Source organism: Podarcis muralis, chromosome 16 (assembly GCF_964188315.1).
Source record: "Podarcis muralis chromosome 16, rPodMur119.hap1.1, whole genome shotgun sequence".
NCBI lineage: Eukaryota > Metazoa > Chordata > Lepidosauria > Squamata > Lacertidae > Podarcis > Podarcis muralis.
The window spans coordinates 26,244,062-26,311,094 of record NC_135670.1 but is presented as its reverse complement, the minus strand read 5'-3'; the positions used below and the strand labels follow the sequence as shown (position 1 = coordinate 26,311,094).

The 67,033-nt window shown below is 47.7% G+C and overlaps 2 protein-coding genes across 5 annotated transcripts; one reads left to right on the top strand and one right to left on the bottom strand.

Annotated features, from left to right (window-relative positions):
- Positions 1–10,396: 10,396 nt before the first annotated feature.
- PIK3IP1 (phosphoinositide-3-kinase interacting protein 1) lies at positions 10,397–19,328 on the top strand. The gene is made up of 4 exons (XM_028709022.2): positions 10,397–11,752; positions 14,721–14,897; positions 16,365–16,443; positions 17,480–19,328. Exons 1-4 carry the CDS (start codon positions 11,680–11,682, stop codon positions 17,685–17,687), a joined length of 537 nt encoding a protein of 178 aa, XP_028564855.2. The 5' UTR covers positions 10,397–11,679; the 3' UTR covers positions 17,688–19,328.
- Positions 19,329–20,205: 877 nt separating this feature from the next.
- On the bottom strand, positions 20,206–66,599 carry LIMK2 (LIM domain kinase 2). 4 transcript variants are annotated; one of them, XM_028709018.2, is made up of 16 exons: positions 66,379–66,599; positions 59,632–59,731; positions 42,235–42,370; positions 39,443–39,552; positions 38,572–38,760; positions 37,147–37,252; positions 34,747–34,943; positions 33,063–33,249; positions 29,987–30,073; positions 28,408–28,539; positions 28,091–28,147; positions 26,580–26,645; positions 25,291–25,465; positions 24,185–24,240; positions 22,747–22,904; positions 20,206–21,924 (listed from the first exon to the last, which is right to left on the bottom strand). In XM_028709018.2, exons 1-16 carry the CDS (start codon positions 66,419–66,421, stop codon positions 21,768–21,770), a joined length of 1,956 nt encoding a protein of 651 aa, XP_028564851.2. In that variant the 5' UTR covers positions 66,422–66,599; the 3' UTR covers positions 20,206–21,767. The 4 variants fall into 4 exon arrangements, with proteins under 4 accessions (XP_028564851.2, XP_028564853.2, XP_028564854.2 ...); XM_028709020.2 differs by lacking the exon at positions 42,235–42,370; XM_028709021.2 differs by lacking the exon at positions 59,632–59,731 and having other exon boundaries at positions 66,379–66,598.
- Positions 66,600–67,033: the final 434 nt, after the last annotated feature.

Genomic DNA, 67,033 nt, shown 5'->3' with positions numbered 1-67,033 from the left:
GGTCTGACGCAGTCGAAAAAAGAAATAAAAGTATCTGAAGAAGTGTGCATGCACACGAAAGCTTATACAGTGATACTTCGGGTTACAGACACTTCAGGTTACATATGCTTCAGGTTACAGACTCCGTTAACCCAGAAACAGTACCTCGGGTTAAGAACTTTGCTTCAGGATGAGAACAGAAATTGCACGGCAGCAGGAGGCCCCATTAGCTAAAGTGGTGCTTCAGGTTAAGAACAGACCCCCAGAACGAATTAAGTTCTTAATCCGAAGTACCACTGTACCACGAACAAACTTTTGTTGGTCTCTAAGGTGCTACTGGGGGGGACGCGGGTGGCACTGTGGGTAAAAGCCTCAGCGCCTAGGGCTTGCCGATCGAAAGGTCGGCGGTTCAAATCCCCGCAGTGGGGTGCACTCCCGTTGCTCGGTCCCAGCGCCTGCCAACCTAGCAGTTCGAAAGCACCTCCGGGTGCAAGTAGATAAATAGGGACCGCTTACTAGCGGGAAGGTAAACGCCGTTTCCGCATGCTGCTCTGGCTCGCCAGAGCAGTGTTGTCACACTGGCCACGTGACCCGGAAGTGTCTCCGGACAGCGCTGGCCCCCGGCCTCTTGAGTGAGATGGGCGCACAACCCTAGAGTCTGTCAAGACTGGCCCGTACGGGCAGGGGTACCTTTACCTTTACCTTAAGGTGCTACTGGACAAATCCACAAAGGGTTAGCAGTGAGCCCAGATCTGCTGGGATGCAGGATAAAACTCCAGCTCTCCCAAGTTCTAGTCAGATACCTTATCAACCAGAAACGGTGCTTCCAAGATGGCAGTCGAACCCAGCAGTTTTGAAAGCATTCCGACACATATTAGTACAGTATAGCTTTTCCCAACCTGGTGCGCTCCAGATGTAGGCTACAGCTGCCATAAACCTCTGCATCATGGTGCCACACCAGCTGGAGCTTGTGGTAGTCCAAAACATCTGGAAGGCTGGGGGGGTAGTGGTTGAAAGTTGTGCACATGAACCCCACCAGTCTGCATCTCCTGGACAAACAGCAAAACTCTCCTGCACTCACACCAGCAGTCTGAGCTATATTGTCTAGTATCAACAGAGACCTGGACAGGGCCTTCGCTATGTGCATCGTAATGGCTACAGTCGGGGAGAAGGGATCCCAGATTGGTTCACTGCTTCCATCTCTGGGAATAGTGGCTATTTAACCATCACTAACATCCAGCCTGAAGATGAGGCTGACTATTACTGTGGGCTTGGTTTGGCAGCACTGCTGGGTTCCACAGAGATCAAATCTGATGGAGAACTGAGACAAAAACCTCTCTTCTTTCAGTGCAGTGAGCTGAGAACTGCTACAGAGTGTTTTATTTGATCGTGTCTTGAGCTCTTTGAACAAGAGAACCAGGTACAAGATATTGTAGAGAAACTGGGGGTTGACTTTTTGCTGCTCAACTCCCCAAGGGACTATGAGTCCCCTAAGTCCATGATCAGTCAGAGGAGAATGGATGGAGGCAGGATCCAGTGATAGCAAGGTAGATATATATTTTTCTGTGAGCAGTGGAGTGTGTCAATATCCAGTCTTTGGTGCTTTTCAGGTGTTTCAGCCCTTAGCCTTCACCCAGTTGCTTTCCAGAGAGTAAATTCCCCTACTTCACTCATTTGCCAAAGAACCTTCTGAGCTGCGTCACTGGCAGAAAGAACCCCGGAAGATATTGTGTCCAAGGCAACTAACATTGTAAGCATGAGTGGGGAAGCGCAGGCTGGGGGTGGTCACATAGTAGACTTAAATGGCCTCCCTATCCAGCTGTCAGAATTTTCCAGTGCTAGATTTATGTATAGGCTAAGTAGGCTGAAGCCTAGGGCCTCTAAACCTTTACCTTTTTATATGACTTATTGTATGTTAGGGTTATTTCTCCAGCTGCTGCAGAGAGGGAGGGCGATTCAGGAGTGTTGCTGTTACTTAAAAAATAAAACACATTCAAAGGTTTTAATAAAAAGTAATCTTTATTAAATAGTTTTCCAGATGAAATACATTGTTTCCGAGAGATTTGCATGGGGAAATCTTTTCGATTCCTCAATAATAAGGGGCAGTGGGGTGAGGGAGGTCAGGGCCACATCCACACCATTTCATGTGCTATGAAGCCACTTTAAACACTCATGGCTTCTTCCCCCAAAGAATCGGGGAGCTATAGTTTGAAAAGGGTGCAGAGAGTTGTTAGGAGACCCCCTGTTCCCCTCCAAGAGCTACAATTCCCAGAGTTCCCTGGCAAAAAGGGAACTCTACCCCTACCCCTACCCCTAACGCTAACCCTAATGCTAACCCTTAACCTTTAACTAGAGCTACAATTCCCAAAGTTCCCTGACAAGAAGGGAACCCTAACCCTACACCTTAACCCTTAACCCGAGCTACATTTCCCAAAGTTCCCTGACAAGGGAACCCTACCCCTACCCCATAACTCTTAACTAGAGCTACAGTTCCCAGAGTTCCCTGACAAGAAAGGAACCCTAACCCTAACACTACCCCAACTCAACCCTATCCCTACCCCAACACTACTCCTACCCCTACCCTACCCCTACCCCGCCTAACAACTCTCTGTCCCCTTAACCACCTACAGTTCCCAGAATCCCTGAGGAGAAGCCATTTCTGTTCAAAGCGTCTTCATAGCACTTCCAATGGCCTAATGTTTCCTCCCTCATTTTCTTCTCTCTCCCCACTGCCCCATCACTTACAATGCAGCAGATGTCCGCCGGCTGTCTCCCTTCAAAGCTCCTTCTCTCAGGTACGGCCACGGCCTTGTCCATTGCTCACTGCCAGTATTTCGCATTCATTTCTCCGATGTAAATAGGGACGTCCTGCGGTTCTCTTCATGACTTTGGACTTGGGGGAAACCTCACCGGCTCCGGACATCCCTGTAAGGCAAAGGCAAACAGGTGAGTGGGATGGCCCCCATCCAACAGCGTCCCCCCAGACTCCTCCCCTTTTTGGCTGCCTGTCAACAAACAAGGCTTCCAAACCACTTTGCATCCATCTCAGCCAGCGTAGCCTCACGGCATCCACTAACCTGAATGCAAACTCTTCCAACAACCACCCACCAGCTGCAGCCTCGCCAGGTCCATTGCCAGACATCAACCAGCTTCAGAGCTGAATATCCATCGCCTTCAGGTAGCAAGTAAACTTTGTACTTGCCTTCTCCTTGCTCCACAGCATCCCAGCACCAGGCGATTGCCTCCTTCTGCTTATCAGCTTGCTGCTACGGGGCAGGAAACCACCAGGGCTGAGTGTTCTGGTGTTCTGTTTAAGGGAGGGGCATACTTGTGCATGTACCATACTTGCTGGCGCCAGAGTTGCTTTCTTAGTTTTGGCTTCCCTCTCTTTTTTCTTTTAAAGTATTCTTTTTTTCTGCTAGCATGGTTGGAAACGATGAAGGCCCAGCAAGCTTGAAGCAAGAACCAAAGGCAACTACGCCCTCCAGAGCTTGAATGAGTTTGTTTCCTCTGTGCAAGGCAGGCCAGGCTACACCTCCCTGGGGTGCATGAAAAGATGGGCCCTTGTTTTCCCTCTCTGCAGCTCCACCACCGAGAATGGAATAAGGAGCCCTGCTTTTGAGGGACCTGCGTAAAATGTCTGAAATGTCCAGAAATCTTTCCATTGGCCTCCCCTCACCTGTCCCGCCCCCACCTGAAGTTTTTGACTGCATCGTTCCCAGCTAGCACAAACCCTCTTGTCTTATTCCAGCATGGCTGGGCTGCCTAGGGCGCATGGAAATTATAGTCAAGCAAGATCTGGAGCGCTCCAGGTTCATCCAAACTGCCATGAAGTAATGCAGAATCCAGGACTGGGGACATGGGCCCTCCAGATATTGTCAGACTGCAACTCCCATCAGCCTCAGCCAACGTGGCCAATAGGCAGTGATAATAGGAGTCATAGCCCAGAAACATCTGGAGGGCCAACACCTGGTATGCACTCGCAAAACTGCACGTGTTATTCTGTGGACATCAAGAACTAGGTTTCCTGGAGTTTTGATTTCAGGGAGTGTCAGGTGCACAGATCGCCATAACCTAATATTTCGGTGGTAGAACACCTGCTTGGCATGCAGAAGGTTCTGGGTTCTAAGCCAGATGCACCCACAGATTGATTCAGCTGAACCATCACAGGCTCTCTTGCCTCCACCCTTTTCAGCCTTTTGGATGGAAAAGAGTTGCGGCTTAGCAGTGTTTCTCAAACTTGGGTCTCCAGCATTTTTTGGACTACAACTCCCATCATCCCTAGCTAGCCAGACCAGTGATCAGGGATGATGGGAATTGTAGTCCAAAAAAACAGCTAGAGAATCTGCTTTGCATGCAGAAGGCCCCAGGTTTAGTAGCCGGCATCCTTATGTAGGACTGGGGATGTCTGAAACCCTGGAGAGATGCTGCCAGTCCATGTAGACAACATGGAGCTACATGCACCAAGACTCAGCAAAAGACAGATTCCCATGTCCCAGAAATGGGAATCTAGGCAACACCTTGAGTATGTGAGGGGAGTGAGGGAAGCTGGCACCACCACCTTCAGGGTTGTGGTGGCTAAAGCCTGATCAACTCCCTGCTGCTGCTTTTCTAAAAACAAACTTTTTAGATGCCAGAATAACAAACATTTACCGTATTTTTCGCTCTATAAGATGCACCAGACCACAAGTCGCACCTAGTTTTTGGAGGAGGAAAACAAGAAAAAAAATATTCTGAATCTCAAAAGCCAGAACAGCGCAGTGAAAGCAGCAATCCCTCTTGCTGTTCTGGCTTCTGGGATAGCTGCGCAGCCTGCATTCGCTCCATAAGACGCGCACACATTTCCCCTTACTTTTTAGGAGGGGAAAAGTGAGTCTTATAGAGCAAAAATTACGGTAATTGCTGCAAGCATCTGGAGAATTGAAGATGTCTTTGTTTGGGGGGCGGGGATTAAAATTAGAAGTGGAAACCTGGAACAACTTCTTGGGATAGGAAAAGGAAATTATTTTCAGGGAGGCATTATGCACCCAACAGCTTAGAGACCTGCAGGCCGTGCCATGTGGCTGGTGAATCCTCCTTACACAATCCTCTTGTGTGTATGTGTGCCAGCCAGCCAGCCAGCCCTCACACGCACACCCCTCTCGCAGGCTTCAGATTTCAGATAACCTGCATGGTTTCAGATATCCAGATGGCCTTGCAAGGGCCAGCAGACACCTCCGGTTCTGGTGAGGAATACCTCGACTTTGCAGACAGTTCAGGACAAGTGTCTTGTCCGGTCAAGGGCACTGTCTGGCCTGTGTGCCGTGACGCAGAGGTGGGTGGCTGGGAGCTCCCCACTTTAGTCTTTCTCTCACACACAGAGACCGTTCTTGTTTTCTCCTTTCCTCCTCCACCTTGGAAAAGGGATGCAGGGAGTGCCTTGGCTCCAGCCAAAAGGCGCGTGATCACATTGGGCGCTGTGTTGATCTGCCGCAGACCTGCTTCCACAAAGCCAAACAATGTTCAGCCAAGCCCAGAAATTATTGATAGCTGGAGCAGAAGGTGTGGCAGTTTCTTGGCTGGTAGCGCTCTCTTCCCTTCCTGCCCTTCCCTTGCCACAAATATATGGCACATTTTGATCTCTTGGTGGAGAGGGAACAATCTGAACCAGCCTGCCTTAATCTTCTGCTCTCCAGCTGTGAAAAACACCCTGCCTGGAGAGCTGCTGCCAGTCAGTGCATACAAGACTGACCTAGATGCACCAGTGCTCTCTGACTCTATAAAGCAGTTTCCACTGTTCCTTTTAGGGCCTCTAGGTCCATAAGAGTCTTTTTTATATATTATGTGTGATAGGAATTTTGAGGTCTTAGATATATGTTAAATGTTTATAAGTGTACCAACCAAGCATGTACATAGATCAGCACAGGAAGACCGACCTGGAACCATTTTGATTTTCAAACTGTCCCAAACTGACCAAATGTTTTCTCTGCAAGGTCAAAGGAAAATGGAAAAGCCTCCCCATTGTCTTTTCCTTCACAAATCCTGTCTTAAGGGTATGTCTGTGTTTGAATAGGGTGTGAGCCTGTGACATGGCCAAGGAACTAAGTATTTATCACTACAAAAGACTGGTCAGGCTCCCCAAGCAATCCAATCAAGTAACCTGCCAAACAGGAGATAAACAACAACAGGAGAAAAACAGCTTTAAAATTTCTGTTTAGACTGCCTTTTCTGTGATGTAGGTATGATGTATCTGAGGGGTGGTCTTAGGTTACACCCCTCCTGTGATGTATATATGATGTTTCTGGGGGTGGTCTTGATCTAAGGTAAAGGGACCCCTGACCATTAGGTCCAGTCGTGACCGACTCTGAGGTTGCGGCGCTCATCTCGCTTTATTGGCCGAGGGAGCCGGCGTACAGCTTCCAGCTCATGTGGCCAGCATAACTAAGCCGCTTTTGGCGAACCAGAGCAGCACACGGAAACGCCGTTTACCTTCCCACCGAAGCGGTACCTATTTATCTACTTGCACTTTGACGTGCTTTCAAACTGCTAGGTTGGCAGGAGCAGGGACCGAGCAACGGGAGCTCACCCTGTCACGGGGATTTGAACCGCCGACCTTCTGATCAGCAAGTCCTAGGCTCTGTTGTTTAACCCACAGCGCCACCCGTGTCCCTGGTCTTGATCTACAGGGTGGCAATTTCAAAAGTCTTTATAAGGCCTTGTGTGCCATTGTTCCACCTCCTTTCCTGCGCGTGAGGGGAGCACCCTGTTGCAACAGTTCAATAAAGATCAAGCTTACTAGCTGCTTTGCTTCTCAGTATTCTCTGGTTGGCCTCTGTTATTCTCTCCTATCAATAGAGAACCTATGTAAGGACTTTATATGGGCTCTTGGATACACCATAATGGAAAAGGGCAATTTTTGTTTACAACAGATGCCACTTAATGTATGGCCAAAACTTGTCGAGCCTTTGCACCTTTTTTGCCATCAGAGAGCCAGAGGCCGTGCTGGGCTATCATGTGTTTGTTACAAACAGACAAACCTTGGAGATAAAAGAGAAGGAAAATAGCAGCAGGCCAAGGTCATCCGAGGAAGCAAACGTTTGGAGAGCCAGAAATAGCAGCCTTTCGCCATCCAAGGTCTTGTGCTTTAACCACAAGACCCAACCTCTGAAGACTTTTAGCGCTGGCTTTTAGAGAGATGTTCTCCTATTCAGAATGAAGTCATCTCTTCCCCTGACGATGAGAGGGAAGATCTGACAGCTGGATGTGGATGCAGTATCTAGCTAGCAGCTTCCCAATCTGCTCACATCATCAACACACGTGGTGCTTTATGTTTCAGTAGTAGAATCGTCACCACCACGAAAGCAACAAAGCTCCCTGCATCACAAAACTTTCTAAATTTCAACTGGGGGGAAAGGGAAGGGAGCGAAGGGCCTCCGTTTTTAAGAATTATGGGGAATGAGAATGTGCTTATCTGCAATTCTAGTGGTTAAGGGAATCTTGGACTAGATACTTGCAAAGTCCCCAGTACCCAATTTGGTTCTCAGTGCTGTATATTTAATTTATTTGCTTTTTATTTCATAAAACGGATACACCACTCGATTGCAAAACCTGAAAGCAGTTTACAAACCCCCAAAAGGCTGCAGTTTATTAATATCAAAAAAATGTGTACACCGCTTGGTTGTCTGAACAAAACAAAACTTCAAAGAAGTTTTAAAAAAAACAATAAAATTTTCAATGAGTATAATAAGCAATAATTTAAGATTAATTTGAGTTGGCTGTTTGGAGTTCTCTAAGGTACAGCCACATTACAAATGCTATTCGTAATAGGAGCACTACTGCATTTTTGGGGGGGGGACTGTTTATGGACCCACAAATGGGCTTAAATGACATGGGGGAGACAGAGGTTTGGGGCTCAGAGCTACATGAGGTTGGGCCTTCTGCGCTGGAAGGGCAGCCCTCCTGATACTGAATTATGTAAGTATCAGGAAATCCTCCAGGTACTTTCCAGGGATGAAGGGCAGGGCGCTTTATCTGTCAATTTGATGGAATGTGGATACACCCAGCACCTTCTCAATTATTTGTGACAGCTGTCCTATTGCATGTTGCTTGAACTGCAATTATTCCGTTTGCTTTCTCCCAGGTTCCAGGAATGAAAAGTTGTTCCTGGAACCTGGGAGAAAGCAAAAGTATTGCAGCCCAAGCAACATGTGATTTTCAGCCCCTCCCTGCTTTGTTGGCCTTGTGTAATGGTGGTACCCCTGGACAAAAACTGTCCAAACTTTTTCTGAGATGCACTCAATTCCCTAGGAGTTAGATGTGTCTGTTTCCCTGCTGGAGTTACTTTGATTTCAACCAGGGCTGGGGAACCACTTTTGCCCAGCTGGACAGATCAAAATGCACCCATTCTTCCTCAGGACACTTTTGACAGATGGACACATTGCTCCACTTTTAAATCACCTGCTTTCATGGAATGCCAATTTTTTTAGTTGTATCTTTCTCTCTGAATGAAGGGACGCGGGTGGCGCTGTGGGTAAAAGCCTCAGCGCCTAGGGCTTGCCGATCGAAAGGTGGGCGGTTCGAATCCCCGCGGCCGGGTGCGCTCCCGTTGTTCGGTCCCAGCGCCTGCCAACCTAGCAGTTCGAAAGCACCCTTAAGTGCAAGTAGATAAATAGGTACCGCTTTATAGCGGGAAGGTAAACGGCGTTTCCGTGTGCTGCGCTGGTGCTGGCTCGCCAGAGCAGCTTCGTCACGCTGGCCATGTGACCTGGAAGTGTCTCTGGACAGCGCTGGCTCCCGGCCTCTTAAGTGAGATGAGCGCACAACCCTAGAGTTGGACACGACTGGCCCATACGGGCAGGGGTATCTTTACCTTTACTTCTCTCTGAATAGTACCATTTGACTTAAAATTCCTTTGCAAAACCTGTATCTGAAAAGTGTTTCCATCTCGTACTAGAAGGAAAAAACTGGTGTTCTGATAGTCAAACGGAGAATATAACTAGGTATAGATCCGGTGTAGTTTGATAGTGGTATACATAGAATCATAGAATGGTAGAGTTGGCAGGGATCCCCCCAAGGTTAATCTAGTCCAATCCTCTGCAATGCAGGAATCAAAGCTAAAGTATCCCTCGCAGACGGCCATCCAACCTGAGTTTAAAAACCTCCAAGGAAGGAGAGGGAGTCTGTTCCACTGCCAAACAGCTCTTGCTGACAAAAAGTTATGCTTAGTTGGAATCTCCTTTCCTGTCATTCGAATCCATTGGTTCAGGTCCTACCATTTGGAGAAGCAGAAACCAAGTTTGCTCCATCTTCCATGTGACAGCCCCTTCAGGTTGTCTTAAGATGGCTACCATATTTCCTCTCAGTCTCCTCTCTCCCAGGCTAAACATACCCAGCTTCCTCAACAAGTCCTCATAAGGCTTGGCTTCCAGACCCTTGATCCTATTGGTCTCCCTCCTCCACATAATGTTGAATTTGGCTTTTTTTCCTTCAGCAACTACATTTGGAAGTGATTGCCCATCTTCTTTTAAATTTCCTATTTGCCTTTTAGGCGCAGATGGATTTCAACCCTGAGTTTCTGGACTAAATTCTTACCGGAGCTGCAGGAAGGATATATACCTCCAGGAACTCTAGTAGCTGAGGTTTGTTTACAGGACAAAAAATAGCTTGAACTCCACCTCTATGTCACAGGCCTGTGCCAAAAATATGCCAGTCTGCCAGAATATGCTCACGGCCCACACTATGCCCTGACATGCTTTTCTGGCAATTTCCAGCTGGAAAAGGCAAGCAGCAATTTGCAGGCAGACATGGGCACACCCAGAATCTCATTGCGGCTGTGTTGATTCTATCTGAGAGCGACATAACATATTATCTAATGTGGGAACTTTCCTAACCTGGTGCCCTTCTGGACTACAGTTCCCAGGGCTGATGGGATCTTCTGTACCAGGCTTCTGTAACCAGATGTTTTGCACTCCCGGCTCTCTTCAGCTTCAGGAATGGGGAGCACGTGGCTCTCCAGATGTTGCTGGATTGGAACTCCTTTTGGTCCCAGCCAGCACAGGGGTGATGGGGGCCCAACATCTGGAGGGGCAGATGCCCCTCTCCTGGTTGAAATTCAGATATTACACTTTCCCAGCCCTGCCTAAAGATGCCAGGGATTGTAAACCACATTGAACATTACATTTGGAAAGGCGGTATATAGATAAAACATGATATTTATTTTGAAGACGAATGCTCTGCCTCAGGCAGTCCTCAGGCTTGCAGGATCTACTTTGGGTTGTGTTTTTTTTACTAGAACTCTATGTGATCGACTGACTGTAGCCTGGTGCAGAAGACATATGCTTAAAATTAGCAAATTCTCAGGCCAGGAATTTGTTTTGAGCATCAGAACAAATGGAGGCTTACACTTACACACACCAACAACCATTGCTGCTGGTTACTGCAATATTTCTTAATGTTGGAAGTAACATATAGGGCGTTGGTATTGTTTTTCAGTTGCTGTTGTGAAACTAGCAGCTCTTCAGATATTATTGACCTGCAACTCTTATCAGCGCTCACCACTGGATTGGAAAAAAAATGTTAAATATTAGCACAGAGTTAGTTCTACCTATGGTGGGTTCTGTGGTCACACCCTGGTAACAATCACCCTGCTCGCTGTTTTAGCCACAGGGTCGCAGGTACAGGAGCAAGAATCTGTCTTGGGCAGACAAGGGAATTAATCAATGAAGTGGTGGAGTGAAAGAGGAAGGAAAACGCACTTGGGCGATGAGGAAAACATCAAAGTGGGTGCTAATGGGTGCTCTTAAGGTGGGGAGATGATGGCAGAGTGGGCACCAGAAGAGCCTGGCTGCAACCTTGGGTTTGCCGATCGGAAGGTCAACGGTTCGAATCCCCGCGACGGGGTGAGTTCCCGTTGCTCTGTCCCAGCTCCTGCTAACCTAGCAGTTCGAAAGCACGCCAGCGCAAGTAGATAAATAGGTAGTGCTTCAGCGGGAAGGTAAATTGTGTTTCCGTGCGCTCTGGCTTCCATCACGGTGTCCCGTTGTGCCAGAAGCGGTTTGGTCATGCTGGCCATTGGACCTGGGAAGCTGTCTGTGGACAAACTCCGGCGCCTCGGCCTGAAAGTGAGATGAGCACCGCAACCCCATAGTTGCCTTCAGCTGGACTTAACTGTCCAGGGGTCCTTTACCTTTTTTTTTACCATGCCCAAGGGCGTGACAAGTCCAAGAGTCTGTGCCCACAGTGGCCAGGGACAGCAGCAGCCCACTCCCCGCCAGTGGTTCCTGGCAAATAGCATTCAGAAGCCTCTTGCCTCCCAAATGGCTAAGCCCTCTGTTCACACTGCGGCCAGCTAGGTGCTCCCAAGGAGTAGCCAGGTGCGTGTCATCATCTGCTTGATTTGGCTCGCTGGCGGGGAGTCCTCGCCCTCTCCTGCGTCCAGGTCAGCAGAGCTCAGGCGGGTAGACTGCGTCGGAGGCGAGAGGCTCCACGTGGCGCGCGTCTTCCTCGCCTCCCCGACTTAGGACCCTGCAAGCGCCTCGGGACCAGCGGAGGAGGCGGCGGCTCCGGGAGGCGGAGCTGAGCTCCTTCAAAGGCCCGGCTTGTTTACGCCGCAAAAGCTCCACCGAAGCAGCCGAAGGCAGCGGCCGCAGCAACAACAACCCAGGCACCCGATCCGGATCACAGCGCCTCCTCCTCGTCGTCGTCTCCAGGCCGCCGTTCCTCATGGCGTCTCGGTGGGCGCTTCTCCTCCTGCTCCTGCAGCCGCTGCTCTGGGGCTTCGGCTCGGCTACGGAAGGTGAGCGGCGGTGGCCGGTCCTTGCCCCGTGCCAATTTCGCCCTTTGCAGCGGGGCGGTCTTGCTCGTTCTCCTTACTAGAGGAGCTCCGAGGGGGGCTCCGACCCACCCGCGATCGACGCCCGCGAAGAGCCCCCGACCCCCCTCCCTCCCTCGACTTCACCCGTTCACACGTGCAAGCTCCCCTTCCCCCCACGTGTCGACTCTGCACGTGTGAAGGCAGCTCGCACCAGTCTGCTGCGACCGGAGCAGCTGAACCCTTGCAGGAAAACTCGGCGGTGCCTGCTGTTGCGTTATTTCGGTTAATTTTTGTTTCTGAGCCCGGACCCCACGCTGGCTTAATCGGGAGCAAGCCTCCATGGGCGCAACAGGGGCTCTGCGGAAGAGAGACTGAGGCGGGGCAGGCGCGCTCTGCATGTGCTCAGATGCACACCCAGCGGTGGGGGGAAAGGGCGCACCCTCGCTGAGTAGCGCACGCATAGGAGCGTCTGTGATGGGGGCGCTTGATCCTTAGTGCGCATGCTCCCTCTTCTCCTGCCTCAAGCAGGGAAGTGAGGGCGGTGACGTATCTCTTTAATTCCGCTCCGCCGGCTCCTCCCTCTACCCCCCTCGCCATTGGTCCGTGTTGTCTCCAGGCCTTGAGCTCGTTTCCTATTGGTCGCTGCCTTGGGGTGATGTCATCCTTCAGCCGCAGAGACCTTGCGGGGTAAACAACCCAGCCACCCCCTTTCGGGGAGAACAGGCTTAGCCACGCCTTCCTGCACGTGGGAGCTCCTTTTGACTCTGGGAGGGGGCGTGGCCCCGAGGCCCCTCCCCCTACTGCTGGAGGGCATGATCTGTATCTCCATCGGGGCGAGCTTCCAGCCTTGAAATGCGCAGGAGCCTGTCCCCGTTACAGTACTTTCTTGCTCAGCGAGGACCTTGCAAGCGGGTGCGCGCTTACCTGGGAGTAAATGCCATTTACCTGAATGGAGCTTACTTTTGAGTTGAGATGCATGTACTGTAGTCTTGGAGTCAATTTGAATCCCCCCCCTCCCCAAATTGGCTTGGAGTCAATTTGATTCCCTGCCCCTCTTTCTTTTTTCCTTTCTCCTCCTGTGATGCGGCTGCATTTTAATGTTTTAATGTTGTATTTTAATCTTGTTTTTAAGTTGTATTCATTCAACTTGTTTTTATTATTGCTTGTTAGCCGCCCTGAGCCTGGCCTTGGCTGGGGAGGGCGGGGTATAAATAAATATTATTATTATTATTATTAGTCTTAATGATTAAGGTTTTAATCGGTGGATTAAACGTGCAAAGCCGTGTGCTAGCAGATGTCTGCTGCTCACGCAAGACATATTCACTGCTGGCTGAGGGAGGGGAAGCTTCTCAGGGTGGCGCCAGTTGGATCAAGCCAAACAGGGGTGATTTAGGCTAGCATCTTGTCCTCACAGTGGTCAACCAGATTCACACATTATGGGAAACCCATGAACAAGCAGGACCCGGGCACTTGCAACTGATATTTTGAGGCATTTATTTCCTTTGACTCTGGAACTCATGGCCACATGGCCATTGGGGCTGTTAACCCTTAATAGCCATATCTGCCAGGGATTTATCTACATTACCAGGCTTTAATGACATCCAAGTTGGTACCTCTTTGTGGGTGCAAATTGCATGAACTGATTTTTATTGTTTTCAATACTGTATTTTAATTGTTGATACCTGCCCTGAGACCTTAGGGTGAAGGATGGGTGGTAATATTATTATTAAAAATAATAATTCAAAACTATTTCATCATCAAACCTTTTATTGGCATCACATACAGTGGTACCTCAGGTTAAGTACTTAATTCGTTCCAGAGGTCCGTACTTAACCTGAAACTGTTCTTAACCTGAAGCACCACTTTAGCTAATGGGGCCTCCTGCTGCCGCCGCGCTGCCAGAGCACAATTTCTGTTCTCATCCTGAAGCAAAGTTCTTAACCTGAAGCACTATTTCAGGGTTAGCGGAGTCTGTAACCTGAAGCATATGTAACCCGAGGTACCACTGTACAAACATCCGTAACATAACAGTACAGAGTTACCACTTCCCCTGTGGCACAAAACATTTACCAAAAAAAAAAAAAATGCAATGTGTTTCGACGACAGAATACCAGATAAATATATTTGGCCACTAACTTGGTAAGCTCCTGGTCATTCCCCAGTAATAGAAAGTGTATGACCTCCAACTCTGGTTTCCATTTGGGGATGCAGAGTTGCTTTAGGAATTGCTGGTGGAGATCAGCATATAGTTTACATTTAAGAACCATATGAGTAAGAGTTTCCACCAGGTGGTCAACATCAAAACTATTTGGAAGGGTGTGTTGTCTCTTGGCAGCAAACAAGGCTGGACACTGTCTTTCCTTGCTTTAAAAAGAGCATCCATTCCTTGAGCACACATGGAAGAGGGTCAGTTGTGGGCCAGGCTGTTCCATCTCCCTGATCTGCTATTGCCCCCCCCCCCCCATTTCTGCGTTGCTCCGTTTAGTGTGGCAACTCTGGAACTCCCTGTCTATTGACACCAGACAAACACCTTCACTGTACTCTTTAAAGACCTGCAAAACATGTTTTTGTTTAGACAAGCCTACCCAGACACATAGCATGTTAATGTATGTTTTAATCTGTTATTATTTTATTGCCGGTTGTCTCTTTTGAATGTTTTAACGAGTTGCTTTTACTGATACTTCTATTGTTCTTTTTGTAAAGCACTTTAAGGTCTCTCTGTGTGTCTTACAAACAAGCGTCTGCATAAATTTTATGAAATAAATAAATGAGTGTAATAGCCCTATGCTGGAATCTTGAGTTCCAGCACTAGGGAAAAATACACCAGGGCAAGAGATTTTAAAGCGGCCTGATGTAGGGCTGGTTCTTGGGGCACACACACTCTTTTGAACGGCCCCCTTCTCACTGTGAAATATTTTGATGCTGACGGTCATTTTCCTGTCCCCTCCAGATGCAACCTCTGCCGTCTCCCCGGCTCTCACGGTCAAAACGGCAGCAACCGATCAGGTTTTCGAGCCTGCCAACAGCTTGCCATCCCGGAGCGAGGCGGCTGCAGTCCAGCCTGTTGTCGGGATCGGCCAGAGGGTCAAGATGAGATCGAACGAGAAGAAAGACTTGGGCACTCTGGGTAAGGACTAAAAGACTCCCTAGGAATGTCCTTGCAGTGGCTTTGTGTGTAGCCTGATTCGTTTCAGAATTGCAACGACGAAAAGAGTTGGGAGTGGTTTAGTTCAGGCTTCCCCCAGTCTGGTGCCCCTAAAAGGTAAAGGTAAAGGGTCCAGTCGTGGCCGACTCTGAGGTTGCGGCGCTCATCTCGCTTTATTGGCCAAGGGAGCCGGTGTACAGCTTCCGGGTCATGTGGCCAGCATGACTAAGCCGCTTCTGGCGAACCAGAGCAGCACACGGAAACGCCGTTTACCTTCCCACCAGAGCGGTACCTATTTATCTACTTGCACTTTGATGTGCTTTCAAACTACTAGGCTGGCAGCAGCAAGGACCGAGCAACGGGAGCTCACCCCATCACGGGGATTCGAACCGCCAACCTTCTGATCGGCAAGTCCTAGGCTCTGTGGTTTAACCCACAGCGCCACCCGCGTCCCTTGTGCCACCTGGTGCCCCTGTCCCACCCACCTGGTGCCCCTACAGATGGATTTAAAACCCCTCCTAGCGGGGCACCAGATTAAGTAAAGCCAGGTTTCAAAGGAGGCTGTAAGAGCCTTTTGGCAGGGGAATGTTTTTAAACAGAGGTTAGATGGCCAATTCTCAAAGATTATTCAGCTATGATTGCAGTGGGTAGGACTAGATGACCCTTGGGGTCCCTTCCGACCTTACAATTCTATGTTTCTGTGAGGCCAGACACCACTACATCTGTTGGGTGGGTGGAGGAAATTGGTTCACTCAGCAGGAAGTGGGTAAGGTGTGAAGAGCTGGCATCCTGCGAGCTCTTTCTGTAAACAAGACAGGTGTTTCCTGGTGCAGGGTTCTGAGAATGTGAGCTGCCATTTTAAAGCCCTTTAAAAAGTCTTTTAAAGGGTTTTCTAGTTCAAGGGTGTGTGTGCAGTACAGACCTACAGAAGGGCTAGTCATGCAGCTTCACTCTGCATTTTGCCCTTTCTAGCTGTTTAATTTTACACGAGCCACCCTGCCATTTATATATTACATTACACCCCACATTTTCCGTCAAGGAGCTGAAGGTGGTGCACGCAGTCGGTCCGCCCCCATTTTCTCCACGCAACAATCTTGTGAGGTTGGTTAGGCTTAGATGTAGTGACTGGCACCCCAGTGAGCTTTGTGGCTGAACATGGATTCGAACCCAGGTCTCCCAGCACTCTTAAGCACCACACCACACTGGCTCTCATTTTTTGGAATGCCTTGGGTGCAGAAAGGCCAAAAAAGTGTACGCATATGTTACTGCTTATTTATTTAAGTGTTCAAAACCTGCACTTTCTCAAATGTGTGCCAAGGCGGTTGATGCAGCGTGCAAAGTTATAATTGGGGAAAGCATCCGTTGTGTTGCTTTATGCTGCAGGGTTTGGGGGCAGACTGCAGCGGTGTGCTTAAAATGTGTTGCATCTGTCCTTTCTTCCTCCCACAGGCTACGTGCTGGGCCTTCTGATGATGGTGATCATCATTGCAATTGGAGCAGGCATTGTCGTGGGCTATGTCTATAAGAGGCAAGTGAAGGGTCTTTTCATTGATCGTTTGTATGTTGTTATCTTCTTCTTCTTTTGCATTTATTATATATCCCTTCCCCCCCCCCCCAAGGAACTCTCTGTGGGGTACATGGTTCCCCCACCCCCTCATTTAATCCTGTGAGGCTGAGGGAACACAGCGACTGGCCCAAGGTCACACCCAGTGTGGATTTGAACCCTGGTCTCTCAGGTCCTGGTCCGACACTCTTAAACACTGCACCACATCAGCTGTCCCTCATGTAAAACATTATCAGCAGATCCCACCCTTTGGAACTCCCTGCCTATTGACATCAGTCAGGCGCCTTTGTTGTACTCTTTTCAACGCCTGCTAAAAAAAATTGGGCAAAGCCCATCCAGGCATTTAGAACGTTGACATTTATTTCGATGTGTTTTTTAGCTTATTGCTGATTTTAACTATTTTTAAAATGTTTTAAATAGCTGTTTTTCATAGAATTGTGGAGTTGGCAGGGACCCCGCAAGGGTCATCTAGTGCAGCCCAAAAATCACAGCTAAATAATTCCTGACAGATGGCTGTCCAACCTCTGTTTAAAAACTTCCAACAAAGGAGAGTCCACTAGCTTGTGAGACCGTCTGCTTAGATTCCAAAAGTTATTCCTACTGTCGAGTTAGAATCTCCTTATAATTTGAACCCATTGGTTCAGCTCTTACCCTCTGGAGCAGCCCTGCTCCATTTTCCATGTGATGACCTTTAAATATTTGAAGCTGGCTACCGTATCCCTTTTCAGCCTCCTCTTTCCCAGGCTAAACATACCCAGCTCCTTCAACTGTTCTTCATGAGGCTTGGTTCCCTGACCCTTGATCATCTCAGTCACCCTCCTTTGCACTGAAATTTTACTTTGACTGATAAATTTGTTTTATTCTTTTTGTAAACTACTTTGAGGTTTTTTTATTTTGCAACCAGTGTATAATTTTATGAAATAATAAAGAGTGTGCCTCAGTTTGGAACCTGCACCACCACCCCGTCTGACACCCCCCTTCTCCCTCCCTCCCTCCCCAGGGGCAAAGATCTGAAAGAGCAGCACGAGCAGAAGGTCTACGAGCGCGAAATGCAGCGGATCACTTTGCCGCTCTCGGCCTTCACCAACCAAGCCTGCGAACTGGTGGACGAGAACACGATAGAGGTGCACACGAACCAGACCCCCGTGGAGGAAACGCACAATGGCGATGCCCCACTGATGGGTCAAGCGGGCACACCTGGAGCCTGAGGAACATGGGTGGGGGGCACCCTAGGAGATGCCCTGCTGGCACCCACAACGGCTGAGACTCCTCTCTCTTCTCACCAACATACGTGGGAGTTTCATTTGTATTTCTGGTTTTCTTTTTCTGTTCGGGGAGGAACAAGAAGCCTGGAAGAGGCTCTGAAGACGTGCAAGGACTCGCTCACCCATGGTCATCCATTGTTGGGGCGTTTGGGTCCCAGCTGCATGAAACTGAATGCGACTGGACAGTCTGGTGTGGCCTGAGCCTCTTGCGAGGTCCAGCTCTTCCTTCTGCCCCCAATGGAGGGCGGGAAGAGAAAATGCAGCACCTGCCTCCTGCTGTATAGACTGCACAGTCTCTCTCCAGTCAGGAAGTACCTGTCTATATCGCCTCCTCTCGATCTTCTTCCACGGAGATGGCTTCCACCGGTCCTGGTGCCTGCAAATCTGTTACAAGTGGGGAGCTGTAGTGTAGGTGAGCTTGAAAAGCAAAAGTATTCGAACATTTGAATGTATTTTTATTTTTTCCTAAAGTGGAAGGCTGCTGTCAGAAGCAGCATGGCCCCTCCTTATAAGCCCCTGTATTTAACAACCACAGAGTTTTCTTTATAGCTCGGTGCTTAAACTGCCTTTTCAAATACAGTCGAGGAGGAAGCTTCCCAAATAGGAGGGCTTTTTTTTTTTTTAAGGTGAGGGTGGGTGGGGCTGTCCCTAGTGAGCTCTCTGCAAAATATGTATCTTCTGTCTTACGTACTCCAGGACTTCTAAGGCCAGGGACAGATTCTTACATGCTGGGAGTTTCAATTTACAGCCATCTTTCCCTTCGTGATCTTTGTTGAGCACAGCAAGACAGCTCAGGTATGTTTCCCTCTCCCCTTCCAGCACACTTTGGGGTTTAGCAGATATGGAGACGAAAGGGATCCCCAAAGGCATTCTGCAGAGGGATGCAGTTTCCAGAAAGGCGACTTCAAGGCAACGCTAGGACCACAGGAGGGAAGAGGGCTCTTGTGCTCGAATCCTGCTGGCAGGTTTCCTACAGGCATCCGATTGGCCTCTCAAGAGGGAAGGATTCTGGGTGAGATGGGCCACTGGCCTCATCCAGCAGGCTTCTCTTAACATTCTTAGATCTTTCCAGACGTTGCCGGCTCATGTGCAAAAGCTTCTTCACCTCCATTTCAGAACCAGCCAATGGCTAAATGATGGATGGCTCTCCCTTGCATTGGGGTTAGTAGTTCAGGGTTTTTTTCATAGCGCTGGGCCAGTTCATCTGTAGCTGCTGCGCAAGCCAAGTGGTGGGGTTATTTATGCGATGGCTTTGTCAGGCAGCATTTGAGGCAGAGAACCAGGATCAAGGAAGTTCTCCTGCGATGCTCTTTGTTAGGCGTAAAGCACACATACTTCTGTTCCGCCAACAAATAACTCACTTTAGCCATACTGACTTTTTTAAAAAAAATACAACCTTCACCACTCAAGGAAGGTAGACCAGCTGCTGAGAGTGAAGGTTTCTTGTACACTCCGGTTATGCAAGACAGAGATGGGAATTTTTTTTTTTTTTAATAAAGACGTTTCAATGCCTTTGAACACCATTTCTTTGTAAGTGTTTTTAAATACCTCATGAACTATGAAATAAAATAAAAAAGAACTGTTCAGGCTGTATTTGTGCTATTCTGTGGAATGGTCAAGTATTGCAACTGGAAAAACTACAGCTGCCTTATTTTTGAGTCAGATTGTTGATCCACCTAGGCCAGTGTTGCCTGCACTGACTGGCAGCAAAGGTTCTCCCAATAGTCCCAAATTTTATCGACTTAAAAAGCAATATTCCACACCTTTTCATCTCTGGTATTCCTTAAAATGGGGAGGCTAGTGGTGTGGTGAAATAGTAGGTACACAACCCCCACTCCATCAGTTGAGGAAAAGTTTTGAACCCTTTCTCCTACTCTTCAAAATATTCTGGTGAGCTCATCTATGTTATGGTGCTTCCCCCCCCCCCCCCATTTTGTAGTCAACCCTAAACTGCTGGGGTGAGAAGGGTAGAAAATTTTTCTTGGGTTGGAGATGAGCCTTGCTTACGTTAAAAGCAAGGATGCGAGAAGGAAGCTCTGGCCCTCCAAAATTCCAGCAGTCCCAACCAGCGGAGCCAATGGCAGGGGATGATGGGAATTGTAGTCCATCAACAGCCGGAACACAGCAGGTTCCCCACCCCTGCCTTACAAGAATACAGAAGGAAAGGGTAGCTTCACAAAGCAGAAAGGTGGCCACCCTTCCCAAAATGCACTGCAGCAGTTTGGTTGCTGCTGCTCCCCTTAATCTCTGAAAGTAAAACTTGGGGGGAAAGTCCCCAAGGCCTCCCCTCTGACGCCCACCTCCCCGCTTTGTCCCACCACCTTTTTTATATCCCATAGCTTATGACACATCTGCAACAGCCCTCAGAACTGGGTTTCAAGACCAGCAACAGCAAACTGCTTTGATCCAAAACTGGCCACATTTTGAAGATGTTGGCTGTGCCTTTTAACACACAAGCCAATTTTGTTTCCATAGGATAAAGTTTATTGCTTTTAATTTAGTCAAAAACGTTTTGGTGTGCAATCAACAAGAGTCCAGAATCTCTTGAACACGTGATCCAAGTTTCTCCTCTCTTCGCCCCTATTTATAGAGGGGGACCCACATTTATTAAAAGAGGAAGGAGGGAGCGGAATCTTTATTGAAACGCCCTGGGCCTGGAGACCACCACTGGGGTGGGGCTCAGAAGGCCCAGTGGCTCTTAACCCTTGGAGGATTAAGCCGGATCACTGGAGTTTAAAATGGCTTGGCTAGAAGGGACCTCATGTCTTTTTGGCTGCTCTAAGTGGGAAAGTGGGCTGCTTGAGGTCCAGATCCATGGTGCAATCTTAGGGGAGAGGACCGAAAGCCACGACGACTGTGCGTCCGTTCCAAGTTCATGCTAGGTTGGGTTGGGTTTCCCAAGGAAAGTGACTTTGCTGAGGCCCACCAAGAACAGGGGAAAGATCCGGCCAAGTGAAACCATGTAGTGTGTGTGCTGTCTTCACCAAAGACAGAAGCTAGGAATGGTTCCCTTTCCATTCTTGGTATATCCAGGAAGAGAGTGTGTGTGTGCATGCCAGAACCAGTGGTGTCTTAGTTCTAAGGGAAAGAGAAGTCTGAAATGGAGGACAGAGGTAGGTGACTTAATCAGGTTCAACGAGGGCTTCACACTAGCAGACCCAAATAAGAAAGTGGTCTCATTCCCTGTCAGCTGCAATTAAATGATTAATTGAGAAGTAGCTCTTTGCTCAAACCCAGCTGTTCCACACCAAGAAGCTCCCACAGTGTGAGGCCACTGAGCCCCAAACTAGGACAGTCTCACCCTTTCTGTTCCCACCGCAAAGTGGCTCAAACAGCCGAGAGCAGCCTGCTACTCTGGAGCAACCCTTTGTGCTCACTGGAGGTGGTTCTTCCCCTTCTGACATTGGGGGGGGGAGTGTTTTATGGAAGCCCAGTTCGCAGGTTGGCTGTGTAGTGTTTTTGAACGTTTGCTTGGAGGTATTTGTAGAGATGAGGAAGAGAAGGGGGATCCTTTGCCGGAGAGAGGCTGTCTTTGAGCTGCTCCTGAAGAACTTCCCAACTCCAAGAGGAGTGGGGAAGGCAAACGCACTCCCTCTGCCTGCAAGTAACCTCTGCTGACTCTTCCATGCCTTTTCCTACAGCAGACAAGGCACCCAGGTTGGGGCTGCCCCTCCCAGGCAAATGTCCCAGGCTCAGGAACCTTTATAAACACTTGCAGTCTTTTTGAGGCCCCAGGCACCACTATGATAGAGACCTGCAAACAGGGCCTCACAATTTTGTGTTTCCAAAAGCTAGAGAGTGTCAGTACCAAAAGTCACAAGCAGGACAGGATACTGCTTCCAGAACATGCCACAAATCCACAGGAGGAAGGTAGTCCAAGGTGAGGCGACGGAAGGCAAATGGGTGCCTTGTTAATGTCCTGTGAGGATTCGGAACATCAGCTCGCTCGCTCTCTCATATGCCCCTGCTGCCCCACTCCCTCCCCACAGGCAATTTATGGAAAGTGCGCACAGGTCTTGAGGATTAGGTGAGGTTTTCAGGTAGCTTATCCCGGATCAGCCCGTGCTGCATGCTGACGTTGTGATCCAGCAATTCAAGTTCTGACGGAAGAGGGATTCCCAGCTCTCCCAGGTACAAGGAAAGGGCTTCAAAAGAATCCTCCAGTTTGGAAAACGGGGGCCTAGGGAGAGAGGAGGGAAGGCAGTAAGTTAATGGTGTCTCTCTACAGATCAGCAGTCACCTATGGAGAGCAGGAATTTTCTCCAGGCGACCAGAAAGATGTTTAAAACCAGCACACAAGTGACTGAAGCAGGTGTGCTAGGAAGGACTGTGGTTTAAGGAACTCCCACCAGGACAACCACAATGGAATAAGACAAAAGGGTTTGTGCTGGCTGGGACCAATGGAAATTATAGTCAAAAACTTCAGGTGATAGGAGGCTGATGGAGAGACTTCTGAACACCCCCAGTCTATTGTGGCATTTTAGGCTGCTCCCCTTCTTCCAGCCCTTGTGTTGAGGCTCCAAAAAGGAAGGCAGGAGGCCAGCCTTTCACATGCCCAGGGTGGTGCAGCCTGGTATGCCTTGCACAGAGGAAACAAGAGCTTGTTCCAGCTCTGGAGGGTGCAGTTTCCTTTGGTTCCTGCTTCACGCTCACTTGACATAAATAGTTCTTTTTAACAGCAAACCGCACTGGCAGGAAAAATAACACTTTAAAAGAAAAAGGGAGAGAGCAAAGTCGAAACAAAGGAAGTGCTCTGTCCCCCGTGAGGGTGGCCCGCACGCAAATATGCCCCTTCCTCAAGCAGAATGCCAGGAACAGACTCCATCAGCCTCCACCAACCTGATGCCCTTCGGTCGTTTCTGGACCACAGAACCTATCAGCCCCGGGCAGAATGTCACCCTCCAAAACATCTGGAGGGCAGCAGGTTGGCACCAGACCAAAAAGAAGCAGGAGGGTGCAAAGATCTCCCTTCATCCTGCTTTGACCCCTCCAGAAGCCTCACCTGCTCTCTGGCTCTAGCCTGCAGCAGATGGCTGCCAGGGGGAAGAAGGCCGGAGGGCAGTCGGTGGGAACAAACTTCTCCCAGAAGAGCTTCACGTTGAGGCCAAAATCCAGAGTGCGGGGGAGGCAATCTGGATCGGCATACACTTGTCCGATGATCTGAAACAGAGAAAGGAGCCGTCAGCGTCACGGAAAGCAGGACTCGGCTGTGTGCTGGCGCCACCACCTGGGGCTGCAGGTGATAGGAAGGAGGAACTGAACCAGATCCGAGGAGGGAAGCCTGGATAGGAACAGGCCCTTAGGAGCATTTGTATGGGAGAGGAGAAAGCAAGAAGGGAGGGCAGGAAGGGCCATGGTAGAACATCTGGCCTTTCAAGCAGAAGGTCCCAAGTTCAGTCTCCAGTGGCATCTCCAAGTATGGCTGGGAGAGACTCCCTGCCTGAAATCCTGGAAAGTCAGCAGAAGGCAGCTTCCCATGTTCCCAATGGGGAAAGCAGAACTCGTTTCGTAGAAAAGATTCTACACTTAGATTAGCAAACGAAAAGCAGAGGCAGCACATTTAAAGGCTGAATCTTTATTTTTCCAAGATTCTCTGGCCAAGGACCAGGTGAGTAATAATAATAATAATAATAATAATAATAATAATAATAATAATAATAAATTATTTATACCTCACCCATCTGGCTGAGTTTCCCCAGCCACTCTGGGCAGTGCCCAATTGAGTGTTAAAAACAATACAGCATTAAATATTAAAAATATTAAATATTAAATATTAAAAACTTCCCTAAACAGGGCTGCCTTCAGATGTCTTTTAAAGATAGGATAGCTGCTTATTTCCTTCACATCTGAAGGGAGGGTGTTCCACAGGGTGGGTGCCACCACCGAGAAGGCCCTCTGTCTGGTTCCCTGTAACCTCACTTCTCACAATGAGGGAACCGCCAGAAGGCCCTCGGCGCTGGATCTCAGTGTCCGGGCTGAAGGATGGAGGTGGAGACACTCCTTCAGGTATACTGGGCCGAGGCCGTTTAGGGCTTTAAAAGTCAGCATCAACACTATGAATTGTGCTCTGAAACCCGGCCTAACATGCAGAGAAGCTTTGAGGATCCTGGTGGCCAGACAGGAAGCTCAGGTACCACTTATTTATTCCTTAAATTTCTATACCACCCTTCATCTGAGGATTACAGGGCGGTTTATTATATATATATATTGAGTGTTAAAAACACTCAATTTTTATATATATACATATATGTATAATGTATGTATGTATGTGTGTGTGTGTGTGTATATATACACACACACACACACACACACACACACACACACACACACACACATAAATACATACTATAGCAACAAATGAAAACAATAACATCCCCCAACAGTATTTATTTTATTAAGAAGCATGTCAACTTCTCACTTCTGAAGTGGCCCAGGTTTACCTCGCATAGCACAATCCCAAAGGAAAAGATGTCCACTGTCTCATCATAGCTCTGCCCTGGAAGAAAAGAAAAAAAAGGGAGAGTGGCTTTATTGTCATAAAATGGAGAAAGCATTGAGTGTGAACGATAGAACTGGTGGACCAAGAATTCGCTAAGACCCCTCAGGCAGTAGAATCAGAGTTTCCTGCCACACAGTCTATTTTTTATTGTCTCAGTGATTACATATGATTCCTGCATGCCTAACTCAGGACATCATTCCTGGCATTTCCCCTGCTTGGGAGCAAAGTTCAGGGCAAGAGATGGCACCTTGCCCAACGCCATTCTGTTAAGTATCATGGCTGTGGAGGGGACACTGTCAGACTTTCAGAGAGGACAGGTCTACAGAAATTCCTGCAAATCCAGCAGCTGGGGAAGGACCATGATGGCTCAGGGGCAGAGCTCCTGCCTGGAATGCAGAAGGTCCCGGGACCAATCCCCAATGGCATCTCCTGGTAGGGCTGGGGAAGACTTCCTACCTGAAACCTTGGAAAGCCACTGCTAGTCAGTGTGGACAATATGGAGCTAGATGGATCGATGCTCTGACTCTGTATAAGGCAGCTTCTTATGTTCTTTATTTGGGAAGGGCTAGAGCTCAGGGGTAAAGCACCTGCTTTGCATGCAGAAGGTCTCAGGTTCAATCCCCAGACTCTTCAGGTAGGGCTCAGAGAGACTCTCTGATGTAATCCCTTAAGAGTTGCTGCTGCAAGCCAGAGTAGGCAATGCTGATGTAGATAGACCACGGTCACGGTATAAGGCTGACCCAGCCTAAGACAACTCCTTCTGCACTCTATTTGGGGACTTCCCTGGCTTTTTTTCTGGCCCACATAGGACCAGTCTGGATAGTTGGCCTTGGTGAAGATTTGATGTTTTCATCCCCAAAAAGTTTTTGATTTGAGTTTCTACTGAAATGAGGCTGCATCTTAATGTTGCATTTTAATCTTGTTTTTAAGTTGTATTTTAATCAACTGTTTTTACATCTGGTGTTAGCCGCCCTGAGCCTGGTCTTGGCTGGGGAGGGCGGGGTATAAATAAAATTTATTATTATGATTACTTGTGAAACTTCTTACCGTTCAGCATCTCTGGTGCCATCCAGTAGGGGTTTCCCACCACTGTGTAGCGCTTCTTCCGGTCACTCTTGCGCAGGGTCCGCTTCTTGGCCGATGGCTTCTCCAGGGTGGGCTTCTTCCTTTCCTCTACAATCAGCCGGGAGAGGCCAAAGTCTGCAACCACCACAGTCTTGTCCTGCAGCCAAGAACAAAGTAGGAGGGGCCACTATGAGAGGCCTACTAGTCTGTGGGGATCAGAAGGCGCAGTTTCCCCATGAGCAAAAATATCTATAATAGATGCCCAGGGTCAATAGCAGTGCGTCCCAAAGTGAGCGGTACTACCCACTGGGGAGTGTTGGGTTTACCTGCAGGGGGCAAAGACCATAAAAGGCAAAAACGTACTGAGGGGAGGGGGGCACTGGAGGTATAAGTGACTATTAGACTTTGAAAAGCTGGTATCACTGGATCAATTTCTTTAAAAAAGAACCAATTAAACCACATAGTTTTAAGTGGATTTGGAATAAATGGGCAATTAACCTTTTTCTTTTTGAAAGTGTTTTTATTTGATTTTACGAATTCATTCACACTCATAATCACAAATAATAATAATAAAATTACGCAATATTCTTCTGAATCTTAAGATTTCCCTCCTCCCCTCCATGGGTTCTTTAAGTAACTTTTTCACTGCATATTATAAGTCCATCTAATTCGCAATCCTCCACTGCATCCAAAATCTATGTATCATTGCAAGAGTTATTTGAAACCTGCCAAAGAGTTCAAGTGTTTTCAGTGGCCTTTCAGGTATGATATAAATTTGTCCCATTCTTAGCTGAGGTTTTGATCCTCCTGGTTTCCGATTTTCCCGGTTGGAATAAATGGGCAATTAAACGTTACTGCTCTGAATTTTGTTGTGTGGGTCATGCAAACCACTATTCTGGTTTTTATAGGGTATGTGGAACTGGGAATGATTTCATGGAACCAAGGGGCAGTGGCACCAAAAGTTTGGGAACCACTGGTTTATAGGATCTGGGAGAAGAAGGGAGGAACCACAGCTAAAGGAAAACATAACAGGTATTTTGGGGGGGGCGGCAAATGCACATTGCTTAAGTCACCACCTGCTCTTGGCCTCCAATGAAAACGTCAGGCTTAAAGACACCCAAGTTCTGAGCAACGGTGCACCCCCTCTTGCTGGGATGCATTTACAGCACTAAAGTGGACCTATGAGGTCTCTGTGCGCAGAGAGCCAGAGGGTTCCAACTCTCAGCTGTTTTGCTTGGTGGTGGGCGATGGGGAGAGACCGGGGAACTCACCAGCTTGATCAGGCAGTTGTGGGAGTTCAGATCTCGGTGGATGATGGACATCGAGTGGAGGTAAGCCTGTGAATGGGAGAAAAAGGGGAAGAGAGGCATTTGAACCAACACTGTTCTCCGGTTTGAGTCTGGGCCACTTCCAATGTGGCACTTCTGGCTGAAACCACTCAACACTCCCACTGGCCTGTCTCACAGGCTACCCAAGTACCTCCAAGTCATTGCCCTTGGAGGTGGTTGGGGACAAATAGAAGAAGACACCTACACCCCAGTATGGCTCCCCTTTATCACATACACAGCCCAACAAGACAATGACAAAAATCCACCAACGGCATACAAATCAATATGGCTAACCTGATCCAAAACACCCACCCACCCCACTCACACACGAAAACAAAGACCACCACAGCCAATCACAAACAAACAACCACATCCTAGGCCAACCCCAACCTCTCTCACCACCAAAGGAACACAAGTGAATAGCACAGAACCTGCACAAGCAACGCTGACACGAAACCCCACATATATTAAGTATAATAGAAACATCACCACCTGACCCCAGCCCCCCCCATCTCCCCCCCTTTCCCCTTCTTCTTCCTAATGTTTCAACAAATGAAACTGATCTGTAAAAAAATGTCACTTGGAGAAAAGAGAGAGAGAGAGAGAGAGAGAGAGAGAGAGAGAGAGAGAGAGAGAGATTGCACATACTTTTGTAAACTAAGAAAATCTTTAATAAAATACATTTTTTTTAAAAAAGCCAAGGTGGTGGCTGGGTCTGGGGGTAGAGGAGGCAGGTCACAGGTGGTTTGGTCTGACCCAGAATCCAGTCAGACCAACTGCACTAAAAGCCTATTATGCTGGAGACCACCATGTGTGAGGGGTTCATGTGCAACCACTAGACCACGGCTGCTGAGGATGCAGAAATGAGCCACCAGCTCCACTGTGGTAAGCCACATGTGTCTGAAAACCGGTTGCTGGAAGCCGCAGGAAGGGAGAGCTGTTGCTGCTGCGCTCATGCCCTGCTTTGGGGCTTTCCACTGGGGCATCTGGTTGACCACTGTGAGAACAGGAGCCTGGACCAGATGAGGCCCCTTTGGTCTCATCCAGCAGCCAAGCTCTTCTTATGTCCTTATGACAGCCCCTTTGCCTCTCCAGCAAAGGAACACCCCATCACAACCCTTTCAAAGTCATGAGCCTAGACTGGGGCTTCCTGGGCTGCAAAGCCTTAAGAGGCAAACTCCTGCGCATTGGCTGCTCATTCAGAGCACAGTTCTCATTTCAGAAAGAGAAATAATGCCACTGTTGCCCCCACCGCTAGTGCCTGCCACCTGAGACAATTGCTTAATGCGGTCTAATGGTAGGGCCGGCTCGTTTCTCTCTCAAATGCACCTTTCAATCCCCCTTGCTCAGCATCTCGTATTTTTGAAGCCCTCAAGATGGGGCAGGATATACAACTCAAGACAAGATTCCAGTGGGCAAGAGTGTGTGTTAAATGTGAAGAACCGGGGACTCACCATTCCTGAGGCAATTCCTTTAGCAAAACTGACCTTCTGCTCCCAGGGAAATGGATCCTGCAAGGTAAAAAAGAAGGCCCTCATTAACATGTTCCTCAAACAAGCAACATATCTGTAGTGGAGGAAAGGCGCAATGCTCTTTTCAAAGTCTTTCTCAGGGTGACATTGAGGCTGTGCCGGCTGGGGCTGATGGGAGTTAAGAGTACAAAACAGCTGGAGGGCATCAGGCCTGGGGGAGACTACTCTAGAAGCCAAGAGCCACTGCACTTTTAGGGTCAAATTTCTCCTTGCTCATCTGACAAGCTGCCTTCACTCACCATGTTCCGGAGGAAATCCTTCAGAGTCCCGCCTTCAATGTACTCTGTGAGAAGGTTCAGCTTCTTGTCCTTGTACAGCACGCCAATGAATTTCAGGACGTTGGGGTGATCCAAGCTGCGCATCACCTTCACCTGAGAAGACAAGACAGCAGTCCAAGGGTTTGGGATGCACTGAGACCTCCTTTTGGTGGCTGCGGCTGCTTTTTTTAAAGAAAAAAACCCAAAAAGTATTTGAAGTCTAAGCAGCTCTTGCAGTCCCATCTGAGGGACTGATCCGATCCACACTTGCTCACCTTCAGAACTGCAGTAGCATCAGGGAGCCCAGGAGTGTTGGCCTTGAAGAATATATATATGCCAGTACAGGTTAGAGCATCAGACTGCAATCTGGGAGACCAAGGTCCAAGCCGCCTCTCAGTCACAAAACTCACTGGGCAGCCTTGGGCCAGTCACTATTTCTCAGTCTAACCAACAGGGCTGTTACGAGAATACAATGGGGAAGCAGAGAACTGTCTATGCCACCTTTGAGTTAATACTTTTTTAAAAAAGAAAAGAAATAAAAATGGAAATGAAATATAAACATGCAAGAAAGTACATAAACAAAACAGGGTGGAACTGTGGAGTGGTAAGTTTGATGGGGAAATAGGAATTGGTGTCTGGAGGGTGCAGCAAGAGGTTTAACAGTGTCATCGCTGGCAAATGGCGGGGCACTGGGGCCTCACTTCAAGCAGCAACGTATTTCTTTTTTATATATACATTTATTTTTTAAAGCGTTTATTAATTTTCCAATTAAAACATCTAATTAACATATCATATCAAATCCAATGAAAATAAAAAGCTAAAATAAAAAAGAGTCCAATTGTCTTCCAAATTGTAATAATTTTTGTTTTGGCTTCCCATGGTCTGAATTCCGAAGCGCTTTCAACATCATAGTCCTGCCTCTCACTTTTTTATATATAAATTTATTTGTTTGTTTTTTTCAGATTAAAATTTTTATAGTCACATATCCAACATACAACATAGAAACAAGATTCCAAAGAATCGCCTGGACTTCCCTCCTCCCCCCTTTGTGGGTGCTACCATTCATCATTTCCTCCTGCGTCTTTTATAATAATCCAAATCTTTTACCTCTCCATTGTGTCCAAAATTCACCATTAAACTACAAGTGTTATTCCAATCTCACTAATGATTTTAACTGTTTACAATGGTTTTTAAGATAAATTATAAAATTTCCCCATTCCTCATTAAAATTTTTGGTCTCCCTGATTTCTGATTCTTCCGGTCATTTTAGCCATTTCAGCATAATCCATCAACTTGATCTGCCATTCTGCAGCAACACATTTCAGCCCAGCTCTAGCTTTCCAGAGTGATGTGCAACATTAAATGCAACCCAAGTCTTGGGCATTATCTGCATGGCTTAAAAGACTAAGAGGAGAAGCATGTGACATAATGTTCTTTTGCTCTCTTCTAAGTGGGCAGCCATGGGGTGATCTTCCTGAGCCCCCATTCCTACTGAGGCTGCTGAATAGCAGGACAGCTTAATGCACCCGTTTCAGGACCCGCTTGAAAAGTCTGTGCCTACCTCTGTCAAGAAGGTCTTCTGCGTTTCCTCGTCACAACGGATCAGCTCCTTCATCACCATCACTTTCCCTGTTGCTTTGTGAGTCACCTGAACAGCAAAAGTGAGAAGAACTTAACACGGCGCTTTCAAACCATTGCACGATCTCACTGACCCTCCGTAAAGGGTCACTGGCAGCAGAGTGGCTTCCCCAGGCCTCTTAAGGGTTGCACTTGGCAGAATCAGGAAGGAGCTCTGCACTCCCATAGACCTTCTGTCCTCCTCTCACACTGGGGAATTAACACATTACTTGATCAAAGTAGGAAGTAATGTGTGTGCGCACACAAGGAGGGAGCTCATGGCTTGCTCCTGTACCTCCAGCCCAAGGTTTAGAGGGATGTCTGAACGTAGTCGGCACATTCTTGTCGGTTTACACCTGTCCGCTGTGCTAACAAGATCGCTCTCTGTGAAGCAGAGAAACGGAACACCCCACTTTTAGGCCTGGAAAAGCCAAAAGAAAGCCTCCTGTTTTAGAGAGCTCGTTTCAGTCTATCTGCTTAGAAAAAGAGCTGGCAACGATGTGAACAAGGCTTGAAATGAACAGACTGAAAGCAAACCAAAGGGAGAGGTATGCTGAGCTCTGTGTGAAGTATTCAGCAGTGAAGAGCTGCTATATTGTCATTTATTATCGCTTTCATTTTTGTTACTGCTGTTAATAGTATTATTTCAGTCCATTGCCTGCCCTTCACCCTAAGGTCACAGGGCAGGTTACACCAATTTAAAACACAACATTTAAACAACATAAAATTGCAAAAATAGGGTGGGTCCTAAAATTAGAGAGGTAGTGTGGTGTAGAATGTGGAACTAGGACTTGGGAGGTAAAGGGGAAAAGAAAGGTACCCCTGACCGTTAGGTCCAGTCGTGACTGACTCTGGGGTTGCAGCGCTCATCTCGCTTTACTGGCTGAGGGAGCCGGTGTACAGCTTCCAGGTCATGTGGCCAGCATGACTAAGCGGCTTCTGGCGAACCAGAGCAGCGCATGGAAACACAATTTTCCTTCCCGCCAGAGCGGTACCTATTTATCTACTTGCACTTTGACGTGCTTTCGAAACCTCCCACTCTGCCACGAAGCTCATTGTGTGTGACCCTGGGCCAGTCACTCACTTTCAGTCTACCCTACCTCACAGGGCTGTTGTGGGAATTAAATGAGGGGGAGAACCACGCATGCTAACTTGAGCTCCTTGGAGTAAAAGACAGGATATAAACACAATAAATAAATAATGGATATACATATCAGGTGTCTGAATTAGAATCTGAATTAGAAGACAAGAAGAGGAGGATGTCACCTGCACTGGGCATGACTGGTCAAGCACATAAAGAGGGGCAGCAACTTGCCTGAGACGTTTGACTCCCCTGTGACTGAAACAGAAGACGACGACAACCAGCAATCCTAACCAGTTTTATTTGAGATACATAGCTGTGTTTTGCTTTTATCTAGGTTTTTTTTACTTGAATGTTGTTTGTATTGTTATTGACTTTATGTAAACAGCATAGAGGAGGAGTTGTTTTTTTTACTACAGTAAGTGTTATTACATTTTCTGCAAGTAATCTAAAAGTCCCCTGCTTTTCCAAAACAAATGTGCAGCAGCACAGGAAAGGAGGGTGCTAGGTTGTTGTACGTCTCCTTTAAAAGGAAGGCCATGCAGAAAGGACGTTCAGAAGGCAAGGGCAAGCCGGATGCTCCACCCCCCCCAACCAACACAGTAGCCTTGCAGAATGTGGAGTGTTGGGGCGTTGGCTGCAGCCCAGGGTGGGGGGTGGGCAGCGTGCACAAATCAGAGGCCGGGGTTAGTCTGAGGGCTCTCGCCTGAGTGGGAATGCTCATCACAAGGCATGCTGCAAAGAGAGCATTGGGCTTACCTGCACCTGCTACGTGCCTACCCACAGAAGAGGAAGGAGAAGGAGAAGAAACAGGTTCATTAGTAAGAAAAGGTAAAGAGGAGCTGGAATGTGGCATATACCCAAGGATGCAGGCTAAAACAGGGCATGGTTATAAGCCGCTTCCCAGGGGCAAAAGAACATAAGAAGAGCTTGCTGGATCAGGCCAATGGCCCATCTAGATCAGCACCCTGTTCTCACAGGGGCCAACCGGATGCCTGTGGCAAACAAGCAGGAAACAATCACTAGAGTCCCCTCCCCACCTGTAGTTCCCAGCAATGGCATTGCTGCCTCCAGCTGTGGAGGGCAGAGCATAGGCAGCGTGGCTGGTAGCCATGGATAGCTGAATTTTCCTAATCCTCATTTAAAGCCATCTTGGTTGGTATCCTCCACAGCCTCCTGTGGCAGCGAGTTCCACAGGTTAATTGCGCGCTGCATGAAGGAGCACTTTCTTTTCTCCGTCCTGAATCTTGCTTCCACATTGTGCCAGAGTCAAAATATAGGACAGACTATCCCCAAATCAGAACTCCAGGTGTTCTGGAGGATGGAGCAGGGCCACGGATGAACTCAGCCTAGAAGCTGTGGTCCAACAGGGCCACCGTTTTCCTAAACAGGAGAATTGGCTCAAGCACAAAGTTTTCACAGAAGATGAAATGATTGGCAAACAGAGCATCGGTGCCGAAGAAGCTTAGCTACGGCTACTCAGGCTCTTGCGCCCCAGATCAGGATGAAGGTGGGGAGAGCCACCTTAAAACTCTGCAGTCAGAGATGTGTAGGAAGTTGCCTTATACTGCGCCAGACATTGGCTCATCTACTTCAGCACTGTCTACACTGACTGGCAGCAATGGCATCAGGGTTTCAAGCAGGAGCCTCTCCCAGCCCTACCTAGAGATGCCGGGGACTGAACCTGGAACCTGCTGCAAGCAAAGCAGATGCTCTAACAACCACTGAGCTATGGCCCTTTCCCATTCAGTGTCAGCTGCACCAACTTCAAGGACAGCAAAACTAACAGTGAAACAATTGCTGGGAGAAACCTGATGGGACAAATGATGATCCTGATTAATGAAACACCATTAATGTGAGAAGCAGACACGCCCCGTTCCGGGGTAGGGGGATCTGTTGGGAGAGAAAGGTAAGAGAGTATCTGCAACAGTTTCCTCACCTTGATAGCCTGGCCGAAGAAGCCTTTTCCCAAAACCTCCCCGTGGATCAGATCACAGGGGCGGAAGATCTGCTGGGAACCACTTGTGGATGAGCGGAGCGATTCGGAACGGCTGATATCCCGGCTGAGGAGGAGCGGTTCCTTTGGGGAGCTGGGGCCAGGGGACTTGGAGATGCTGTTGCTTCGCCTGGGGTGGAAGACGCAACCAAGGTTAGATCTTTTGCTGGAAGTCCAAGCTGCAGGCTCCCTGTTCTCCAGCTCGTTGGGATGGGAGGAAGAGATGCATACGAAGCAAACCTAGGTTCGCCAGACCACGCTCCACAATAAATGAACATGTGTAACAACAGTATAAAAGAGCCACACTGTGATCGAATTCAGGGCTGCGTTTAGTACGCCACCCAAAACCAAATCAGATTGGATGCACTGTGCTGTGATCACGGGACAGGGGGCACTTAAAAAAAATTATTCATTTATTATTATAAAAAATATTTACATACCGCTGTTTCATTAAAAAACATACCACAGTGGTTTACAACCGTATCCTGGACCCAAGTTGTTCAGGGCTTTGTAAATCTATATAGGAACCTTGAATTTTTGTCCTGGGGGCACTCTTGTCAAAGTTCATGTGACTTATGTCTTGGTACCAAACTTATCCAATATTGTCCTTATTTATCACAGTTACAAACCACTGTATTCTCCAAGGAGCTCAATGTGATGTACTGTCAGGCTTGAGGAATTCTCTCCCTCCCCCCAATGGTTTCAAGAAGCAGGGAAGAAACAAGGAGGCTGTTATGATTTATTCAGTCATTATGGCAGAAGACGAAGATTCCAGTCCTTCTGCCATGATGGAAGGAGGAGGAGCCAGAGTGAGCAACTCCCTCTTTCCCAACAGCATCTGACCCTATGGTGGCCCCCCAGGGTCAAATGCCTCTGTGTCTGTTGCTCTTGCACCCTTAACGAATGACATGTTCTAGGGGATGGTGGATCATCTATGCTGTCTAATGAAGTGTCCGCTGGCTGCTCTGTCTCTCCCCCTGCTTCTCCTAACACCTAATAACTTAGCTGCTCGCTTGTCTCTGACTTGTTATCTCCCTCACAGTCTGGCTGTAATTCAACACAGCCTCCCTCTTCCCTGTCAGCTACAGGTGAAGGGGGAGGAGGTGATCGCCACCATTCCTCTTCCTCTTCATTCCAGTCCCTGACATGTACATAGTTCTCCCTCTCCTCATATGATCACCACAACAACCCTGTGAGGTAGGTAGGACTGTGAGGCAATGACTGGCCCGTGGTCACCCAGGGAGCTTCATGGTTGAGAGGGGATTCATACCCTGGTCTCCCAAGGTCCTAGTCCAACTTTTGCACTGCACTGGCTCTTAGTAGTCCTTAGTAGCAAGTAGGGCAGGAGGCAGGAATATGTTGGATACACACATTAGAGTATCAGGCCTTCCCCAAAATTGAATCTTCCAGATGTTTTGGTCTACAACTCCCATCAGCTTCAGCCAGCAGAGAATGCTGCAGTTCAAAACTGCTGGAGGGTGCCAGGTTGAGAAGAGCACTATGTTAAAGGGGTCAGCCTAAATTCCTCTAGTCCAACCTCCTGCAAAGTGAAAAGCTATATAGCCAAAATAAAATGCTAGTTGAATGTCAGTAAAAATTTTGGGGGTAGCCTCCCCGGCCTTGGTACCTGAGGGAGCGACGCCGCAGCGTTCCTTCCAGGTTCTCCTTTAGGTCCAGAGCTGATATGGGGCAGGGTGATGACGGCTTTTTCGTGCGCCCGGGCATCCGGGCATCCAGACGCAGTCTGTCGAGACGCTGAGAGACGGGGTCATGCTCGATCAACAGCTGGAGGGTTTGGCTTGTCTTGCGAATCAGGTCCTCTACCTGAGAAGCAAACCCAGGAATAAGGAAGTTGCACAATGAAGGCGAGAGAGACCTCCAAGGGAGCACCTCCAGGGGTCATTCAAACAGAAAGTTGTTGATAGCACAGACATCCTGGCATTGGTAAGCTAACCTCACACAAAAACCTCAACCTTTGCCTCAATTCAACCTACAAGAGGTTTAAAGGGGACCCCTGACCATTAGGTCCAGTCGTGACCGACTCTGGGGTTGCGGCGCTCATCTCGCTTTATTGGCTGAGGGAGCCGGCATACAGCTTCCGGGTCATGTGGCCAGCATGACTAAGCCGCTTCTGGCGAACAAGAGCAGCGCACGGAAACGCCGTTTACCTTCCTGCCGGAGCGGTACCTATTTATATACTTGCACTTTGACGTGCTTTCGAACTGCTAGGTTGGCAGGAATCTACTTGCACTTTGACGTGCTTTCGAACTGCTAGGTTGGCAGGAGCAGGGACCAAGCAACGGGAGCTCACCCTGTCACATGGATTCGAACCGCTGACCTTCTGATCAGCAAGTCCTATTCTCTGTGGTTTAACCCACAGCGCTATCCGTAAATCAGGACGCAGGTTTCTGTGACTGTCCACAGTTAATTATGTAATTATGGCCGTCTCTGTACTCTCTGCATTTCTTCTCCTCACTGCTTACAATCCTACACCAAACCATGTGTCCATATATGCCTGCAATATGCTGATGACCCACAGCTGTACTTCTTCTTTACATCTGAAGATTTGGCAGTGGATGTGCTGGACCATTGCCTTGCCTCATTAACGGACTGGATGAAAGCCAACAAACTGAAGCTCAATCCAGATTAAGACTCAGGCACTGTTAGAGGGGGGTTCCCTAGAATGGATGGATTGGATGTTGCCTGTTCCTGATAGGGTTACGCTCCCTCTGAAGTACATAGTTTGGGGCTACTTCTGGAACCCTTGCTGTTGCTTGAGGTTCAGGTGTCCTCAGTGACATGGAGTGCCTTCCATCAGCTTCGGCTGGTGGCCTAGCTGTACCCTATTTGGACAGGGATAACCCTAACTTCTGTCATCTATGTTCTGGCAACCTCTGGGTTAGATTACTTCAACGTTATATATAGGGCTGCCTCTGAAGAAAGTTTAGAAACTTCAGCTGGTGCAGAATTTGGCGGCCAGGCTGCTTACCAGTGGAAAATAGTTTGAGCATATTACACCGATCCTGGCCTGACTGTACAGGCTGCCAATTAGTTCATGGGCCCAATTCAAAGTGCTGGTTTTGACCTGTAAATCCTTTTAACAGCTGGAATTAGTGCAGTTACGGATGCCACATAATACCAATTCTGCATTTTTAAGAACTTGATCTTTTGGCATGACAGCACCTACACTTCGGAACTCCCTGCTAAAAACAATTTTGTCTAGGCAAGCCTACCCAGTTTTTAGAAAGCTGATTTGAGTTTTAACCTGTTTTTAGTCTACTGTTAATTTAACTTTTCAAGTGTCTTGAATTAATGTTAATTATTCTCAACAATTTTATTGCTTTATCTTTTTTGTAAATCTCTTTGGGGTTTTGTTTTGTTTTTACAATCAAGCAGTGTATAAACATTACAAAATAAATGAACAAACAAATAATGTACCTGACAAAGTTGCCCTCAGTCCACAAAAGCTTGTTATGCGCTAATAAATTTTGTTAGAATCTTGCGGCACCTTAAAAACCTACGTTGTTCAAACTGTTTGCAGTAGCCCATATTCCAGTGAGGGGGCTTGTATTTATGCCACATACAAAAGAGAAGGAATTGTCCACAACTCACAAATGTGAGAACTTTGCTTGCGCCTTGAGATACATTGAAGACAACTGAGGGACCAGAGCAAAGGCCCAAGTGGCTAAGAAAAAACAACACTGCCTTATACCCAAGTCTGTCTATTGGTCCATCTATAGTGCAGAGTTGTCTACTCCAGCCTTCACCAACTCCCATCAGCCATACGACACAGGGGCTGATGGGAGTTGTAGTCTAAAACACCTGGAGGGCACAAGGCTGGCCGACTGGCACCAGCTCTCCAGGGTTCCCAGCAGAGATCTTTATAGCAATGCCATGGATCAATCCTGAATCCTTCTGCATGAAAAGCATTTGCACCAGCCCTGAGCTATTCTCTCTTCTCCATTCTGTTCTATTTCCCAAATCACCAGGAACAAGAAATGAACTTAAAGAGATGTCCAGGCCGTACCTCTTCTGTTTGTAGTGTGCGAATCGGGGTCCCATTGATCTCCAGGATCTTGTCTCCAGGGTGAATAGCGTTCTGGACATCAGGACTAATATGCTGTCGGTTGACTCTATAAACAAAGAGGGAGGGTCATGTGACAGCAGAACTATTTTTATTTTTCTGGGTCTCCAAGGAGCGGAGAAAAATTGAGAAAAAGCTTTCTGATATTCCACTGTCGTAGGAAATAAGTATTTTTTCAAATTGGTACTGAAGTTTTACACTAGCTAACCATTTCACTGTTCTTGAGGATGTGAGGGCAGTTGTATCAGTTTGTATTCCTACGTCCAAAACTCTTTGTTTAAAAATATTTCTAGTGACATTTCCCAGTGGATTCAGTGCCTGTAAAGAGAATCCAAAATATCTGGATAATAGTTCTGAAAGTTTTGCAGTGAAAAGTTTCCTAGACTGTTTGATCTCTGTTCCTCTAAAAACATATCAGGAAACCCGTCTTTCATCAGCTGATTTCTACTACACCAGTAATTTATCACCCTGACATAATTTAGACCAGAAACCGTTTCATTCCTGATTCTGCTCTAATTAAATAAGCTGGGGTAATTTTTGAAACCCCTAAAATCACACACACAAACAAAATGGCTTTGAACTCTCAATTTTAGTAAAATCTGCAATGCTCCAAATTTTCACAGCAAGAATTCATATCAGTCTCATTGTTGCTTTTAAAAAATGGCACAATGACTATCCCTGGTTATTAAAAATTCAGCAGTCTGTTTAAAGATTTAAAGCAGGCTACTTGTTTTTCTTTATTTGTAAAGTCCAAGGTGCTGAGGCTGAGAAGGTTATGATAAGGTAACTGGGAGATTTCATCAGCTCTGGCTCTTTAGAATTAAACAGTTACTCGTGTTTAGTTTTCCTGCCTTGACTAAAAAACCTTTAGATTTGACATTATTAATGACTAAACCATTTTCTGGACTGTCTTAATCTTCTCAGGCCCACTTGAGGTGTCAAAAGGAACATATCTTCTCAATAAATACTGTGCATTTACCAGTCTCTTAAAGCTTTGGGAACATGATAACTCCAATTGTGCAGAGTCATTGCGATATAAAACCAAAGTTAAAAAGATATATATACAGCCTTGAGGGAGACTTTTATATGTCAACATGGCGAAGAGGGAAAAGGAAGAGCTAAAGTAATACGATACAATCATTCCCTTTGATCTCTCAACCAGAGTCTCTAAGAAGGACAAACAGTATAAATGTCCATAATTAAAATAGGCAATTAAACAACACAGCAATTTAATATTGTATTGTTTAACTGCATATTTTAACTACGAGCGTTTATACTGTAATGCTTGTGTGTTTGGCTTTTATACTTAAACTTAGCTTAGAAGCGTGTTTTGGCATTAAGCAGTATACAAACTGATTTATCACCTACTCTTTCACTTGGACGCTAGTGGCATAGGTTGAGCAGCCACCTTCGACAGCCACCGTGAATCCTCGCTTGCCATCAGTGGCCGCAGGCATGGAGATGAGGGTCAGCGTGTAGGGCAGCTGTTCACACAGGAACTCTGTGGACAACCTCTCAATCATCGGCGTCAGAACAATCTGGTTATGGCATTTGCCACTAAACAGAAGAGCGGAGAACGTTATGCTGGAACTGCCGGATCCATCCCTCCCCTCACCCCACCAATAATAATAATAATAATCATAATAATAATTTATTTATTCCCCAGCCACTCTGGGCGGCTCCCAATCAAGTGTTAAAAACAATACAGCATTAAATATTAAAAACTTCCCTAAATAGGGCTGCCTTCAGATGTCTTTTAAAGATAGGATAGCTGCTTATTTCCTTCACATCTGAAGGGAGGGCGTTCCACAGGGCGGGCGCCACTACCGAGAAGGCCCTCTGTCTGGTAACCTCACTTCTCACAATGAGGGAACCGCCAGAAGGCCCTCGGCGCTGGATCTCAGTGTCTGGGCTGAACGATGGGGGCGGAGACGCTCCTTCAGGTATACAGGACTGAGGCCGTTTAGGGCTTTAAAGGTCAGCACCAACACTTTGAATTGTGCTCAGAAACGTACTGGGAGGCAATGCAGATCTCTCAGGACCGGTGTTATGTGGTCCCGGCGGCCACTCCCAGTCACCAGTCTAGCTGCCGCATTCTGGATTAATTGCAGTTTCCGGGTCACCTTCAAAGGTAGCCCCACATAGAGCACATTGCAGTAGTCCAAGCATTGGACCCCCCTGCCTGCATTCCACCCCCTGCCCCCCACAGTTGCAGTATGGGCTTCTAACTTCCCCTTACCAGTAGAGGGCAGAGTGCTGCACCAATGCATATGTGTCGCCATCTTCAATGATCACCTTGCAGCTCATACACGCAAAGCATTCTGGGTGGTACTTGTATTCACCAGCCACCTGCAGAGAAGCGAGGTTTAAGCCAAGGTGGAGAGCAGACAAAGGGAAAGCAACAAAGGCGCTTTCGGACCCAGAAAAGTCAAGAGAGAAATCTCAACTGTGCCGTAGCCACATCAACCCTTTTCCTGAAACCGGACGGCACACCGCAGCGTCAAACCAAAGTTTGCAATTGCTGGCTGGAGGGGCATTTTGTCACTTCGGCTGCTCCTGGAAAAGCAGGCCTAACTTAAAAGCATGTGAGAGAAGGGAGGAAGAGGAGGATGTTGCAAGGAGTGTGGGTATTATCTGTCTCAAGTGGGGGCTTAATAGTTAAACTGTGGAACTCGCACCCACAGGAGCCAATGATGGCCACCAGCCCATATAGATTTAATAGAGGATTAGACAAATTCACAGTGGAGAGGGCTGTCAGTGGCTACTATGCTCTGCCTCCACAGCTGAAGACAGTAACGCTTCTGAATACCAAGGGCTGGAAGCTACAGGAAGAGAGAGGCCTCTTGTGCTCAGGGCCTGCTTGTGGGTTTCCCATTGGGGCATCTGGTTGGCTTCAATTTTACTTGTCCCATTTCAACCAGCCTGAAATGGCACAAGTTAAATGTGTATAAGTTGGGATTGTACTGTAATAGCATATACATGAATACAGTAGTACTGTACAGGTATTTGGGGCTGCGCTTCCCCTAGAATCCACTAGGGGTCTCAAAAAGCATTTTTTAAATATGAACACAGCCTCTTGCTAGGGGAAATGAGCTGTTGGCCTGCAGAGCTTCCCCTACAGCAGTTGTCTTCAACCTTTCAAAACTCGGGACTCCACCTTCAGCCCTAACATGCATATGGGGATCTGTTTCTTAACTTTCTACAGCATCTCAGATTCAGAGCTAAGTGCTGTCTAGTCTAGCGGCCCTAATAAGCTTTAAATCAAGACATGGAGAGTTTCGCCTGCAGTCAGAAGAAAGATACCTTCACTTTGTTCTGAATAATTTTATATATTTATATTAACGTACTGCATTTATATCCCACCTTTTTCTCCATGGAGCTCAAGATGAAATCAGACTGATGCTTTAACCACTATACCACGCTGGCTCTCAGTCCCACACTTCAGTGCAGACTCACTCAACCTGGTGCCCTCCTGCCATTTTGGACTACAGTTCCCATCAGCCCCTGCATCATTCAGCCCAGAGACAATGTTCTATAACTCTGGCCCAATCCTGTGCACAGATATGTTCACACACACGAGTGTGAATGACAGGAAGTGTGTCCTTTCTGCCAGCAATGGATGATGCAGAACCAGTATACTGCAGTGGTGGTTAGAGGGTCAGACTGGTACCTGGGAGACCAGGGTTCAAATCTCCACTCAACCATAAAGCTCACTGGGTGACCTTATAGTAACCTTGGGCCAGTCACTATTTCTCAAGTCTAGCCTACCCTCAAAGGGTGTTGGGTAGATGAAATGAGGAGCGGAAGAACCATGTACATCACTTTGTGAGAACATAGAAACATAGAATCGTAGCCTTGGGAGGCACTCATGGTCATCTAGTCCAACCCCCTGCAATGCAGGAATCTCAGCTAAAGCATCCATGGCAGATGGGATGTAAGTGTAAATAAATAAACAGACCATGTCACAGGACAGAGGAAACTGTTTTAGACTGATTCAGATTCTTGGCCCATCTAGCTTAGTATTGTCTACACTGACAGGCAGCATCTTTCCAGGGTTTCAGGTAAGGAACATTCCCAGCTGTACCTAGAGATGCTGCTGGGGACTGAACCTGGGACCTTCTGCATGCAAAGCAGGGTCTCTACCACTGAGCCATGGCTTCCCCCCGGAAGTACCATGTACATCACCACAATTGTGTTCCTTGGATGAAGAGTGGGATATAAATGCAATAGCAATAATGGAACTGTTTGGAAGCAAAAAGCTCCTTTCGGTTTTTTTTGCAAAAGGATGCACCTCCCACTGAAAAAATCTTCCATTTGCCAAACCTGTTGAGAGGTTCAATATCGTATTACAAAGACAGGAGCCTGAGTCCCAAGAACAAAGGCGAAGTGCCTTACGGCATGCACAGCCTGGAGGCCGAACAGGAAACACTTTTGTCTTGTGCTCCGTCCCAAAACATTTCACAACAAAGCTGCTCCTCCTTCCTGCCAGGCCCTTCCCAGAAGACACACTGTGGGGGGGGCAGGGGGGGGGAATATAGCCTGATGTCATCATTAGGGCTTTGAATCCTAACCTTGCTCAGTCACTGTATTACAGAGTTGGAAGGGCCTCCAAAGGTCATCTAGTCCAACCCCCTGCATTACAGGAATCACAGTTAAGGAATCCCTGGCAGATGGTCATCCAGCCGAAAACCTCCAATGAAGGAAAGCCCACCGCCTTCAGAGGTAGTCCGTTCTGCTGTGGAACAGCTCTTCCAGTCAGGAAGTTCTTCCTAATGTTTAGTTGGAATCTCCTTTCTTGTAATTTGAATCCACTGGTTTGGGGTCCTACCCTCTGAAGCAGCAGGAAACCAACACAGAGTAACTAGTGGAGATTTGCAGTGGCTTCAGATGCTGAGTTTCCCCCATCCTGCATCATCATCATCATCATCATCATTTACATAGCACCCTATACCCCCAGGTCTCAGGGTTGTTCACAACATAAAATTCTGGGGATACTCAGAATGGGAAGCAGAAACAAAGCCAAATCCTTACCATGACTGGCCCAGTCATCAGCAGAGAGCAGCCGTGGCAAGACTCGCCAAATTTCCTCCAGTAGTCCTTGTGGCAGTAGAGTTTCCCATCCTTTTCATAGTACCAGTTTGTGAGGAGGTCCTGGCACTCGGAGCAACTAGGAGGCAAAACAAAGGATGGGAGGTAAGACCTACATCTGCCAACCTGCAACCTGCAACCTGCCAGGCTATGGAGTAAAGGGAAGTCCCTTTGGGGTGCTCTATGTCAGGCATGTCCAAAGTCCGTTTCGGGTGCCTAATCTGGCCCACTGGTCGGCTTAATCTTGCCCCTGTGGCAGTTTATTTCCTGGGGTAAAATCCTAAAAAAAAAACCTCAACAACTTCAATCCTAAAAGAAGCTCAACAACTTTGGATGGCCCCCACGGCCCTTCACTTCATCAAATCTGGCCCTTGTGAAAAAAGTTTGGACACCACTGGTCTATGTAGTAAGCAATGAATAAATGCAGTAAATAATACTAAGTAGCATTCAGCTTGCCCAGAGGAGACCCACTGAAATTAATGAGCCTGTCCATTAACTTCAGTGGGTCTACTCTGATCAGGGCAGCACTTTATACCAACTAATGATAATACCAATAAGAATAAGTGTGGCCACTGCATGACATATATATCTGTTTTTAAACCTAACATAATAACTAAACTTTGCAATAACTCTACCAACTTTCCATTTTTTGGTAAGACTTCCCTTTTCTCTATACACTAATATACTACTCAGCACAGAAATAAAAAGCCTGGAAGGAAGCCAGAAGAACCTGGATTTAAGTCTCCAGACAAACTCCCTGGACCCAACCTGGGGAGCTCTGGCTATTTTGGACTACGACTCCCATGAGCCCAATGCCAGCATGACCATATGATGCTGGGGCAGATGGGAAGAGTGGCTCAGACCTGTGGAACACTGGGGCTGGAGGTTGTTGTAGTCCAGAGCGGCTGGAGGGCACCAGGTTGTACAAAGGCTGTCCCAAAAGTGATCTGCGGATGGGTGGATGAATAGAAGGCACCCCTCTGAGGCCCGCAAGAAAGCAACGTGGAGAAGGAAGCCTGAATGCTGAGGTGGTGGTCACTCTCCAGGACAAGAGGATGGTCTCTGACCCTCCCACTGCAAAACTCATGATCCTTGGACCATTATGAACATAGCACCAAGGCGAGGTGACCATGCACACAGAACCAATGTCCCTAGCTCACAGGGCCAGGAGGCAGGTCAGAGTATATCTATCTGCCCAGTGATTTGTAATGCTATTTCTAAGGCAGGTGCAGGTCTCTGTCCGACAATGGACACAACATCACCAGGCTCTGCATATCACCACCTCCCAGGTGAACAGCCTGAACTACTCTCTTGAAAACCCACCAAGACCTTCTCACAGGAGAGAGCAAGCTTCCTTTGCCCATCTGTTTCGGGACAATTGCTTCGAACTGTGTTTCATTTTCTGGTGGCACAAGGAGAGGGGGATCCCAAATGATGACTGGGCTGTTGAACCCTGCTTAGCATATATGAAAAGAAAGCAATTTTTCACACCTCTGGAATTTAGTCCCGCAAGACGTAGAAATGGACACCCACTGAGATGGCTTTAAAAGAGGGCTAGACAAATTTCATGGAGAAGGATGCCTATAGCCAGCAGCCACAATGGTTATATGCGATGTTCACTGCTGGAGGCAGTATGTCTCTGAATACTAGTTGCTGGAAGCTACAGGAGAGGAGCTTGCTGCCGCACTCAGGTCCTGCTTGGAGGCATCTGGGTGGCATCTGGGTGGCTGCTGTGCGGACAGAGGGGCACCCTTTGGCCTGATCCAACACTCTTCTTATGGAACCTCCAGGGCCAGAGGCAGTCTATCTAGATTCCTAGGTTCTTTGGGGTGTTTGGTCCCTTTGAGAAGAAGATGCTAGACCAGGGGTCTGCAACCTTTAAGACAAAAAGAGCCACTTGGACCCATTTCCGAAGAAAAAAACACTGGGAGCCGCAAAACTCGTCATTATAAAAATAACTTTTTTGTCACTTTTTATTATTATTTCTTTGTTTGACCCCTCAGAATTACTCCTCCTCATAGAAATAAACGTTAAATTAACAAGTTACCTTTTTGTGTGTGTGTTTTCTTCACTCCCCTTCAAAACAGTGACCAGCGTACATCCCCCTTACAATGTAGCGGGCTGGCGGGAAGGTGACGTTGGGACGGTGCATGACTAACGTACACACCGCCCCCATGCGACGTCACAGCCAGTACAGCGCCCGCCACAGTGGGGAGTGTCGGGGCGCACAATGCGCCTCCTCCCCTCACTAGTATCCGTCCCGGTACCGCGGCAAAGGTGTAAAAGAGCCACATGCGGCTCCGGAGCCGCGGGTTGCAGACCCCTGTGCTAGACTATATGGTCTTCCTTTGGCCTGATTCTCCCAGGCCGCTGCTTACGGTCTTAAAGCAGCCTCCCCTAGGCTGAATAAGGAAGGGAGTGCTTAGCTACCAGTAATTACTAAGGTGTTTTTATACATAAGCCAGTGGGCCCTGCCCAACTTTTACCCAGATAAGCGAGCTAACCCTACTATGGAAACGCCGCCTCCTCAGCATGCAGCTGCGTGCCTGGAAGCATCAAATCTTGCCTCTCCTTCAGCTTCTAGCCTGTAACTTAAGTTGATAAGATTGACCTGGCAAGTGGGACCAATGAGCAAAGAGGTGCCTATCTGTCCAGCAGCAAAAAGGATTTGGAATTGTTAAATAGCAGAGGATAGGCTTTGTGCCTGTCACTCTGAGAGAGGCAAGGTGCTCTACTCTTGGCACTGCACCAGATAAAACAACAGCAAGACTCGGGGAAAGAGAAAGCAAGTATTTAAGATTCCCACTGGCCTGGATGGTTTGTCCAAAAGACTTGCTCATCAGCATGCAGCGAACCCCGGCAGAAATTCCAAGATTTAGCTACAGGTTCAGATGCTGGACCTCTGGGCAAGGTCTTGTTTGGGGTGACGCACATGCCATTAGTCACATTCCAAGTAGGAACACGCTTCCTGCAATGACCGGGCAACCATAAACTCTGCTCATCCCTCCACCCCACCCTCCTCCCTTTCCTTAGAAGTGGGGAAAGCAGCTGACTAGCTGGTGCTAGAGGTCTGGGTCAGCCACCCCCAACCTGGTGCCCTCCAAATGTTTTGCACAACTCCCGCCACTAGCCCCAGTCAGCAAGGTCATGTGGGACAACTACTTCCACCAACCCCAGTTAGCAAGGCTGAACAGGTGCTCTTTTCAGTATGTGCATTGAATTTCTATCTGGAGAGTGAGTTTTGGCTCGCCCTGTCATTCAGGGCTCTCCCTACCACTTGTGGACTCCAACAGGGCCACTATGGCTGCTGGTGCTTGCTCTAGCACCGGGTGCCGAGCAACCTCCTGAAGGTGCTTCAAGTTCTCCTCCACCCTGATGCTGGTACCCCTGGTTGTCACAGTATTAGGAATGCTCTCGGCTGCAGAGCACCCTGGGGGTTGTAGTCCAGGTCTGGCTGCTCAGTCTTTGCCCATCCTAAGTGCCATTCAGATGGTTCAGACTACAACTCCCATCAGCCCCACCATAATACGGTTGTACTGACTTAGGCTGATGGGAACTGTAGCCCGAAACACCTGGAGGGCACCAGGTTGGGGAAGGTTGCTCAGGACACCAGAAACCAAAGGAGGAGTTCCAGATCGGCTCTCGTCCACTGAGCGAAATTCTAGGCATTGCAATTTGCTTTGCCAAAGCTGGTTATCCTTCTGTGCTGCTTTATCTACAGAGGTTGCACGTTACAAATTCTAGGAAGCTGAGGAAAGTTGAAAGGGGGCTGCTGGTGCAACACAATTCTGGGGGAAAGGTGAGGGGCTGAGGCGCATTAAGAAAACCCATCCCTTGTGACGTCACAGTAAACAAATCCAGGCAGGGCAAATTCACAGAAGTCCGCCCAGGCCTGCAGAAGCCCAGTGCACATTCCCAAGGCTGCTTCCAGAATGTGAGTGAAATAACAAGTGCTTTAGCTTCACACACAGCTATGCGCTGCATAGAATCACAGTGCTGGAAGGGATCCCAAGGGTCATCTAGTCCAACCCCCTGCAATGCAGGATCCTTTGCCCAATGTAAGGCTCGAACCCACAACCCTGTAAGAGTCTCATGCTCAACTGACTGAGCAGGATTATTTTTACGGTGCTGTTCCTAAGCGTTCAGAGCACACCGTGTGAGTATTTCCACAATCATTGCAGTCACCATGTTAAGGCAGACCCTATTTCAGATGGGAATGAGGAGTGGCTCAGAAATGATAGCTTGCCTAAGTCCACACCCTCACTCAAGAAGCTCATGGCCAATATTGGTTTTTTAAAAAATAAAATCTAAGTACTTGCTCTCTTGCAGATTACAAAGTCATAGGAAGTTGCCTTATCCCAAGTCAGACCATTGAACCATCTAGCTTATTACTGTCCACACTGACTGGCAGCAGCTCTCCAGGATTTCAGGCAGGAATCTTTCCCACTTCTACATACAGATGGAAGTGTGTGATGAAATAAATGCTTCTGAGTCTGTCCTGTGTCAGAAGCACATTCCTGAAGCAGCTGCAATTAAAGTGGGGGGAGGAGAGGAGCAGGCACACAAGGGGAATGGGAGGCATATTCTAACAGACACTGGATAACTTTTATGCTAATTGTGTAAGGGCACGCGTGAGAAACTAATGCCCACCTGACTGCTCCGACCTGCAGAACTGGCACGGCTGCGGGTGCTCCATAGTATTTGTTCCAGGCTTGTAAGAAATTGATCTATTAGAACTCACTGTCTACTGACATCAGGCGGGTGCATTCCTTTAGGTGCCTGCTTAAAACGTCTTCATTCAGGCAAACCCACCCAGACATGTTGGCATGTGTTTTAAACTGTCTGTTGGCTTTAATTATATTTTGAAAAATTTAAAATACCTATTTTTAACTTTGCTTTCCGTTGACCATTTTAATGTTTGTTTTATTTGTTTGCTTTTTTGCAGACTGCTTAGGGGTTCTGTTTACAAATCAGGTGGCATTTAGATTGTTAGGTGAATAAAATGAAACAAATAAAGTAACACACACACACTTCACAGGGAGGGATCAAGTCCTAAAAGCAGATTCCCCAAGTTCTTCCTAACCATTTGCATGTCTGCCTTGTGGCACTCAATTTTTTTATGAGATTCCAACACAATTTACCCACCTCACCACTAGCCACAAGTTTCACTTGCTTCCTGGCAGGGAACAAACCCCTCAAGGTGGGAGTGAAGGGCTTGACGCCTGGTGCTCACTTGAAAGACAGGCTCAAAACAAGCAATAATCCAGGAGGGGAGGGGGCTGCTTTGGAAACGAAAGAGGTTTATGGAAACCCGGCTCAAAAGCTATACTCAGCTCATCCACGCATCTGAAATCTGATAGGTACAGCACCAGCTTGAATCCCTCCTAGAGTCTCTGACTTAAACTGGCCCCAAGTCACCCAGCGAACTTTATGGCCACAAGGTTTCTGTTAGACAACTCCTGCCATCATTTAACACACCACACCGGCAAACAAGACATGAGGCTTCAGGTGCTGTAGGTTGAAAAACAACACACACACCCAAATGAACCTGCAAATGCTGCTAGCAACCTATCACGTCTCACCCCACCTTAAGCAGGTAAGAAAGCATACAGACTGCGCCCTCCTACCTGAAAGATTTCTACCAGGCAGGTAGGTTACTGGGTAGAAACACACCTAACAGTCTAGGAGTGGGGTGAGGGGTGGTGGAAAGGAAGCTGCCCCCCATTGCCCCCTGGCCACATACTGAGCATGGCTTACCGAAAGGGCTCCTTTGGAAGGAAGGAAGGTGGAGCAGACAAGTAGCTTCCCATCTCCGGAGTGCTGGCTAGACCAGCTCAGACGCAAACCTGTTTGACGGCTTCTACCGTGCAGCCAAGACGGCCATGGAAAAGGGTTCACTTTGCCTCCTGCCGATTCGGGTGCCTCGCTGCTAGCGCAGGGGAGTGCCAGGTCCTGGGCGGGTTGCTCTCCGCTGGGATTCCCCTGGCTCTCATGGTCGCAAGGGGAGCAGCAGCCTTAGGAGGAGGCTGTTTCAACTGGGAGCCCCTCAAGGGAGAGCAGTGTCATTAGCCTTGTGCCCGCCCAAGGCTAGAGCAGTTGTTGTCATGCTTCCTCCTCCTCCTCCTCCAGTTCTAGCCCAAGGGTAGAGGGTGGAGGGAACAGGAGGAGGAGCTCCTCTTTTCAGGAGTGAGGTGGATAGTTAACATGATTAGCAGGGGATAGCAACAACTCATTTACAAAAGGTGGAATTCACGGACCTGCAAGGCACAAACCTCCCTCCTCCGCAAAAAAACCACAAACCAATGCACCACAGCAGTCTGAAGTTGCAGGATCGAGACAGTAATCAAAGCTCACTGTCAAGTTGACTCCGTGGTGGCGATGGTGGCTCCTCAACACCATCTTCACCTTTCCCAGCCAAGGAAACGGGACGTAACCCTCAGTAGCATATGCTCCAAAAGGTTTGACAGAGCCTTGCAAGACACATCTACACCATATATTTAAAGCACATGGTTTCCCCACATGAATCCTGGGAGTTGTAGTTTGTTAAGGGTGGGGGCAAATGGCAGCTCCCAGGATTCTTGGTGGGGCGGACCCACGTGCCTCACATGCACACTGAATGGTTGGTGTGGATGTGACCAAACACTTTCACCACTGAATACCATGGCTAACGCAGAGGAGCCAAAGGAGGTATCCAGACACCACCTGCCTCAACTTTGATGCTACGACTTTCACTTCTTATGGCTTGAGGAGGTGGAAGGGTACTGACCAACAGGAGCCAGCCTCGTCCCTTTTGACTTATTGCATGTAGCAGGAGCCAGCTGAGCTTCAGAGATGCTAAATGCCTGTCTGGGAAAGAATGTGGTGGGGGGTGGGGTCCCAGCTGTGACATGCCTGCTCCTAAGGAGACCTGCCTCAGACACAGAAGAGGTGAACAGTTATCACTTAGCAGATAACATTTCCTTCCCAGGCCAGGAGCTCACGTGAGTGGTTGCCAACACTTTATGATTTCCTGGATCCATTTCAAGTGGAGATTTAGGTTTGGTTTGGGCGCAGGAGCTGCCTCCGTTGCCCTTTGCTGGGAGACCAGAGGCATTAACGCTCCTTGACCTCTCTGATACCATCCACCATAGCTTTCCTCTGGAAATGGTTATGAATCATGGGGTTGGAGGAGTAGGGAAACAGGTTCTGTATATTTCCCCTCCTTATCTGAACATCCGATCCCAGGTGATAACAACGGAGGATTTCTGCTGAACTTTTGGGCATTTATGCTTGCGGGTCCCACAGGGTTGTGGGTTCAAGCTGCACGTTGGGCAAAGGTTTCCTGCACTGCAGGACTAGATGACCATCAAGATCCCTTCCAACTCTACAGCTCTATTATTCTACGCTATGAGATAGGCTAGGATTTGCATTAATGACTGGCCCAGGGTCACACAGTGAGCTTCACATGACTGCATGGAAGTTTGAACCCTGATCTCCCAGGTCCTAGTCCAACACTCTAACCACAGAACCATACTGGCTCTCAAGGACCTTGCTTCCCACATTCGCCCGCCAGTGACGTCTGGGAAGCCCACAATCGGGGCTTGAATGTCCTCCTGTCGTTCCCTAACAAACCATCACTCAATCCCCTTACACAGATTTTAGCGCTGGGAGGGAGAGAAAGATCAATCAATCAATCAATCAGGTATGCTTCTCAAGGCTGCCTCGTCTTGAAAAGTTTCCTGTGCAGCATGGATGCCTCTTTGTCCTAAAATCCAGGGAATGGAGGGAGAGAACTAACCGAGGCGAGTGCTATGCCAGGGTTTTTTCTTTTTTTTAAATCGTACAAACCTTCAAGTTCAAGCATTCTTCTTTGTTAGCCAAAAAGGAAAGGCAACTGGGAAAGCATATCTAGTTGTGAATGCAGTTATGTCACCACCCATGCCTGTGAACAGTTCTGTTCTGATGGTGCTTCAACAAGGGGGCCCCAGGCTCAAATGCCATGAAGCCCACAGAATGGCCTTGGGCAAGCTGACAGCTCTCAGTCTTGCAACCTGCCTCAGACAGGATGCAAGGATAAAAGAGATACACTGCAACATCCCTCAAGTCCTTGGGACAGGGCAAAGCAGAAAAATCTAAATGTGTGTTTTTTAAAAACTAAATCTTTATACTGCTTCCTTGATTTAAAATTATTTAAGTGATTTACAAAGGATTATGTATGTTCCCCAGTGCTCTGACCCGTTGGGCATTACATTATGTTATTCCCCAGGAAATGTTGCCTTGTTGAATATACAGCGGTACCTCGGGTTAAGTACTTAATTTGTTCTGGAGGTCCGCACTTAACCTGAAACTGTTCTTAACCTGAAGCACCACTTTAGCTAATGGGGCCTCCTGCTGCTGCCACGCCGCCGGAGCACAATTTCTGTTCTCATCCTGGGGCAAAGTTCTTAACCTGAAGCACTATTTCTGGGTTAGCGGACTCTGTAACCTTAAGCGTATGTAACCCGAGGTACCACTGTAAAGGACAATGAGTTCTAGTTTAACCCTGTTGCATTTCATATTAGACAAGGCAACATTTGGGTGCCCAAGATGGAAAAGCCAAACAGTATCTCGAGGTGACATGGGCTACGATGTACCAGGAATTTCTCCTGCGCAAGCCCCCCGTGAAATCATCATTCCCATTGTTTTCATTCATTTCAGTGGAGCCTGCACAGAAGAACTTTCCACTGGGGTTGCTTCTGCCTGCTGCACTCTGGCACCCAAAGCCTGCTGCTGCAGAGTCTGTTGACACATTAGGGCTATGAAGTTGAAATCCAGATGCTGCAGATTTTTTAAGAGGTTTCCTTTCAGGATAAGGGCAGGCTTGGTGGCGGAGAACAGAAGCACATTAGGTGCTGGGTTGACACCTGTGGCTAAAGTTTCCTAAAAACTGGAGTTGAATTGCAAGGCATGTGTATGTACACACACACACACACACACACGACAGCCAGCCACATTTATGGAAAAATAACCTCCGTAAATTGCCAGGATCTTCCACTTAGCTGGGCTTTTAAGCCGGCTGTAAAGTGCAGAGTCAGTGACACCAGGGTCATAAATCCTGACACAGTCCATCTGTTTCAGGAAGAGGGAGTCTTTCCTCCTGACCATTTGCACAGAGCTCCACTGGAAACAGAAACAATGCAGTGAGTTTGCGTCTAGGAATGCACTCCTCTTTTCCATGCCCTCCTCATATCCCAGCCCCTTTTGGATTATTAGTTCCATACCATGAACAAAAACTGCCACAGAATAATTGGCAAGTCCCTTATTGGCTTCACATTCTCAACTTTTTTGGGGTGGGGGGAGTAGGCAGGACAAAGAAAGAACAGCAAAGAGTATTTGCCCCAGTGTTTGAATTCATGAGCTGAAATTTGCCCCCACTTGATCTAAAAAGATCCATATAGATAATCCTCAAGTCTAAATTTATGATGTCCTGCCGTGTGATTAACAGCAAACAGCACTCCTGCATGAGAGGCCAACTTGCAAGAGCCCAGCGCGAAAACTATAAGAAACTAAGACAGCTAAAAGCCCTGCTAAGAGATTCCATTTGGAGTGTTGGCTTCATGAGATTCTCTATAAACAGGAAATATATTTATCATAAAACTTGATCTGCTTCTGAAGAGAGACCTGCAAAGCAGCTTCCACACACAAATTTGCACGCACAGCAGGAAGCAGGGAAGATAACACTTCATTGCCCAATAAAGAACAAATAATCAATTTAGTGTGATTCGACATGTACTACCGTATTTTTCGCTCTATAACACGCACCCGACCATAACACGCACATAGTTTTTAGAGGAGGAAAATCCGTAGGCATGCCACCCGTAGACATTTCCTCCATAACACGCACAGACATTTCCCCTTACTTTCTAGGAGGAAAAAAGTGAGTGTTATGGTGCAAAAAATACGGTACTTTGCCTTTTTTTAGGTGCCACAAAGCTCTTCGTTGTTTAGACATTGATTAGTCCACTGCTTATAGATCTTCTAACATTTCTGAGCCACTTCCAGAAAGATCAAGCTTTACCGACGTAAAGCTAAGAAGCTTCTACAGGTGTCATTCCAAGGTCCCTTTGCCTCCAATCTCTTATCGTTGCTTCATAAGGTGCTCAGATCATCATCAGTTAAATAAACTCACCTTTAAATCATTGGGTCTTGCATAGGGTCTTACATTTCTGCTCTGAGGATCTTTTCTCATGACTGGATGAGTGCAAAGCTGGCATACATTTGCTTCCCATTTGTTTTGCATTATCTGCACAACTCCCTTTAGGTTGTGTTTCTCTCACAGGGATGAAGCCCACAGGCTGCATGCGCACCATACTTTAAAAGCACCCCGCTCCCAAAGAATCCTGGGAATTGTAGTTTGTTAAGGGTGTTGCAAATTGCAGCTGTGTTAGCAATAAACTACAGCTCCTGTGATTTATTTTTTTTTGCTGGGAGGGGAATGTGTTTTAAATGTGCTTTAAATGTATGGTGTTTACACAGCCAAAACATATTAAAAGAAGCAAGAAAAACGTACACGGAAACAGTGATTCTTCTCTTGGGTAACCTGCTCATTGTCGCTGTGATTCCTTGGTCAAGAATGGCTTCAGCCTGCACTCCTGTGAGCTTAGTGAACATAGAAAGTTGTCTTACACGGAGATAGAATCTTGGTCCATCTAGCTCTGACCGGCAGTTGCTCTCCAGGGTTTCAAGACAGGCCTCTCTCTGCCTTAACCTGGAGATGCCATTGGGGATTGAATCTGGAACTTTCTGCATGGTCTACCACTGAGCTACGACCCTTCCAGCAAAATCATTGCAGCTCATTTCAGGGAGGGACAACACTATTTGACAGCACAGAGCTCCAGCACAGTAGTGATCCTGCACCTTTGGTTTAAGAAGCTGGAAACACTAGCAAGGCCCTTTCCCCTCAATTCCTGCCCCAAGATTTGGTGATTATACTAGCTGAGGCAGTTCCTGCACTTGAATGCACAGCTAGCCAGGCAGCTAAGGATGGGGAGCCAAGGGCAGTCAGGAATGTGCCCCTAAGCTATTGCCATTGAGATGCGAAGAGCTGAAAAATGCAGAGACCACCTCCAGATGCCTCAGGAGAAGAGAGACCCCAGGCACATTCCTTGCAGTTCCTTTGGTGACACATTAACTGTTGCCCAAGGAACAGGCCAGACTGAACCCTACCCTTCTCTCACAAGAGAAAAGCTTCTGTACGTACAAATTATTTTGCGTGTGTCTGGAGGGGATTTATCAACATTATTTCTTTATATATATTTAATAGCACTCACTAATAAAAAAAGAAAGAAATCTCCAAAAAAGAAAGAAATCTCCAAGCAGTTTACGTAATATATAACGATAATTCAAAAACCAATATAAAGATTCACATAAAAATACTTTAGGGGTGCTGGGATCTGTAGCTCTTTGAGGGCTAAACTGCAATTCCCAAGATTGTTTAGGGAAGGGGTATGTGCAAAAAGACAAATCCTCTTAAAAGAAACAAACAATGATCAGCGAAAGAGCATAGGAATAATTAAATTCCTATGGAGCATGGATGCGTGACCCATTAAACTGAGGCAGGGGCTATTTGACAGGAAAGGGAGGAAGAATCAGAGATTTTTTCCAGGCAGGAGACATTTTTGAAGTCAGCGTTCACCCCACCGCTGCCAGACACACACATCCCTGCTATATTCATGGCAAAGACGATAGATTGGACTGTTGTGGCGAGAACAACTGTGAAGGGAACAGCAGAATAAACCAGTGGACTGGCGCCCCGCAAGCTCCCTCTACCAGTCCCACCCACAGTGGCAGACGTGGCTGGCAACAATGCCGCCCCCAGATACCAGGCCTTCACACACACTCATGGCAGGGGCAGAGCTGGCCGGGAAACCGACAGCAGACTATCAGGGAAGCGCAACAAGAGCCAAGCCCTCCAGAGCACCACAGGTTAAAACTGTAAATAAGATCACCCCAGAGGCCAAGCCGGAGGCAGCCAGGAGCTCTGCACCCGCTTGCATTGTTAAAGAGAAGAATGCACGCACCAGGAAGTTCAGCTTTTGAAGTGAGCGATTATGAGCAATTACCCCATTATTAAAAAAAATAAAATCACATCCCAACACAGGCAGGAAGCGTCTCACGTGGGACACCCGGGGCTTATCTTGAAAGGGTGTCAAGCCGACAGGGCCCACCTGCCCCAGAAGACAAAGGCAGAGGAAAGATTGTAAGGAAGAGCGACCCAGTTTGCTGTATCCCAGCTTCAGCCTTACCCAAGCTGGTGCCCTCCAGATGTTTTCAACTACAGCTCCCATCAGACCTAACCTGACCTGAGATGGCCAAGGTGGGTGGGCATTGGGAGTCATAAATACAGTGGTACCTCAGGTTACATATGCTTCAGGTTACAGACTCCACTAACCCAAAAATAGTACCTTGGGTTAAGAACTTTGCTTCAGGATGAGAACAGAAATCGTGCTCCGGCGGCGCTGCAGCAGCAGGAGGCTCTATTAGCTAAAGTGGTGCTTCAGGTTAAGAACAGTTTCAGGTTAAGAACGGACCTCCGGAACGAATTAAGTACTTAACCCGAGGTACCACTGTATCCTGAGGGTGCCAGATAGAATCATTGCATTGTGGAGTTTGAAGGGACCCCCAAGGGCAGGCTTCCTCAAACTCAGCCCTCCAGATGTTTTTGGCCTACAACTCCCATGATCCCTAGCTAGCAGAACTAGTGGTCAGGGATGATGGGAACTGTAGTCTCAAAACATCTGGAGGGCTGAGTTTGAGGAAGCCTGCCCAAGGGCAATCTAGTCCAACACCCTACAATGCAGGATTCGCAGCTAAAGAACCCCAGACAGATGGTCATTCAACCTCCACGTAAAAACCTCAAATCAAGGAGATTTGGGACAGCTGCCAAACAGAGCATGCAGAATGGGGCGAGTGGACCCCTCCCCAAATCTGCTTTTTCAGTCTAAAGTTATTTTTCCTTCCTTTAGGAACTAGTTCTGGGCACGGCATCCTACTAAGAGCAGGCAGGGATACAACTTCTCCTCCTTATGCACCCCCAACCTATCTCACACCACAGAAGTTCAGTTGCAGCCTAATCACACCGAGTTTGGCTCTCAGCAGCTCAGCAAAACAGACCTTCTCTTGCTCCTCCACCTGCAAGCCGCTCGTGAGCGCTCGCTTGTTAGCACAGCTCATGGGGACACAGGGGCGCTGCCACTTGGCAACCGCTCCTAGGAGGCACACCCAACAGATTATTAGCTTGCAGGAGTTCCAATCTCTCCCCAGGGGCACATCAGGTAGAGCTCCCTGTAGCAGCCAGAATCATTCAAAGAGGGAACGAGGGGAGAGGCAAAGTTTCTTCTGCTGCTTTACATTCCAAGGCTCTGTAGAGATACCGCACAAAGTGTTACGCCGCAGTTAAGTAAACCACGGCTTATAGCATTGAGTGTGAACCCTGCCTGGCAGGTTAACTATGGTCTGTCTGCTGACAACAAACCATGGTCCAAATTCATAGAATCATAGCATTGTCTTTATCCTTAGACCAGCCTTCTCCAACCTGGTGCCCTCCTCCAGATGTTTTGGACTACAGTTCTGATCACCCCCAGGTAGCATGGCTGTATGATGCTGGGGCCAATGGGTCTTGGGAGTCCTGAACATCTGGAAGCTGTCAGGATGGAGAAGGCTGCCGTAGGCGGATTCACACACTACAGAGGTCTGGCCCCAAGTGGCACAAACAATGTGCAGGGCAGCCCTCTGGAACAGAGCTCAGGAGCCTGGCAGAAGGGGCAGCTAACACATGAGTGTGATTCCGCGCCAGGCCAAGAAGTCAGCTAATCCCTCCAGGAAGCCTGTCAACAGCCTCCACTTGAGTTGCCGGAACTTGCAGCTCCGAGCTGCCAAAGACTTTCCACCACCAGCAGCAGCCTCTTAAAACTTTGGCACGGGAATGTTCAAAGCAAGCAAGAAGCATAGAGAGGGAGGGAGGGAGGGAGGGCAAGGGGGAATCCGTGTGCTAAAACAAACAACCACCCATTCGCCACTCTCCTCCAAGCAAGGAAAAGGGTTGTGCTTTTGCTTTCTGGGATGGGGAACATTTTCTCTGTTGCAACTGTTGAACACAAACTGTGAAGCGTCCTGAGTCCTTTTCAGAGAACAAAAAGGAAAGCAGAGATTGCAGCTGGCAGCGGGACGTTGTCTAACTGCAGGGCACACGGATCCCTGGGCTCGAGTACTTGGCAGGGATTTTTCTTTTCCCGACACAACCAGGTCTTCTTCTTTTGCAGAGTGCGTAAGAACTCGATGCAACCATAAGGAAGTCAAGGACGGGCGGAATTGAGTCATTTCCACTCAAAGGACATGAGGAGTGTCCCCTGCAGTGGCTACAGCCCCTGCAAAGCCCTTCCAAGGGCTCCTTCGGCTACACATAACGGACAAAGCAGTCCAGACAGTTGGAAAGGAGGACTGCCATTTTTTTTCTCCCTCTCTCGCAACACTAGAAGTTGTAAAATTCAGGGCAGATAAAAGAAATAACTTCTGCACGCAATGCATGGTTAAAACTATGAAATCTGCTCTCGTAGGAGGGAGTGATGTCTTTAAAAGAGGATTGGACAAATTCATGGAGGATAAGACTATCAATGTCTACTAGCCACAGGGACTATGCTCTGCCTTCACAATCATTATACAGATCCTAGTGTTATAGGTGCTTTGTAAAATAAATATCACTGCAGAAAATATCATTTCAACCACTGACCCAAGGAGCGGGAAGTCAAGCCAGCCTGCTTAGCTCCAAGGGTTTGGAGACCCTAGCATCCATCAGACCACCAGTTGCAAATAAAGTTAATCTATTATAAATGTACAAATCCCTGAACATTAGGGATCACATACCCTTATATGCCAGCTTGATCACTGAGCTCATCTGCAGGAGCATTGCTGGTCATGTCCCAAGCTAGCAAGGCTCATTTAACAGCAAGAAGAAACCAAACCTTTACTGTCAGAGACCCAGCTCTATTAATAGAGATTAAGCAGGCACCTTCTCCTTCATAATCTTTACATCTCTGCTGGAAAATTTTCAGTGTTGCCAAGCTTATGTAGGTAATTAAGAAAATATCTATCTTGAGTAGCTAGCGGGTCTCTGATTTAAATTTTTTACTTGGCACTTATCATATATATGTACGATTGTACTAAACAACTTTAATCTTGAATGTATACATACACATAACAGTAAAAAATGGTAACACACTTAAAGGTAAAGGTACCCCTGCCCGTACGGGCCAGTCTTGACAGACTCTAGGGTTGTGCGCCCATCTCGCTCAAGAGGCCGGGGGCCAGCGCTGTCCGCAGACACTTCCGGGTCACGTGGCCAGCGTGACAAAGCTGCATCTGGCGAGCCAGCGCAGCACACGGAAACGCCGTTTACCTTCCCGCTGGTAAGCGGTCCCTATTTATCTACTTGCACCCGGGGGTGCTTTCGAACTGCTAGGTTGGCAGGCGCTGGGACTGAGCAACGGGAGCGCACCCCACCGCGGGGATTCGAACCGCCGACCTTTCGATCGGCAAGCCCTAGGCGCTGAGGCTTTTACCCACAGCGCCACCCGCGACCCAACACACTTAAACCAGCACAAAGATTGACCATTCAACAGCTGCAGGTCTTGGTAGTCAACCCAGGAGGGACAGAGACTCCACCAGTTGCTGCTTCTGCTGACTAGAGCACCCCAGAATGTGGGTGGCATGATGCACAGGGCACAAGTCCGTCATTTATCTAGCCCATAGCACAATCTGGGCTGCTCATCAGCCAGCCAGCCAGCCGGCATTTCTGCTCTCACAGGCTCCCATGTGAAGACGACTACACACCCACCAACGGGAGAAGGGGCTGCGGCTGCTTTCAGCCTTCCAATTTACAGTTACACAAGGGAACTTTAACATCACCCTCACAATAGGAAACCTTAGAGGTGCAAAAGGCAAAAGCAGATGGGGGAGGGAAAGTGCATACCAGTGCCTGACTCATAAGCAAACACAGATATAGTTCCTTTCAACACTAGCCATTTTTGCTCACTGTAGCTGGAAAGTCATAAGAGCAATAGCACCACAAATGCATTTCAGGAGAATTCAACGGTTTGCTTTTTCACCTTCTCAGAGACGTGCAATGTTTCAATTTCTCCAATAATTTTACACTTCTAGTGTTCAGAAGGTCCATCGTCCTTTCCAGCTTGGAACAGAACAGGGAAGCATTGCAACTTCCAAAGCTCAATGAAACTGTTGTCACCACCCTCTTCCCAGCTCCAAGCTGAAAAGGAAGGTGGGGCTCCCCAGAGGGTGACAGCAGCATTCACCAGGGTGAGCAGAAGGTGGAGAACAAGCTACCAAATTATTGCTGGTTTTGCCAGAACAGCAAGGAACAGTTTGGTCAGCTCACTGTCCGCACCTGAGTGGTCAGCAAGCTGCGTTTAGTTTCATTTTTAATATTTTGACCACACTTTTCTATTAATGATGCAAAAATACAATAAAGCAAAAAAGAAGATAAAAGCACAAACTCCATTAATAACATAATTAAATCACAGTAAACACTAAAAAAAAGCAAGCAGATGGGACAGGGGAAGCAGAATAAATATGCATAAATCCACAGATCAGGTCTTAAAGGAAATTCAAAAACAGAGATGTTTTCTCCTAGAGGGGAAAGCAGAGAGGACAGGCCACCCAAACCCTCCTGTAGGCAGGACCCAGAAGTCATCTACTGCTTCTAAACCTCTGTAACAGTTTCCAGAGAGGTTGCAGCAAAAAGAACAAAGTGTCTAGCAGCCCCTTAAAGATGAAGGGAATGTAGTCAGACTCTGGACTCATTCACACCATACTTTTAAAGCACCGTGTTACCACTTTAAAAAATAATGACTTCTCCCAAAGAATTCTGGGAGTTATAGTTTGTTCAGGGTGCTGAGAGTTGTTAAGAGACTCCCATTCCCCTCCCAGAACTACAATTCCCAGAGTTTCCTGGGAAGAGGGATTGTTAAACCACTCTAGGATTTAATTGTAGCTCAGTGGGGGATGGACGGATGGACAGAGGTCTCCTAACAACTCTCAGCACTCTTAACAACAGTTGCCAGGATTCTTTGGGGGAAGCCATTATTGTTTAAAGTGGTATCATAGTGCTGTAAATGTATGGTGTGACTGTAGCCTGTGTCCTAAAGTCAATGGACTTTTTGACTAATTGATGTTCAAGCATGGCTTAGCTGGATACAACCCAAACACCTTTATAATGGTATAATCTTTCATGGAATCAAGCCCACCCATGCTAAGAAAGTAGGGTCAGACTTCCAAGAAAGGCAAGGCTCCAGGGTTGATTTCACCTACCGGAAACAGGAAATGTGCCATGCCTCATTAACAGTCCTGTAGAGTCGCTGGCCGGCTGCAATGCTGTTCCCACATCCCAGGCACCGCCATTCCTCTTCACCTGGGCACAAGAGGGCAAAGACGTATTAAGGACATAAGTTGGGGGAAGAAAAAACTATGCTGCCCTTCAAGTCCAGTGCCCTGCTTCCCACAGTCGCTCGCCAGATGCTCACAAGCAGGGCATAAAGGCCTGCTCCTATTCTTGGCTCCCTGGCAGCTGGCCTTCTGACACATAGTGCATCTGAAGCTGGAGGTTCCATAGATATTTGTTTATTTGCCATGACACATGACCAAAGACATCTCAAAGCAACTCACAACAAAGAGTAAAATACCAAAACACAATGCACAGCAAACATATCCATTAAAACTATAGTGCACACTAAAAGTGTTCTATCTACAATAGGTAAAGGTAAAGGTACCCCTGCCCATACGGGCCAGTCTTGACAGACTCTAGGGTTGTGCGCCCATCTCACTCAAGAGGCCAGGGGCCAGCGCTGTCCGGAGACACTTCCGGGTCACGTGGCCAGTGTGACATCGCTGCTCTGGCGAGCCAGAGCCGCACACGGAAACGCCGTTTACCTTCCCACTAGTAAGTAAAGGTACCCCTGCCCGTACGGGCCAGTCTTGACAGACTCTAGGGTTGTGCGCCCATCTCACTCAAGAGGCCGGGGGCCAGCGCTGTCCGGAGACACTTCCGGGTCACGTGGCCAGCGTGACATCGCTGCTCTGGCGAGCCAGAGCCGCACACGGAAATGCCGTTTACCTTCCCACTAGTAAGCGGTCCCTATTTATCTACTTGCACCCGGGAGTGCTTTCGAACTCCTAGGTTGGCAAGCGCTGGGACCAAACAACGGGAGCGCACCCCGCCACGGGGATTCGAACCGCGACCTTTCGATCGGCAAGCCCTAGGCGCTGAGGCTTTTACCCACAGCGCCACCCGCGTCCCTACTATCTACAATAGTCTGCTATAAAACAAAAACATGGTTGTTTTATAGATGCTCAGATGACTGTGAGAATGAAAATACCTTCACCTAGACCCCAAAAGACAACTGTATAGGTGCTAGGCGGCTTTTATTGGAGAGGGCGCTCCACAAGTGGTGCAGGCCCATTGAAAAGGCCCATTCTCTCCTTCCCAGTGTCCAAACTTCTCTTGGAATGGGACATGCAGAGAAGTACCTCATAGCCTCCACTGACAGCTTCCTCCTCCCTGAATTTGACTAGCCCCATCTTAAACCATCTAAGCCACTAGCCATCAACGCATCCTGTGGCAGTATCATAAAGCCAGGTCAAAGCAAAATTCAAGGTGCAGAGGTCCCCCGGTGATGTTTGCTAGGGAAGAAGACCATCCTTTTTTTTTTATCGAGTATAGGGAAAGTAATCACCCAGGGCCTCAAATGTACTGAGACAGCAACAGATTTCAAGTGGCGCCAAAGCTGAGGGGGAACCTCAGATTTCGGCTAGTGACCAAGGTCTGTCAAAATATGTGGACCCCTATTTCTAATGCAACTTCCAACACACGCAAGTCTCTATAGTAGGAGTGGGCAGACTTTAGGCTTGCAAGAATCTGCTTGTAAGCCTGAGACCCACCAGCTTGAGCCAGATGCAAAATGTACAAACTTAGGACTAAAGGACTCTTAACCTGGGGATTTGCACACAAAAATCTACTCTAGCTACCCCATGACCTTTCTTCATGTCAGAAGTGTAATTTAGAGGGGGGAATTATTTTGGTGTTACAATTGATTTCATTCATGTATTCTGATATGGTGAGCCACCTTGGAAGGACTTATAGCCTTTAAGGTAGAATATAAACATAATAAATAAAATTGCTAAGCAACTGGGAGTCAGAGGTCCTCACTGATCTACTTCAAATTGCATAGGCATCTACCAATAGATCCCTGCCTACCTCATCAAGCACTATAGAGAAAAATTAGACTTTTACTGTGCAAACATAGCAGCCAGCCACACTTGTCCAAACTGCCGCCTGAGCTCAGAAAGAGGTTCACTGCTTTCCGGAGATTACTCGGAAGCATTCAACAGAATAACACTGGCATTTGCCCCAGAATGCTAACTCAGCACACATGAATGGACTGGATTCCCAGAAGAGAGGTGGGAGGGCAGGAGTTTCTTTTATGAAGAGCCAGCCCCAGAATGGCCAGCCACTGAACTACAATAGTCCTGAACTTTTGCTTAAACTTCTCGTAGAAGATGCTCAGACACTTTTTATTAAATGGGCTTTTTAAAGCAGCAACAAAATTATAATTTATCATATCATGTTATGCTACTTTATGTGATATGATTTTGTGTGTGTGTGTGTGTATGTGTGTGTACTGCATTGGAAACTCTGCTAAAAGGGCAACGTAAAAATATTTTAAATAAACAGATATTGTTCAAATCTCTGTGATGAGCTAATTAAATGGGCCAACACAAGCCATGCTCTCTCAAGCCTTGGCTGTCTCAACCTGCAACATGGGAATAACAATACTGGCCTACAAGATTGTTGGAAGAATTCCCAAGAGAACACAAGAAGCATTTTGCACACCCAAGTGTTTTATAGGAACTGTGCTGATTATTCCTAACACAAACCTATTTGGAGGTTCCATGCACTAGGGCAGGGCAGGACACAGAAAGGAGCACCATGTCTTGCCAGTGAGACTTCTGAACCCTCAGAAAAGGGCTCGAGAAATGAACCTGCCAAACCCTGGCAGAAAGGGGAGGCTGCATCTGTTCAGGGTCACTCAAGAGTGCTGAATTTGCTGTACAAAGTCAGGACAGGGTGGGGTGTAGCTACTAGGCAAGAAAAGAACTTATTGCCCATTGTATATGAAGTCACCACTGAGCCACCTCCCAAAGATTTTTGCCTAGTCTTGGGCTTCAGATGTTTATCTTACTTTACTGTTACCATACCTTCTCTTAAGAATGGAAGAAGAGCCTATCAGATCAGCACCACGTCTTGTTTTCAAAGCAGCCAACCAGAAGCCCCAAAAGGAAGCCCACAAAAAGAACTTGAGCAAACCAGCAGTCTCCCTGCTTATGATTCCCACAACCGCCTCTAGAGGTGGATGTTTTTAATCTTCTTAAATATTTCAGATATGTTTTTGCTTTAATTGTACTTTTTTAACAATTTCATTTGCCACCCTGGGCTCCTTTGGGAGGAAGGGTGGGACTGAAACGTAAGAAATATTATTAGGAGAGAGCTACTGCGGCTTGTAGTCATGGATAGCCCTATCCTCTTATCTAAAAAGTTCACTGCGCCTTCTCATGCAGAAATGGTTTTCAAGTTCAGTACCACACCCCTAATCAGTTCCTCTCTGTTTTTTGCAAACACCCTTCCTATTTATGGAAAACATTTGTAAAAAAAAGAAAAGGCCGAGTCAGTATGGAGAGAGCGAACCAGTCTGGGAGATCAGGGTTCAAATCCCTACTCTTCCATGAAGCTCACCAGTTGACCTTGGGCCAATCACTGCCTCTCAGCCTAACCTACCACACATACCATAGTTGATGTGGGAACTTCTATATCACCAGCTACCTAGGCTATCAGATCCTACACTCTTACACAAGAACAAACCCTCCTGAAAGCAGTTATTCAGTATGACAGAAAGATCTGCTACCTGTTTAGCTAAACTAGTGGTGGAACTACAAGCTTAACACCTGCTGTTAGGGAGACACTCACAGATATTCTTAAATATAGCCTTAAGGAGCCTGGGAATTAAGGTCTATCACAGCCTGGATGGCAGGAGATGTAGCAAGATTTAGGTGCCCAATGGTCACAATGCACCTCTCCCCAAGCTAATTTTTAAGGTCCAGTTTCTTTCTTCTTCCATCCACATGGATTGAGGAGTGTAAGGGGGAAAGTTTGTGTTTAAATTATCCAACACTTTTCATTGGAGCTGTGAAGTTACAAGATCAGCAGCAGAACTGCCGCTTAGAGGTAATAGTTAAGGTCCCCATTCCTGCTGCTTAGGACATTCCCAAAGGGGTGATGCCTTCCTCCAAAGAGGTGCAGAATGTCCCCTGCCTGAAACCCCCCAAAGCCACTCCCAGTCAGAAGGCAGCTTCCTTTGTTCCTATAACATCACTGTTCAAATATGCATTAGGGTAAAGGGAGGGGGAATCTGTGGCTCTCTACATGTTCCTGTTGGACTCCCAAGTGCCCCAGACAGCATGGCCCCACTAGTAAGGGATGATGAGAGTTGTAGGAGTTCATCAACCAACCTCTGGAGGACCACAGCTCACGTCTGTATTAAAGGTTATTTCAACTGACACAGTAAATGGGAATAGCAGGCAATTTCTTAGTTTTGGAAATACCTAGTGCAATGCAAACATGTGGCCACCCACTGCATGACTCTGCAAAAGCAAGCTAATCCACATATTTACAATAATTGTTTCAGCCACCTCATTTCTCCATTGCTTACTGACATTCCTTTCATAAAAAGTAGCAGTGACTGCAGTGCAAAGGATTCTGGGGTGTGTCCTAGGGAGTCCATCTGGTGTGCTAGGCCAAGGATGGGGGAACCTCTGCCCATATGTTGCTGGACTACAACTCCCATCATCCCTGACCACTGGCCAATGCTGACAAGGACTGATGGGAGCTGGAGTCCAGAAACATCTGAAAGACCATAGGTTTCCCAGCCTTGTGATAGGCAGACCTGTTGAATCTGTTCCCACGTCCAACCCCATATGCCTGCACCAGCTTCCCTCAGCAGCTGTTCATTACAAGGGAACACTTATGGAAAAAATAATTTTCAGGAAGTCTGGCTTCAATGACTGGTGCTCTCATTAGACTGGTGAGGACTGCAGCCCAAAACATCTGGAGGACACCAAGTTGGCCAACACCACCACTGAGAAATATTTCATCTCAAGGCCCCATTTCTAGGAATGCAGCTTGAAAGCTTCTTGGCTAAAGCACATAATACTTTTAAGTGTTGTAAGCAGCAGCTTCACCATGGCTGTTGTCAACGATACCACAATCTGATAAACTGACAGAATACTAGTAGCGCAGCCCTGATAACGTACATTCTGGAGATAAGCACAATTAGAGAGCTGCCAGGATGATAATAATAATTACAGCTTCCATCTAGAGAAGCATTTCTGTCACATCAATGAATACATCCTGATGAGAGATGTTGGTCAGCATGACAACAGAGAAAGGTTACAGAAGGTGTGTATGCAAAAGGTGAAGTGCCCTGTGATCTTTAGATGAAGGGCAGTATACAAACTTATTACAGTGGTACCTTGGTTTACAAACTTAATCCGTTCCGGAAGTCCGTTCTTAAATCAAAACCATTCTTAAACCGATGTAAAGTTCTCAAACCAAGACACTATTTCTGGTTTTGCAGAGTTTGAAAACCAAATTGTTCTTAAACCGGACTGCTCTTAAACTGAGGTACCACTGAAATAATAAGCAAGTAAGTTTAGCCATTCAGAAACACAGATGGGGAGAGTGGCAGTCTACATTTGCTAGCCTTAAAACTGTATTAACTGAGCCAACAATCCCCAGGCCAGCTGAGCTGAAGCTATGACATTTGAGATGCAACCCAATGCCTATTTGAAAGTCAATGGCAGAGCACTCATTTGTTTTAATAGAGTGGGATTGCAGATTTAGCTACTTAAATTTAAGTACACTGCCAGCATATTTACAAGTCAGGTGTAAGTGAACTAGAGATCAGCCCAAGACCTTTTAATTGTCTTCAGCATCCATCTTGGTATTGTTGCTTAAACTAGTATAAAATTTATTATGGGCAGGCAGAAATAAGAAGCAACTCTCATCCTTTCACACCCCTGCTTCGGAGCAGCTATAGAGGCCTGCATGGATGCTGTCCAATAAAAACTACATGCAGCTTTGGAAATTCTCAAGATTAAGCATACATCCAAAATAACCTTCAACTGAAAGCAAGTAAGTCAAACTCAGAGAAAAGCCAATGGATCCAATGGGCTTCAGTTACTCATGTTCACAGATGTCAAGGAGTCTACTTGGAATAGGACTTGGGGCACAGCCACACCGTACACAATCCTGGGAACTGTAGTTTCACCCTCACAGAGCTACAGAGAAGTGATTTACTTTAAACGTGTTGAATTGTGGTATTCAACGTACAGTGGTACCTCAGGTTAAATACTTAATTCGTTCCGGAGGTCCGTTCTTAACCTGAAACTGTTCTTAACCTGAAGCATCACTTTAGCTAATGGGGCCTCTTGCTGCCGCCGCACGATTTTTGATCTCATCCTGAAGCAAAGTTCTTAACCTGAAGCACTATTTCTGGGTTAGCGGAGTCTGTAACCTGAAGCGTATGTAACCTGAGGTACCACTGTATGGTGTGCCTCTGCCCTTAGTTGGACAAAACTCCTAGCTTTTTAAAAACCCAACGTATACACAATCATTTATTTAAACAACTCGCTGTTTGTACCCCTGCGAAAGTAGTAAGAGAGGGGAAGAGCCGGCCTAGCCCTCCCGGTTCTCACGATCCAGTCCAGGCAAAAAGACCAGCAGGTCGGTGGAGGCCTTGCCTGCCTTCCTGCCATGCTCGCTTACTAGGAACACCTGGCTGTCCTTCGATGGAAACAGGGCGCTGGGATACAGAGGCCCCGCCCGCCCTTCCCCTCCCCGTTGCCCGGCAACGAGGCTCCGGCCCCGCCCACCCCGGACAGGATGAGGGAGCGCGGGCGCGCCAGGGAAAGGCCGGGCCGGGCTCCTCAGCAACTGGCTTCTCTTACCCGTTGTTGCTGCCGCTGCCGCGGCTACGAGCCCCCCGTCCATCTCCCCGGCCGGACAACCTCCTCCGAGCTTCCCCTCAGCGAAGCCCAGCCGCGCAACCGAGGGTGACGTTATCCGGCCCCTACGGAGCGCGGGGTGGGTCACATCTCCCTCCGCCTCAGAAAGGACACCGACGACGACGACGCACCTGGACCTTCAGGCGGCACCCCGCCCCCTCCCCCCCGGCGGAGCTGGGCCCCGCCTCTTTCCCCCGCAGCGACCAATCGCTTGCCTCGGCTGACTTCCCTGCCCTCCCTCGGCTATCATTTCTAACCAATAGGAGCGCCGGACTGGGCCGTGGCCGCCCGCCCCGCTTCTGTCTTCGCTCGCTAACCCGCTGGCTCGTTTCTAACGCCCGCCCCCTGCCGGGGACCAATCAGAGCCATCCGATCCTGCCCACTTAGCCGCTGCACGTGCAAGAGGATCCGTCCGGTGATGTCATCGCTAAGTTTCCCAGGAAGGGCGGGGGTCGGGGGAGAGCAGGGCAGGAGGTGGGGTTGGTTGTACGATGAATGGTTGCCTAAGGAAGAATTCCGGGAAAAGCTCAAGCTTGCACAGTATTTTCTTGTGGTATTCTGGGTGGCCTAACAAGGGCGTTAAGCCAATGTTGCATCC

What these genes read in the sequence shown, in the direction of transcription:
- LIMK2 (XM_028709018.2), bottom strand. Translation starts at nt 66,421, where the DNA reads ATGGACGGGGGGCTCGTAGCCGCGGCAGCGGCAGCAACAACGG. An exon ending in CTGCGGCGTCGCTCCCTCAG is followed by an intron (nt 33,250 to 34,746) that starts GTACCAAGGCCG and finishes CTTCCACCCCAG; the next exon opens with GCGAAGCAACAGCATCTCCA. An exon ending in GGCACCAGAGATGCTGAACG is followed by an intron (nt 24,241 to 25,290) that starts GTAAGAAGTTTC and finishes CTTTTCTTCCAG; the next exon opens with GGCAGAGCTATGATGAGACA.
- PIK3IP1 (XM_028709022.2), top strand. Translation starts at nt 11,680, where the DNA reads ATGGCGTCTCGGTGGGCGCTTCTCCTCCTGCTCCTGCAGCCGCTGCTC. An exon ending in CTTCGGCTCGGCTACGGAAG is followed by an intron (nt 11,753 to 14,720) that starts GTGAGCGGCGGT and finishes TGTCCCCTCCAG; the next exon opens with ATGCAACCTCTGCCGTCTCC. An exon ending in GAAAGACTTGGGCACTCTGG is followed by an intron (nt 14,898 to 16,364) that starts GTAAGGACTAAA and finishes TTCCTCCCACAG; the next exon opens with GCTACGTGCTGGGCCTTCTG.